Genomic DNA, 60948 nt, shown 5'->3' on the forward strand with positions numbered 1-60948 from the left:
TGTTGGCGGCAAAGACCCCTTTGGAAATTTTAGATAGACCTGGGGGTCTACAGACCACAGGTTGAAAACCACTGAGGTAGGGTGTGAATTTAAAGTGCAGTAGCTATTCCTGATTAACTCCCTATGTGAATGACCTTATTCCGATATGAGTGTTCCCACATGAAGATAGTTAGGATCAACTATTCCTAAATAGTTCCAGGAATAAACAAGACATAATTGTAAAATCTCCAGGGGAAGGAATGTCTTTTTCATTGTGTGTTCGTATAGCACCAAGCGGGGAGCCCTGGTCTATGAGGACACTTGGCAGAATTTTTTAAAATAATTTCAAAGCCTAATATTGGTGTTTTTAAGCATTTTTTTCACCAATTTCTATCCATTTAAATTTTCACAGTTGCGGGAAGTTATTGGGGGAAGTCAGACAATAATTTAATGACAGCAGATGTTGAGATTTTAACAGTTTATAACTGTTAAAACACAAATTGTCAACATCACACGTCATATACAAAGTAAATATCCTTAAATCAAACTTGTGAGTTTTCAAGCAGCATTTTGCTTACTTTGCATGTAAATTTTGATTATCACGGATGGAAATATTTTTACAGCATTTGCAAGTGCACAGTGAAATCAATGTTTAACAACAAAAATCAAATCCTTTCCAGCCTAAGATGACTAGGGCCCCAGGAGCTACCCCAACACAAATAAGGGACTGACACAGTGAAGAGAGGTGTTTTGCATTTAATGATATTTCCACACAATCTACTCCACCACTCAAAAAGCATCCTACCCACGTGCAGCTCCCTAAAAGCCAATGAGGGAGAGCAGCCGGAGACCCCTGAGGACTATTAGGGACCTCACTATGTTGATCTATTAACCTGGGGGCAAAGGTATCTTGGTTGTGAATATTTCATCTAGTAACCAAGGGGGATGGATAACTCACTCCCTAGTGATGGGTGCCAACACTGTCCCCTAACCAGACAGACAGATGGACACACAGCAGAGAGTTGATGGAGAAGGGGGGGGGGGGGCAGGGGAGTGCAGTCACAGACAGCCCAAGTCAGGGCTGTGGCCAGCACGTGCCCAGAGCATCTCTGTTTTTAACAAAAAGAACACGAGTACTTGTGGCACCTTAGAGACTAACAAATTTATCTGAGCATAAGCTTTCGTGAGCTACAGCTCACTTCATCGGATGCATTCTGATGAAGTGAGCTGTAGCTCACGAAAGCTTATGCTCAAATAAATTGGTTAGTCTCTAAGGTTCCACAAGTACTCCTGTTCTTTTTGCGGATACAGACTAACACGGCTGCTACTCTGAAATCTGTTTTTAATCACTCAGCTGCCACCAGACTACATTCCCTCACCGCGTTTCTGGGCCAATGAACTGCAGCGGCACCCAGCATCGCTCCCACGCTGCTCATGCCCCATGGTGAGGGATAAGCCAGTGCCTCACCTGCTGGTAGGTGTTGGTGGCGATGATGGGCCGGATCACTGGGACTGGGGGCACTGTGGGCACAGCCGGCACTGCCAGAGCTACCGGGACGGCCTCCACCACCGGGGCCCCGGAGGGCAGGGAGACAGGGGCCCCCAGCACCTCCTGCTCAAACCTGTACAGGGCGAGGGACGACAAATGGAAGCACATTGAGGCCTCCCTGCTACCATCCAGAGTTTTCCATGCCCTTGCCCTGAGCCCCCCCAGGTCCCAGTTGCTCAGGTCCCCCTTCTGCCACAAGGCCCACCCCTTCTTCAATGCAGGGTCTTTCACTGCTTTGCCCTGATATCTGCCCATCCCCGGCCCTCCTCCCCGCAGCTCCCCATTCCCTCCCGCCAAGAGCTCTCCGTTACCCTCACCAGACACCCCAAGGATTCCAGGTGCTCCCACCTCCCTGCGCCCTCTCAGGGGTTCCCATCCCTTTGTCCTTCAATCTCCCTGCAGGATTCACCCCCTTTCCCCCCACAAGTCTCTACTGATCTCCAGCCCCTTTCTACTCCAGATCTCCCACCCCTCTGTCCTGGGCTCTGCTCATCACACGCCCACCACCGCGAGCCCTAATTCTTCAGCCGAACCCTCCTGCTCCCTCCCTCCATCATCCTCTCCAGACAGCCCACCAGCTTCTTTTCAACCCCTTTATCCTCATCCCACCCCCCTCCCGGGGTCTCCCGGCCTTTTGTCCCAGCCCAGCTCCCCATAACCCATCCCTCAAGTCTCCCCACCCACAGGCCTCGCCCCCTTTTACCCTGGTCTCCCCGCAAATCCTCCCCTGCCCACTCCAGCTCACCCCCCCAAACCTCCTCCCGCCCCTCCCCACGGTCACCCCCTCTTCTCCCGCCCACCCCAGGGCCCCGATCTCCCCCACAGACCCGCTCCGGGCCCCCCCCAGCCACTGCCCCCGCGCTCACAGCGCCATCTCCGCCTCCATCTCTTTCAGTCGCTCCTCCCCACTCTTGGGCCCCCCCGCAGCCGCGGCGCCCCCCGCGGGGCCGGGTCCCGGTCCCGGGGCTGGGGCCCCCCCGGCGGGGGGCGGGGCGGGCGGAGCCGCCATGGCGGGGTCCGGGCTCAGCCTCCGCCGCACCGCGCTGCGGCCAGACACACCCGCTTCCGGCGGGACGCCAATGACGTAGAGCACCTTCCGGCGCAGGCCGCTGAAGGCGCCACGGATTAGCCGCGCGCCACTTCCGGCGCGCGTTTGTGACGTCTCACGAGGGCGCGCGGGAAGGGTGGGGCGGCCGGAGCCTTCCGAGGCAGGAAGGGGGCGTGGCTTGGAGGGCCCCCATGGGGCGGGGCCAGGAGGACGGGGTTCCCATTGGCCTTTGCGGGGAGCACGTGATTCCTGTTTATTTCCCAGTCTCCTACTCAGGGGGGGCGGCCGGGGACTTCACCCGCTGTGTCAGAGCCCAGGCAGGGCCTAGCCCCGCCCCTTCCACGCTGCTGCCCCGCCCCTTCCTGGCCCCGCCCCCGCAGCGTGCTCCGCCCCTCCCTGCCCCGCTGGCCCCGCCCCTCGGCTGGTTCGTCCACAGTGCCCCAAATTCGACCCGGCGAGGCCGCCTTCAGCGCCAATCCCCTGCGGGGGCGGCGTAAAGAAATCGGTTTTAAGAGCCCTTTCCGTGGTAGAAAAGGGCTCCGTCGTGTGGACGGGCGCGGGGTTAAATCGATTTAACGCGGCTCAATTCGACCTCAGCTCCGAGTGTAGACCAGGGCGAAGCCGCGTCTCCTCCAGCGGGTGGGTGGGGCTCCCCCTGACTCCTCCCCGGGGGGGCGGGGTGCAGGGCGGAGCCTGGGGGCTGCCGGCTCTGGGGGCTGGACTGCTCTGGTCCCAGTGCCCCGGGCTGGGTGACTCCCCAGGGCGGGCGCGTGGCAGTGGGGTGCTGAGCTCCCTCCCGGCGCTGCAAAGCGGCTGGGATCGCGCCCCTGCCCCGCTTCCAGGGGGCTCCTGCCGTTGGCCCTCAGTGCCCAGCATGTGTCGCCCCGCCCTGCACAGCTGGCTCCAGCTTTTCTTCCTTGGTCTGAATAGAATTAGGGCCACGTCACCTCGGAGCTGGGCACGACGTCTGAACCCTGGGAGCTGAGAGTGGGAGGTCGGTGCCGGGGATGCTGCATCTTGGGATGGGCCTGGCAGCGTGGCTCTGTGTCCCCCTCTCGTGGCAGTAGCGTGAGTGGCACTTTGAACCGACCAGCAGCGTTCTGTTACTGTGACTACTGCTTTAGCTCAGCCAGCTGCAGCTCAGGAAGAGAAACCTACAGGCCATGGGTTCAAGCCCCAGAGATAACCTGATGTGATTGTCGTCAAAATATTTTCCCCACTGGCGAGGGAGGGCTCATCCCCAACCTGTTATCTCCTGCAGCTGGGACTGTGTTTCCTGCATGTGCTGGGAGGGTGAATCCCGGAGCTGGGCCCTCAGGGCCTGCCTGGAATCTCTCTGCTGAAGCTGCCTTGCACGTCCCAGCTGCTAATTCCTAAAGGCGCTTTCAGTGAGTCCTGGGCCAGAGCAGACTCAATCCGGATTCACAACCCAGGGCAGGATCCAGCCTTTGGGGCCCAATTCTGAGTCCCTTCCCTAAATCCATCCCCATGGCTCTTTTCCCTCAGCCCTGTGCAGTAAGCCCCAGCTGACCTTCAGCCTCTCGAGCACCGGGGTCACACTGACTGTCCACACGTGGGGCAGGTACCCCGCGGCCACAGTGCGGTGGCTGGACAAGGCAGGCAGGGACATCATGACAGAGGGCGCCATGAAGCAGCAGGTGGATGAACAGGGGCTCTGCCACGTCACCAGCTGGGTCAGAGTGCCGTCTGTGATGCACCGCACCAGGCTGACCTTCGTGTTAACCCCCCGAGTGCTGGGGGAGCCCATCACCCAGCCCCTGAGCCTGGAGCTGAGCCCAGGTGAGTCAGAGGGTGGGAGGATCTGGATCTCAGCTCTCGGAGGGAGCTCAGGCCTGGGAACACAGAGTTCGGGAGGAAGCTCCTGGGTATAGGGGACCCCATTTATTCCCCCCACCCAGGATGGCCCTCTGCAGTCTATTCCCCGCAGCTCTTAAATCTGCCCTGCCAATGCGATTGGGCACCCGCCCCTTTCTCTGAGCATTCGCCCCAGCCGTCGTCAGCGCAGGACCCCTGCTGCCCCATTCCCTCTCTCTGTTGCAGGACTCCTGGGTCCACCGGTCTCCTGTCTTGAGGGCTGCTTGGCTGTCGTCTTCACCGCCTGCCTCTGTTTCGTCCTGCTGGCCATCATGTTTCTCTGCCATCCCAGCCGGGGCCCGGCCAGTTCCTGCTCCTGGAAGAAGGCTGAGGAGGAGGATGAGAATGAGGTCTCCTGACCGGTCCCAGCTGGCCCCAGCTCAGAACAAGCTGGCCACAAGCAGCCGGCAGGGACTAAGTCCTAGGGGATCAGCTGGGGCAGAGCTCGAGCCACCATGAGCAAGATCTAGCACCACCTCCTGGCGACTGAGCCTCTGGAGGACCTAGGACAACCCCGCTGCCCCGGATCTACCAACCAGCCATGCCCCTCTCCCTGGTGCCCTTGACCTTGACCAAGAGCTGGGGAGACTCACCTCATCCTCTAGCAGCATCACCAAGGGGTCTCCGACCTTCCCCCCACCTCCATCATGAGAATCTGGCTCCTTCCGTGGCCTGTTACGTTCCCAGCAAGTGCACGCAGAGATGTTAGATCAAAACAGGAAATCCTTCTGCTGGGAGGCTGCCACGTCCCATAACTTTATTGCTTACACTCCAGGACCCAACACACAAAAACCCAGCCCAGCGAGAGACAAAGCAGGCTGCTCCCAAGGGAGTGAGGTACAACTCCCCCCACTTTGCTTTAAACTGACTCAAACAGAGTCCAGCAGGACCAGAAACCCCCCCTTCCCTGACTGCATTTGCCCCCCTCCCCGTGTGCCTATGCCACCCGGGACCTGGAACCAGGCCTGCTGGCTCCTGGGCTGCGACTGTATCCACACTCCTACCTCTGGCGAAGAAGGGAACAGCAGCCTGGGAGCCCTGTCTCTTCAAGCAGCCCTGCATGTCCTGCCCGCGGGTGTCCTGGTTGGTGGAGCCTACTGCCGTCCCTGATGGGCCTTAAATAGGGTGCCCGGGCCAAGCTGGAGGCTGGCTGTGCCCCTAGGGCCTAGGTGATCCTCTGGCTTGCTGCTGCAAACAGACCCTGCTGTCCTATCCTGAGACCCAGCCTTGCTCCAGGTTCCTCCTGGTCCCCTGTGCCTTTCCTGAGGGCTCGCCCTGCCTCTGCTCCATTGGTCCCCTTTGGCTGACTCACCTGGCTCTGACCCGGCCCATCAGCGTCAGCTCTGTGCTGACCCTATGGCGTGACGCTGGTATGGATGGCTGCTCCTGGCCTTGGCCCTCCGCACTGAACTGAAACCCCCTCCAGCCCAGGCACTCAGCTGATTCTTTCTGAGCTTTATTCATGTCCAGACCTGACCCTGGCACAACAGACAAATCACCAAACTCCTTCTGAGTTTCACATACATCCAGAATCACCTCTGGCTGATCAGGATTTTTACACAACCCCCTTTCAGGTAAACTGCTAGACTTCATAGTCAAAAGATTAGAAGCATTCTCTTCCTTGTTACAAGTTTGCACACTGTCAGTGGGTAACATAGTCAAATCACCGTCATGCTTTCCTTGTGTCCTGGCTGTGATATTGTTGGATCATATTAAAGAAGTTCTGTATTAAAATCACAAATGAGTTTGATTCCCCTTAGTTTAAATTCCAGGGTATTACTAATTAAGAGGTCTCTTGGTTTTTAGTACTGTTTCTCTCCCTCTATGTGTGAAACTTGCAAGCTGCTTGTTAGGGGGCTTATTCCTTCACCCACTTACTTCCCTGGTCCTTCTCGCATGAACAGAGAGCAACAATACCCGAAATCCAAAGGTGCAAACAATTCGATGTTTATTGGGGTTAACTTCCAGCAAGCATGATTCCAGTTTCCTTCCTTAGTATCCTCCTTCCCAGCTCTGACACCACAGAGCCTTACACCTGTGTCCCTGTTCCCATTCCTGCCCTTAGCCAAACATTATTCCAATTTCCTTACCCGTATTCCCTGTTCCCATTTCCCCTCTTTAGCAAAACATGATTCCAATTTCCGCACCCCCATTCCCTGTTCCCATCCCCCCACCCACACACGCATCCCCTCCCACCCACGCCCACTCACTTCCTCATTGACTACAGATTATATAGTAAAACTTGAGTTCTGCTTAGCTATACCGTAACCAATCATTTTCCTGAAATTTAACTAACCAATCCTAACATATTGTAACATGATTATGTAACCAATTATATCCCACCACCTTAATTAGTTTACACCCAGCAAAATTAATTATACAGCAGACAGGAATAATCACAGAACCAGACAGAGATTATACAGACAAACAAAAGCAAAGTGGGAACTATAATGACAAGACAATACAGAAGTGAGGATTTCACATCCCAGCTACTGATAAGTGAGTTCTTGCCAGACAGGATGCTATCAAACTAAGTTTCCTTTTACATTTTCTAGGCACTTCCCTTTCTCTGGAGGTGACAGGAATACAATCCTGTCCTGATAGTGCCTAACAGCCCAATAGCACCTTATTTCAATGTGACTAGTTTGGAATGTGAGGATGTGACTGTTCCCTTCCTAGTTTATGGCTGCCTCTGCTGCTTAGCCAAAGGCCTTAGCCTAAGAACAGGGCCTCAGACTGTCACAGTAAGAGAAGGCCGTTACACCAGCAGACAGTGATTTTGATTCTTTCTTTTATACCTCTAGAACTAGCCAAGTGATAAGAATACACCTAAATTCTTAAAGTACAGGCCTTTGCAGACAGGCCTGAATATCTATATCCTAACACTGCTAATTGTGTTAGTACGTTCTAAGACAGAGTCTGTTCTCAAAGCAATACTCTGTAACAACAGAAACAGCACCCAGAGACTCCCCGCCCTTTTGTTGTATTCATCTCGCTGTGTTAACAATTGTGATTAAAATAGAGATAGAGGATGTATGTGGATGGATGCTTGGTGTGGATAATAACTGAATGACCAGGGAGGTGCCAGCCTAAGAATCCAGTGTCCATCGGCTAAAGAAGGCGTCAAGTGGAAATAACCAGAGGACCCCGGAGGGCAGACTGGAATCCACCCAACAGCCTCAAGAATGGGAGAACCAAAGAACAAGATAACGTCTGGCAGCACGGAGCCGTCAGGAATGTGCCATCTGCTGATTGATTCAGCAACAGCATGATGAAGCAATTCCCACAGACTGGCATAGGAAGAAACTCCTATAAAAATGGCCTCTAGAAAGTGAGAACTTTGGGGTCTGATTCTGCAAACCAACTTCCAGGAGCATCAGATGAGCATCTGACAAGGCCCTGCTCCCTCCTCATGTCCAGGCCACCTGGCCAGTGGCTTGGCATGAGCAACTCTAAGGCTGGTAACTATGATAACAACCTTGCAGAACCTGTGTGTGTGTGTGTGTGTGTGTTTATGAATGAATGAATGTATGAATAAATATGAGATTGAATGGAATGTTATAGCTATAACTAACTGCTTACTATGATTCATTCTGTGTTCACAATAAATGTGGTATTTTGCCTTGTCCCTTTAATAAGAGCCTGCTGGTTTTTATTTTATTGGTATAACAATATCACCCTGATCAGACAAGGTTGTCATATCTTTACCCAGCACCACACTAGCAGCAGACAAAACAGAAGCACCAGAATCGCTTGATCCCTGGGATTTATTTATGACATTAACTGGATGCAACTTAGTTACAATGTCATTATTCCTAGCAGACACAAATTTAGGACCGCTTCCTTCCTGGGCTTTAGCTGTATCCAGATTCAACTCTGGGTCAACTGATAAATTTTCAACCATCATGGGCTGACACGGTTCTTCTTTCTGCTTTACAGACAGAGAACTAGAGAGGAACTTTTCCTCAGCAGGCATGCTGCTATTCAAACAGAGAAACAATGGGAGATATCCTTTCCTTTGTCCCAGCACTCCTTGCTGATTTCAGACACAGATAGGGTGACCAGATGTCCCGATTTTATAGGGACAGTCCCAATATTTGGGGCTTTGTCTTATATAGGCGCCTATTACCCCCCCCACCTCCATCCCGATTTTTCACATTTGCTATCTGGGCACACTAGACACATACCTGGAAAGTGAGACAGCTTCTTTCACAAGCAAGTTGCCACTCGCAACAGATAAACTGCTATTCTCCACAGACAGAGTCTCATTACACCGAGCTGCTTTCAAACAAATCATTTTTACCTTTTTCGGGCTTCCTTTCACAAACTTCACTTGCTAACAATCTATCACTTACCAAGACTGTGCCCTGTCCTTCCTCAGTTAGGGCTTTAACCTGACCATCAACTTTAATCTGCTCTAGATAAACGTTCTCCTGAGCCTTGTCTAATGCCAGATTCACTTCTGAGATACAGACAGACACTTAGAAATTTCATCACAGGAAGAGGCAGCTCAGGGTGACGCCCCCCCCAAACGGAGCGGTGACGGGCAAGTCAGCTGTGATGAGCCCTGAAAGGAAAACAGAGTTGGGGGAGAGATCCTGGCTGCTGCCCCAGCTCTCGTCCCCAGCTACCCAGAGATCCCAGCTGCAGCCACGGTGCCTGCTCCTGGCTGCAGCCCCCTGCCCCCCACTGCCCAGGGACCCCAGAGATCCTGGCCGCAGTTATAAACAAGCATCATAATTTATTTTACAGATGGAAAAATGGAGGCAGAAAGGCCATGAACTGAGTGACTCAAAGTCACCCTGACAGTCAGTGGCAAAGGCAGGAAGAGAACCCAGGAGTCCTGGCTTTCAGCTGCCCAGCTCTAACCACTAGACACCACTCCCCTCCCAGAGCTGGGGATAGAACCGAGGAGTCCTGGCTCCCAGCCTCTGCTGCTCTAATCACCAGATTACGCTTCTCCCTGGCTGGTACTATCTATGGAGAGACCAACGTCACCTTCTGAACAACCCGCGCCGGGGTGGGGGCTCGAGCCGGCTCTGCGCTGGGTTGTTAAGAGGGACCCCTGGGTATGGAACCCGGCCCTTGTTGCTGCCGACTCCACATGGCAGCAGGGTTCAGTTACCACAGGATACGCTGTGGTCACAGGCCGTTTAACCCCCCATCCATTGACGGGTCTGACAGCTCCATGGTGAGAAGCAGCAGGTCCCTCAGAGGCTGCCTGTGCGGGTGGATCGAGGACTAAAGCAAACTGCAGGTGATTCTGTATTTGCTTCGCCTTCCACCCTGGTTACAGGAAATTGGTTACACAGGCTTAGAAGCAGCAGAGGTTTCAATAAATTTGTCCTGAGGCCAGATCCTCGTGACAGAGCTGGGCTGATGGAAACTCCTCAGTCACATGCAGGCATGATGCAGTGTTTGGGGACATCTGCAAACCCCTGTGCTTCCCCCATAGCAATGGGCTGCCGGGAATTCCCTTAGCTTAGCGATTTAAAAACCCAACAAGGAGCGACTGATATTCAGAGCAGGCTTCAGGAGGCCACACTGCCTGTGCCCGTCCCCCATTTCCTGACTGCGACTCTCTCTGGGCTCTCTGTCTGCCGGGATCCAGCTGGGCTGCGCCGGTGAGTACATCAGTGGCCCAGGTTGCTTGTCTCAGACAGCGTCCGCCTGTCTCCAGGGTTCGAATGGCCAGGGCCAGCCTTAGGGGAAAAAAGGTGCCCTGGGCGAACTTGTATTTTGGTGCCCTTTCTTTGAGTTTAAGTATGTAGTCGTGTTGGGGAACGTTTCAGAAATAAGGCTGTAATCTCTAAACAGGGCCCTCTCGCTGGGCAGCAGCACGGGAGAGGCCAGCGCCCGTCACGGGGTTGAATCAGAGCTGGCACCAGATCCCGGCTGGTGTCAATCGGCCCCAGCTCCATCGGTTGCTGTCAGTGGGGCCAGATCATACTCTCCAACTCCATAGGTGCTCTGGGACTCAAGCGCCCACGGAAAAAAAATGAGGGGGTCCTCAGCACCCACCAGCCACAGCTGTTTGGTGGGGCCCCAGGGCTGGCCACTAATCAGCTGTTTAGTGGCTAGCGGGAGGTGCTGGGGAAGGGCGGAGAGGAGTCAGCAGCAGGCAGACGGTGGGGGGGGGACTTGGATGAGGCGGCTGAGATGAGCAAGCAAAGGGAGGGTGGAGTGGGGTCAGGAAGAGAGGGAGCGAGGGCGGGGCCTCAGGGGAAGGAGCAGAGTGCGGGGTGGGACCTCGGGGGGAAGACCCACCAGGGAAAATAAAAGTCAGCACCTATGGGCCAGATCCCAGCTGGTGGGAATTCCAGCTGAAAAGCAAGTCACTGGTTGTCAGCACTGGGCGGGCGTTAATTGGCATGAATACTCTGAAGCCACACAGGTGAACACACCTGGTGCAACACTGCATACAATGCAGTAGAGGGCAGTAGTGTCTGTGTGTGTCTCAATCACACTCACTTGCACGCACTGCAAGTTGGAGGTTTGCCCATCTTTACAAAAGGGAAGGAGGAGGATCTGGGGAACTACAGTCCAGTCAGCCTCACCTCAGTCCCTGGAAAAATCATGGAGCAGGTCCTCAAGGAATCCATTCTGAAGCACTTAGAGGAGAGGAAAGTGATCAGGAACAGTCAGCATGGATTCACCAAGGGCAAGTCATGCCTGAGTAACCTAATTCCTTCTATGACGAGATAATTGGCTCTGTGGATGTGGGGAAAGCAGTGGACGTGTTATTCCTTGACTTTAGCAAAGCTTTTGATATGGTCACCCACAGTATTCTTGCCAGCAAGTTAAAGAAGTATAGGCTGGATGAATGGACTATAAAGTGGATAGACAGCTGGCTAGATCATCGGGCTCAATGCGTAGTGATCAATGGCTCCATGTCTAGTTGGCAGACGGTATCAAGCGGAGTGCCCCAAGGGTTGGTCCTGGGGCCGGTTTTGTTCAATATCTTCATTAATGATCTGGAGGATGGCATGGATTGCACGCTCAGCAAGTTTGCAGATGGCACTAAACTGGGAGGAGTGGTAGATATGCTGGAGGGTAGGGATAGGATACAGAGGGCCCTAGGCAAATTAGAGGATTGGGCCAAAAGAAATCTGATGAGGTTCAACAAGGACAAGTGCAGAGTCCTGCACTTAGGACAGAAGAATCCCATGCACTGCTACAGACTAGGGACCGAGTGGTTAGGCAGCAGTTCTGCAGAAAAGGACCTAGGGGTTACAGTGAACGAGAAGCTGGATATGAGTCAACAGTGTGCTCTTGTTGCCAAGAAGGCCAGTGGCATTTTGGACTTTATAAGTAGGAGCATTGCCAGCAGATTGAGGAAAGTGATTATTACCCTCTATTCAGCACTGATGAGGTCACATCTGGAGTATTGTATCCAGTTTTGGGTCCCCCACTACAGAAGGGATGTGGACAAATTGGAGAGAGTCCAGCGGAGGGCAACAAAAATGATTAGGGGGCTGGAGCACATGACTTATGAGGAGAGGCTGAGGGAACTGGGGATGTTTAGTCTACGGAAGAGAAGAATGAGGGGGGATTTGATAGCTGCTTTCAACTACCTGAAAGGGGGTTCCAAAGGGGATGGGTCTGACTGTTCTCAGTGGTACCGGATGACAGAACAAGGAGTAATGGTCTCAAGTTGCAGTGGGGGAGGTTTAGGTTGGATATTAGGAAAAACTTTTTCACTAGGAGGGTGGTGAAGCACTGGAATGCGTTACCTAGGGAGGTGGTGGAATCTCCTTCCTTAGAGATTTTTAAGGTCAGGCTTGACAAAGCCCTGGCTGGGATGATTTAGTTGGTGATTAGGTCCTGCTTTGAGCAGGGGATTGGACTAGATGACCTCCTGAGGTCCCTTCCAACCCTGATATTCTATGATTCTATGATTGCTTGTCAGTCAAGTATTCTCTCCATTGGCCATCTTGGACCTATAGTAGCTGAGCTGTCTAATAAGGACATATGTTTGCTCTGAACAAAATGCACAGCGCTGGTAAAAAGTGTTCTTGGCCCTACAATGCAGCGTGAACTTATGACAGACATAAAAGGTGTGTCATATTCGCTTTTGATGGACAAAAGTACCAATACAAGAACCAACAAACAGTTGTGTGGGGTTCTGAGGTTCTATAGTAAGACAGAAGCAAACTTTGTGGATGTTTGATGGCACGATCACTTTGCCGGGTGGAGATGCTGAATGCATCACACAATGTTTGCTGAAATTTCTTAGAGAGAACGACCTGCAGATTCGTTATTGTATCTGTCTAGCTCCTGATGGCTGCAATGCAACTTGCGGCAAAAATAACCCCGGTATCCAGGCTGCGCGCTCTTCATCCAAACGTTGTGTTTATCAAGCATGTGTGTCGTTCTTTGCAGCTTTGTTTATCAAAATCAGTTCCGTGGCTTCCTCAAAATACTGATTTTAGGATTTCACAAGCATAGAACTGGGTTTCTCGCAGCACTCAGCGTCAGACGTGGTACCGTGAGCTCTACCTTGCTATTAATGTCAGCAAAGCACCACTGAGGATACTGCAGCTTTCTGACACAAGGTGGCTGTTCGTTAGTCCCTGTGTGAACAGGGTTCTTGATCAGTTTCAGATAGCCAAAGACAAAGAAAGAAATACCGTGCCGAACTTCTTTAGCTTACGTACGGTGATCCAGTGAACAACATTTACCTGATTTTCCTACCTCCAACCCTTCAGGAAGCCTGGAGGATAAACCAAATGTTTCAGCTGGAAAGTGCTAATACAGGAAAGCTGCTGCAGGAATTGATGACATTCTGCCACAGCCTGCTGGTGAGAGTTGTGGAACCATAACCGTGTGTTTTGGAGAAGGGGATTGCTTTGACAAACGACAACATCACCTGGGAGTCAAATTACTTACTGCTTTGCCCAGTCGCTTTTCAGCTGGAACGTTCAAAACACACAACTAACTAGTCCGGTTGTGGAAGACATCAGAAGCAGGTGCCGAGATTTTATATTGGAGTCTGTGAACCAGGTGAAACAGAGATTTCCACCAACTGTCCGGGTGAGTGAGTCACTTGCAGTACTAAATCCTTCTACAGCCCTGCACACCTAGACTGGCAGAAACGAGATTTCAGCTGTTCTTTTGTGGACACCTCAGACAGTTGGAGCAGCAGGGGAGAGTTTTGCCTATGGTTCACCAGCATCATACTCAGGACAACCAAGTGGAGGAGTTTTGGGCCGAAGTTCTCGAACATCCGGCTGCTGCTGGGGACAGAGACTTCAGTGAACTTGGTGCGTTTGCTCTTTCGTTGCTGTCGATACTTTTTAACAACGCTGCAGTTGAAAGATTGTTTTCTCAGATAACTTGATAAAAACCAAACTGCGCCCCAAGATGCAAGAGGAACGGTTAGAAAGCAGGGCTAGGGCGTATCTGTAACGACACAAAATGTGTTTTGAGTAGTTTGTACAAAGAGTTGCTTGCTGAGATGTCTGACCAGCCACAGGAGCATTCAACTTCCAATGAACAAATTCAACACAAACTATGGACCCTGACTCCCATCACTGAATGCATTTAGAAATACATAGATACCAAGGTGATTGTTTAATGTTTTTATTACTGCTTTAAAAAACAATCAGTTCTGTGTTAGGTATCTAAGGGAAGCTTTCACTGGTTATGTGATGTATAGACCAATGTGTTAATAAAAATACTTAGCTTCAATAAATTGGTTAGGCTACTTTCGGGCTAATTTTAAAGTGACTGTGGGCTATTAATACAGTACAAATCTGGCAACCCACCCCTGGCTGTGCAGATGTGGGGCTGGGGAAGGGCAGATGTGGGGCCGGGGGTGCAGAATCCACTGGAATTTGGGGGGGGGGGGGCTGGGGGAAGAGCTGGACCCCGAGCGCCCCCTGGCAGCTGGCAGGGCCGGAGCCACCTCGCTCCGATTAGGAGAGAGGTACCACTGCGGCTGCCTGCAGGCTGTGGGGGAGGGTGGGGTATAAATAGACTCCAGCCACTTTCTGTTTCCTTTCTGTAAGATTCTTCCATGCGGGGGACACGTGCGATCGTGGCCCGAGCTGAGGAAGTACAGTCAGTCCTTCCTTCCTTCCTTGCTTCTGCTCTGCCCCGACTGCCCTGGGCTATACCTACTCCCCTGCTCCCCACTCCGGGGCCAGGTCCAGAGCCGGGACTTTCCCGGGCTCTCAGAGCCGGGGTCACAGTGCCCCGGTTGGAGAGTGGCCCGGTGCCAGGCATTAGGGGCTGAGCTGTGGCTCTAAAGCAGGGCTGGGGGGGCTCAGTGGGTTGGGGTGGGGTTCAAGCCCCTCTGAGAAGCAGGTGTGGGAGGTTTGGATTTTCTTCAGTAAATGTCCGAATTCAGCATCCCCGTGTGAACTGGGGACAGAATATTTCCAATTCCAGTGATAATAATCGACGTTTGCAGAGGGGCCAAGTAAGGAAAACGCTGCTGGAGTCCCACTGTACGATGCTGTCAGGGTTCCTTCCCCACTCTGAACTCTAGGGTACAGATGTGGGGACCCGCATGAAAGACCCCCTAAGCTTATTCTTACCAGCTTAGGTTAAAAACTTCCCCAAGGTACAAACTTTGCCTTGTCCTTGAACCCTATGCTGCCACCACCAAGCGTTTTAAACAAAGAACAGGGAAAGAGACCACTTGGAGACATCTTCCCCCAAAATATCCTCCCAAGCCCTACACCCCCCTTTCATGGGGAGGCGTGAGAATAATATCCTAACCAACTGGTTACAAAATCATCAAAGACCCAAACCCCTGGATCTTGGAACAATGGAAAAATCAGTCAGGTTCTTAAAAGAAGGATTTTATTAAAAAAAAAAAAGGTAAAAATCATCTCTGTAAAATCAGGATGGAAAATACTTTACAGCGTATTCAGATTCAAAACACAGAGGATCCCCCCTCTGGGCAAAACCTTAAAGTTACAGAAAACAGGAATAAACTTCCCGCTTAACACAGGGAAAATTCACATAAAACAAAAGATCTGGCTTACCTATACCGGTTGCAATATTGGAGACTTGGATTAGGATGGGTTGGAGAAGATGGATTTCTGTCTGGCCTCTCTCAGTCCCGAGAGAGAACAACCATGTAAACAAAGAGCACAAACAAAAGCCTTCTCCCCCGCCCCGCAAGATTTGAAAGTATTTTGTCCCCTCATTGGTCATTTTGGCTCAGGTGCCAGCCAGGTTAGCTGAGCTTCTTAACCCTTTACAGGTAACAGGATGTTGCCGCTGGCCAGGAGGGATTTTATAGCACTGTATACAGAAAGGTGGTTACCCTTCCCTTTATATGTATGACAGGGGCATAAACCACATCGCGCGGGTGTTAGCGGAGGTGGAGCGAGGGCGGGGGGGTTGTTTCCATAACTTGAACTCTGCATCTCAGCGTCTGCTGTCCTGACATGATTCTTGTCGGACCCCCAACACTCAATTTCACACAGCTGTGGACATCTACATCAGTGGTTCTCAAACCTTTGTCCTGGTGACGCCTTTCACATAGCAAGCCTCTGATTGCAACCCCATCCCCTTTAAATTAAAAACACTTTTTTATATATTTAACACCATTATAAATGCTGGAAGCAAAGCGGCGTTTGGGGTGGAGGCTGACAGCTCGTGACCCCCCATGTAATAACCTTGTGACCCCCTGAGGGGTCCCAACCCCCAGTTTGAGAACCCCTGATCTACGTGGATACAAATCAAAAAATACTGCTTAAAAATAGGCCGCTATTACTCGTCGAAATTATAAAAACTGAATTCTGCCAAGCCTAGTGAAAAGTAAAACACAAGCAAGCCTGTGTGTGTGTGTAATGCTACATCCACACTGGGGTGCATTTCCCTAGACAAACAATTTCTTTTTCTTGTAGCATCCTTCCTCTTCTATTCCCCATCAGAACATGCTCCTCTAGTCAGAAAAGGTCACTTCCCTTGTTGAATGAATGAACCAGTGATAAACTTCTTACCCTGTGTCACACAGCTCACCCCCCCATGGCCAACCATGGTGCAACAGGTGAGTCCTGCCTCAGTTTCCCCTGCTGTTCCAGGGCTGACTGAGTTGCCCATCCTTTCTACCGTGAGGCAGACGGATGGTCCACTCTGCCCAGAAGAGGAGTGTTGTCTCATTCAAGCCTCTTCTGGGCATAAGTTACTTATACAATTCCAGGCTTTGGTCGATCCCTTGAAATAAGGCAATTCACAACCCCAAAGTAAGACAGATGAAAAGGCAGCAGTTCTCCATCCCCACTCCTGGGACTGTCATGCAGGCATTCTACAAGGGTCTTCCCGCAGTGCTGCATTCCCGAGGCACCTGCAAGCCCTACCCCTGTGGAGTGTGGTATATTGAAAACTGTGTTAAAACTGGGATCTATCACTTTAAATTCTAGGGGTGTTCCTGACCCTACTGGCAGGCTGGGGGCTCTGTAGGGAAGGGTCTGATCAGAGTTTGCAGAGAGCCAGCTGAGAACAACGTGGGTGAGTTGAGGCCCTGGGCTGTGGGGTGCAGCCTGTTTTGTCTATTGAGAAACAGTCAAATGAAAGAGTCCCATTCAGTTACATCACATAATGGCAGACAGCTAAAAAGGGACAATTTTTTAAGTGCTTATATACAAATGCTAGAAGTCTAAATAATAAGATGGGTGAACTTGAGTGTCTCGTATTAAATGAGGATATTGATGTAATAGGCGTTGCAGAAACTTGGTGGAATGAGGATAATCAATGGGACAATAATACCAGGGTACAAAATATATTGGAAGGACAGAACAGGTCATGCTGGTGGGGGAGTGGCACTATATATGAAAGAAAGCGTAGTCAAATAAAGTAAAAATATAAAGTAAAAAATATAAATATAAAAATAAGATATAAAGTAAAAATCTTAAATGAACCAAACTGCACCATAGAATCTCTATGGATAGTAAATGTGAACCCCAAATAAAAACCATAGTAAGAGGACCAAACAAGTGCCACCCTGGCTAGACAACATAATAAAAGAAGCAGTGAGAGGCAAAAAGGCATCCTTTAAAAAGTGGAAATTAAATCCTATTGAGGAAAATAGAAAGGAGAATAAACTCTGGCAAGTGAAGTGTAAAAGTATAATTAGGAATTTGAAAAAAGAATTTGAAGAACCGCTAGCCAAAGACTCAAAAAGTAATAGCAAAAATTTTTTTTAAGAACACTAGAAGCAGGAAGCCTGCTACACAACCAGTGGGGCCACTGCATGATCAAGATGGTAAAGGAGCACTCAAGGACGATAAGGCCACTGCAGAGGAACTCAATGAATTCTTTGCATCGGTCTTCACGGCTGAGGATATGAGCCATTCTTTTAGGTGACAAATCTGAGGAACTGTCCCAGATTGACGTGTCATTAGAAGAGGTTTTGGAACAAATCGATAAATTAAACAGTAATAAGTCACCAGGACCAGATGGGATTCACCCAAGAGTTCTGAAGGAACTCAAATGTAAAATTGCAAAATTACTAACTGCAGTCTCCAACCTATCATTTAAATCAGCTTCTGTACACGATGACTGGATAATGTGACACCGTTTTTTTAAAAAAGGCTCCAGAGGTGATCCTGGCAATTACAGGCTGGTAAGCCTGATTTCAGTTCTGGACAAATTGGTTGAAACTATAGCAAAGAACAGAATTATCAGACACATAGATGAACACAATTTATTGGGGAAGAGTCAACATGGTTTTTCCAAAGGGAAATCATGCCTCACCAATCTACTAGAATTCTTTGAGGGGGTCAACAAGCATGTGGACAAGGGTGATCCAGTGGATATCGTGTACTTAGATTTTCAGAAAGCTTTTGACAAGGTCCCTCACCAAAGGCTCTTAAGCAAAGTAAGCCGTCATGGGATACGAGGGAAGGTCCTCTCATGGATTGGTAACTGGTTAAAAGATAGGAAACAAAGGGTAGGAATAAATGGTCAGTTTTCAGAATGGCGAGAGGTAAATAGTGGTGTACCCCAGGGGTCCATACTGGGACCAGTCCTGTTCAACATATTCATAAATGATCTAGAAAAGGGGGTAGACAGTGAGGTGGCAAAATTTGCAGATGTTACAAAACTACTCAGGATAGTTAAGTCCAAAGCAGAACTATGAAGAGCTACAAAGGGATCTCACAGAACTGGGTAACTGGGCAACAAAATGGCAGATGAAATTCAATGTTGATTAATGCAAAGGAATGCACATTGGAAAACATAATCCCAACTATACATATAAAATGATGGGGTCTAAATTAGCTGTTACTGCTCAAGAAAGAGATCTTGGAGTCATGGTGGATAGTTCTCTGAAAACGTCCACTCAATATGCAATGGCAGCCAAAAAAGTGAATAGAATGCTGGGAATAATTAAGAGAGGGATAGATAATAGGGCAGAAAATATCATATTGCCTCTGTATAAATCCATGGTAAGCCCACATCTTCAATACTGTGTGAAGATGTGGTTGCCCATCTCAAAAAAGATATATTGGAATTGGAAAAGGTACAGAGAAGGGCAACAAAAATGATTAGGGGTATAGAACAACTTCTATATGAGGAGATTAGAAAGACTGGGACTTTTCAGCTTGGAAAAGACATCCAAGGAGGGATATGATCGAGGTCTATAAGATCATGACAGGTGTGGAGAAAGTAAATAGGGAAGTGTTATTTACTCCTTCTCATAACACAAAAACTAGGGGGCACTAAATGAAATTAATAGGCAGCAGGTTTATAATATAGGGAAGTATTTCTTCACCCAATGCACAGTCAACCTGTGGAACTCTTTGCCAGAGGATGTTGTGAAGGCCAAAACTATAATGGTTCAAAAAAGAACTAGATACGTTTATGGAGGACAGGTCCATCAATGGCTATGAGCCACGATAGGCAGGGATGGTGTCCCTAGCTTCTGTTTGCCAGAAGCTGGGAATGGGCGACAGGGGATGGACCCCTTGATGATTCCCTGTTCTGTTCATTCTCTCTGAGGCACCTGGCATTGGCCACTGTCGGAAGACAGGATACTGAGCTAGATGGACCTTTGGTCTGACCCAGTCTGGCTGTTCTTATGTTCTCTCTCCCTGGCTTTGGTTCTTGCATGTTAAAGTTCTGGAGTCTAAGAATTAAACCGTGGGATGTTGCAATCTCCCAGTGAGATCTGACCGGTCTGTGTGTATGGCATGAACATAACACTGAGCTCCTGGGGTTTGGCCTAGTCCTGGGCTGAGCTGATTCTTCCACTTTACCTAGGGGCTCCTGCCTGAGTCTTTTCCCCGGCGAGGTTCCCTGCCTGTGGCCAGCCCCATCCCATCAACTCTTGTCACTTCGTTCCCTGCCTCTGCTCTTCTCCAAGCAGCTCCCAATTCCTGCCCTTTCTCCAGCCTCGCGTGACACCCCCAGGAATGCCCTGTTCCTGCTTCCCATTCCTCGTCCTTCCCAGCCACTTCCTGGCTCTTCGCAGAGCCCAGGTGCCCTCTCTCAGGCCCCATTGGAGGCAGCTAATGAGTCACAGGGGATCTGGACCCATTCCCTCTTAGTGGGGCAACCCTCTGACATCCTCTCCCGCGGGAGGAGCTCCCTGTAAAAATCTGCCAACCTACCTGCACAGGGGTCCACTCACCACAGCAGCGCTTCCTTGTGGCTAGGTCTGGGAATTGGCTTTTAGCAAGCCTCCCCTTTCCGTCGGTTGCTTGCACAGGGGCCCCCTCTCTCTCCGTGACTCAGGGTGCTCCCTCTTCATGACTCAGGCCACCTTGTCGGTGGCCAGTAGGGGAACCCAGGCCCTCCCTCTACACTGCTAGAAGCCCAGGGACCCTGTACCCAGCAGCCAAGGTCGGCACAGTTACACCCCTTGCTGCTGTTTCCCTGGGCTACTTCCTACCTACCTAGCAACCTCTCTTGGGCTTTCTTCCCGCCCCCCGTCCCCATTCACCCCAGTCTTATAATTATGATCTGTTTTGTACAATACATGCCTTGTGAGGGATCAGTTTAAAAATCCTGATTTGCTGAACAGTAATATCCTGTCGGATCGTATGTGCTAGCCTTGTACGTGGGGTTATGAGGCTACATGCGCTAAACTATGAATTTATTTTTATTTCTTAGGTAACCCGCTCTGATCTCTACGCCTACTACTTATAATCTGTTAAAATCCAGCTCTCTTTAGTCAATAAACCTGTTTATATTTTACTTAAAACAGTGTGTTTTAGTTGAGGTCCTTGGGAAATCTGGTAGGGTTACAAAGGCTGGGGCATGTCCACTTTCCTATGAAGAAGTGGCAAACTAAGTACTGAGATTACACTGGCCAGGCTTCTGAGCAGGGCAAGATGGTACCGTCCTGGGGTGCAAGGCGGGAGCTGGGGGGAATTGGCTGGAGCCTCCCTATTGATGGTTCATGAGGGTCTGGGAGACCATTAATATAACCCAGCTGGGTTTGTCCCAGCCTGTGAATGCTGTGTAAGTGCAGTGCCTGTCAGAGGCTTCTAGCTTGATATCAGCATCCCAGTATGAGAGGCAGCCCAGGCTGGAGGATCTGAGGGCTCAGTGGTCCCGCAGTCCAGGTTGCACCCCCAGGGACCCCGTCACACTTGGCCGACTCAATTTTTCACAAGCAACTTTCTTTCCACCGAATATGGTCCCCCAGTGCCATAGAAGGTGATCAACTGTTTCTTTGGTTCTGGGCACATTACTGTAGCCAGACAGCCAGCCCCCCCCCCTCAGACCAGCATTGCTGGAAACACACGGGAGCCAAAACAACAGGGCACTTAACATAAATTCCAGCACAGCCTTTGAAGCTGTGAGAAGCACAGGTGTCCTGCTACAATGTGCCTCTGGGAACATATACAACGATTAGGCTCACAGCAGACAGAGAAGCTGTGACAGACATGGCTCTTAGCCCCTACTAAATAGCATGATGCACACACCCCAACATCCTAGGTGGGAAAATATTTACCCTGATAAAAGAAGTGTCCAGTAGTCGAAACTTATTGTTTCTCCCTTGCAAGTGTGAACTACTCTTGCGAGAGCTGGCGTCGCCCAGACAGACCAGCCCCAATTTGGCATAAGAAAGGAGAAAGAGAATAAAGGAGTACAGAGGTATAAGTATGGGACCTACAGCACCATGATTTTTGAGTGCTTTTCACTATCTATCTGCTGGTCAGATAAGTGACAGCCTCCCAAGGCTTCTGCAGCTAAGAGGGTCCCTAAGCCTTGTCCCTTATTCGTCTTTCCGCGGAATTGAGTGACCGATCCTGGCTTGGCACCGCTGGAATCGAGAGATGCAAGGAGGGTAAGAAGCACCCACACCTGATCTCCTATCTTTAGTGTACACATATTTTGAAATAGAGCTCTATACTTTGTTTTCTTTCTTTGGGATTGTGGCTTCAGTTTTGTAACTTGTTTGTGTGTGTAACATCTCTACATTTAAATAAGTAGGCACTAGCAATTTTGTAACCACATGATTAGAATCTAGTTTAATAAATTTTGGTAACCATTGTGCATAAGCCTGACTTGTTTCTCTGGTTTACTGTAAAGCAGCCAACACAATTAAAGAACCTCAGCCGTTTTGGCTATAAAGCCTGGCCATTAGGTGAGAGTACTAAGAGCCTAGCGTTGAGTTGTGCCGCCTCCACGGGGCAAACTCTTGGGGCACCTGTCAGTCAATCCTGGCTGCCCGCTGCGAAGGAGCTCTGAGCTCTAGCAGTTAAAGTCACGGGTGTGGAGAGGCTCTTAGTGCTGCCATTGGGGCACCTGTCAGTCAGTGTTGACTGCCCGCTGCGAAGGAGCTCTGAGCTCTAGCAGTTAAAGTCACGGGTGGTTAGGACCTTGGGGCATCCGTCAGCCTAGCCCGGGCTGCCCGCCGCGAAGGGACAGTGCGTCCTAGCGGTTAAAGTCACGGATGGTATAAACGGGCATAGCTGGCACCTCACCAAACATCCCTGGCCATCGGCTAACAGATTTGGCGTCACGAACAGGATTGTGATATAGGCTGCACTACAGTAACACAATGAAACCAGTCATGATAAACACCACAGAATTCCCTGAGCTAGAGAAAAGTTTGACCCAAGAGGGATGGGGAAATCCTCTGTGGAGCAAAGAACTGCTGGAGAAATATTGGGGAAAACCAGCAGAGATCTGGCAGCATTTCTGTAACTGGAGAACTGCCTGCAAGATGAAGAAAGGGAAAGGAAAAGGTGCTTGTATATGGCTGCTTACTAACATTTGGCAAGCTGCCTGTAAAGATTATCATAGTCTGGCAACAGAATTTAATAGGCTACAACAGGAAAGGGACACACTGCGCAAGGAATGCCAGAATTTAGATACCAGAGTAAGAACACTGAATAGGGATATGGAACATCTTCAGAAAAGATTACTTCCCTTAATTGAGAAAGAAGGGATAGAACGAAGGGAAAAGCTGGAGACTAAAACACGCAGAATCAACCGGGCTAAAGTTGAGACTGCTCTCTGGCTAGACCCTGAGGAATGGGATGGAGACATTTGGGATTCAGCAGATGAGTCCCCCTCCTCTGAGGAGGAAGGTCCCTCTGTAAAATTAAGACCAGCTATCACACATCACAAATCAGAAGAACATGAGGGAAATTTGAGTGGGGCAGAGCTGGATGAAGAAGGGGATGATAATGATCCATCCACCTCTTCAAAAACAAAAAGGGGAGGTAAAAAGGGAAAAGGGAGTAAAGCTCCAACACACTTTACCAAAATTACCACCCGCCAATATACTCCCATGGAGTTAAAAACAATCCAGGGAGATTTTGCTAAAAAGCCTGAGGAAGGTATAATAGAGTGGCTGGTCCGCCTCTGGGACACTGGGGGTGGATATATACGCCTGACAGCCCAAGAAACTGAGCGCCTTAACTTAGGTGCAGGAATATTCCTGGAACACTCAGAGGGGAACACCCCTAAAACACTCTGGTCTCTGGCTTGTCGATGGGCAAGAGGAATTTACCCAGCAAACCGAGATGAACCCACAGTAATGCACTGGACCAACATAGATGAGGTAAAAGCAGTTCTATTAACTGTGGCTGTCATTAGCATGCTTGGCCAAAACCCTCAAGAGTTAGCCTATGAAAGTCCATGGGAGGGTCAGGTAAATGTAGAGGATCTCAGACCCCTGCTTAAGGGAGCTCCGAGTAACCATAGGGCTGTGGCACTGTCCCTTAGATCAGAAGCTGCAGCACATAACAGTACCTTTCGGGCACTGCTAAACCTTCTGGTGTCATACTTTAGAGAATTCGGAGACATCAGAGCACTGACAGGCAAAGCTAAGATGCGTTCCCTTCAGGGAAACAAGGGGGCACCATCTAAAGGACATAAAAACAAGCGAGAGCCAACCCAGGAGGAAAAGGAGCTTAGAGCCAAGTTGTGGAGACAATGTCTGGCTTTAGGGTATCCCAGAGATGTGATAAATGGACTGCCCACAGAGCGGCTAAAATTATTCACCACCTTTAAAAGAGCTGACTGGGAGACAACTAATGCTACTCCCAGTGCACCTCTGCAGCTCTCTCCTCCTTCCCCAGCTGCAAACACCCTGTATACTCCATTGCTGCAGCAACTGCAAGAGTTACCAGAACAGGGAAACTAGCTTGCGGGGGTCACTCTCCTCTCCCAATAAACCAGCTTAAATCCAAAGAGGAGAAAACAACAGCAAAAGACCCCCGGATATATGTAACTGTAAATGACAAACACATTGTTCCTTTCTTAATGGACACAGGGGCTCAAATGTCCATGATTAAGCGAGAAAGTTTTCAGGGCTCGCCACTTACTGGCCGAAAGCAGGTACTTGTTACAGGAGTAAATGGCAGTACCATAACTTACCCATTAGTTAAGATAAAACTGGATATCCCATTGCAACCCCACCATCAGCCCCGAAAATATGAGGTGATTTTGGGCAATGCCAACATACTGGGCATGGACGTTTTAAGAGGAAAGAAGGGAAGGATTAATGGGGAAAGATGGGCTTTTGGAGTCAGTTCTGTTCCTCATGCCACCCACCTGGAAGAGGAAAGCCCTCCCCACTATTCTGTAAACTTACTTAGCAGCGCGCCTGCTCTCCCGCCCTCAACAGTAACAAACATAAAGCAGTATAATGTCCCAGCTGAGGCCATAAGCCCTGTTACTGACCTGATCAAAGATTTGGAACAGCGAGGAATTTTAATTCGTACCCACTCTCACTTTAATTCTCCTGTGTGGCCCATCAAGAAACCAAATGGCAAATGGAGACTCACTATAGACTATAGGAAGCTAAACAGTAACACTGGACCATTAACTGCAGCAGTCCCTAGCATAACAGATATTGTAAACACCATACAAACCTGGGATAAACCCTGGCTAGCAGTATTAGATGTAAAGGACATGTTCTTCATGGTCCCTTTGCAACCAGCTGACCAGGAAAGATTTGCTTTTACTTGGAAAGGTGTACAATACACTTTTACCCGAATGCCACAAGGGTTTAAACACTCACCCACTATTTGCCATGGGGCACTGGCAAAGGTCCTAGATGACCTTATACTGCCACCCAATATACAAACTGTGCAATACATTGATGACATCTTAATAGGTGGGAAAACCTCAGAAGAGGTACAGGAGGCTATGAATCAAATCAAAGAAGCACTAGAAGCCCTTAATTTAGAGTTACCAGCTGAGAAATGCCAAGGTCCCTCCCAAGAGATAAAATTCTTAGGTACTGTGTGGATGGGAGGTAGGAGGTCTGTGCCTAATGACACTGTGCAAGAGCTAAATCAGGCACCCTCCCCTGAAAGTAAAGATCAATTGAGACAGATTTTGGGAACCCTGGGGTTTTGGAGAAAACATGTACCTGGCTTTGCCATTATAGCCAGACCATTGTACAATTTGTTAAAGAAAAGTGCTGCCTGGGAATGGGCTCCTGCCCATGAGGAAGCCCTCAGGCAACTGATAGGGGAGATACACACCTATCAGGCTCTGGGTCCCATACATCCTGAAGCCCCATTCCATTTGTACCTAACTGTGGGAGCCACTGGCATGTCTTATGCTCTCTGGCAAGAAAGTGACACTGCTCCCAGACGACCAATTCAGTTTGGTTCCAAGTCATGGCAAGGGTCACAGGCTAACTACACGCCTTATGAGAAGGTGCTTCTGGCAGCTTACACAGCCTTGAGAGAAACTGAGGAATTAACTCAGAATAAGGACATCACAATTCACACTCCTCTTCCAATCATTAAACCTATATTGGAAGGGAAAGAGTTACCACCTGGTGTAGCACAAAAAATGACTGTCCAGAGATGGGCACTTTACATACACCACAGGGTAGGTAGTGCAGACACTGCACAAAACCCCACTATGATTCAGGAATCCCTATGGAAAATAGGAATGCCTGATGAATACCGCCTACCTCCACAGCAGTCTCCCATTAAGGATGCTGCCCCATTTGATCCTTCTAAGCCTGAGGGAGTATGGTTCACTGATGGCAGTGCCAGGCTGGTTAAAGGAAAATGGAAGGGAAAAAGCTGCAGCAGTGCCTGCAGACAGCTCTGCAGCACCCCTAACTGCTGAAATTGATGGGTCAGCACAACTTGCAGAATTGGCTGCAATTAAACTGGCCTGTGAAGCAGGAGCCACCGCAGTATATACGGACTCCTATGCGGTATGGGCAGGTGCCACTCAGTGGATCACTAACTGGAAAAATAACCACTGGGAAATAGGAGGTAAACCAGTATGGGGACTGGAATACTGGAAGTGGTTATATCAGCATGCCCTGCAACAACCCCTGTCTATAGGACATGTCTCAGCTCATCAGAGGAATAATACCCCAGCTGCACAGTTAAACAATTTAGCCGATGCAGCTGCCCAGCTCTTTACCACACAAGTAGAATGGGAACGCTTATATTCATGGTTACATGATAATTTAGGACACACAGGAAGTGATGAGTTAGTGCGGCAAGCACATATCAGGGGGTGGCCTATCACCCACAGACAGGCTAGAGACCTGGTGCAAGCCTGCGCTATTTGTGCTGAGACTAGAAAACATATAGCAGAAGGACAAAGGTTTGCCAGGCTAAGAGATGGAAAAACACTATGGGCAACCTGGCAGGTCGATTATGTCGGACCACTGCCCACTACAAGGCAGAGGTGGAAATACATCTTGACTGGGGTAGAAATTGTTTCAGGGATTGGTTTTGCATATCCAACCCGATTGGCAACAGGGTTGTCCACAATTATGGGACTAAACCGCTTAACAGCAATTGTCCCAATGCCTCAAGAAATCCAATCAGATAATGGTTCGCATTTTAAGAATAAACTTATAAGGGAATGGACCCTTAACCATGGAGTCCAATGGACCTTCCACCTTCCATATCGACCTCAATCTAATGGCATGGTCGAGCGCTGGAATGGGTTGCTAAAGAATCACTTGAAGCCTACTGATGGCACATGGGGAGACAGACTGGACGAAGTGGTGCAGAGATTAAACAACAGACAGACTCCTACAGGAAGTCCAATCAGCAGGGGATTCTTCCCTACAGGGAAAGCTATCTCCCCTGCCAGAACACCACTGCACAGTTCCAAGTATGCTCCCGGAGACACTGTTGTGATTAAACACCCAGCCCTGGGAACCTTTACCTGCGTTTTGCACGCCTATAAAGAGAAAGGTGTATGGAGTGCCTTAAATGCTGATAAAAGATTAATAACCATTACAGAGGCTTGGATCGCATCCAAGACCGGCTGACCATGTGATTTATTGCAGGAATGGTCCCATGGTTCCGAGCAACCTGCCAGCTAACCTGTCAGCAAAATGGACCATGCAGCAGATCTGTTTGATCACTAGAGACTACTATGGACTGTTGATATATTTGCCATTACTTATAATAGCAGGTGTAATTTTTGCTTTTGGTTTTAAAATAAGTTTTTAGCTAGAACACGACCCACCCGAGATATGTTCCTGCAAGCCCTCATGATCCTTCTGTTGGCTCCAGTCACCTTGGCAATACCAGAACATCCTCTTCGGGGAGCAATCCAAACCATCGCCTCAGCTGCTGGTGCTACAAATTGCTGGATGTGCACCTTGCTAAATTCAACCAATGGACTGGGAATTGAATTTGTACCACTCAGCCTAAATGATTGGTGGAACAAAAGCGACATCTTTCAGTGGGGAGCAGCATGGTACACCAACCACCCTCGCATTGACTCGGGGAAGGTGGGACAATGGCATCGCACTGTTTGGGGACGGCCTGTGGAATATGTAACGGGATACACTTGGGATTTTCCCTCTCCCCGTTTTTACATTCAGTTGTAAATACTGTTTTAACCATTTTAATTATTGTAATTGTTTTTTGTGTAACTTTATGTATTATGAAGCGTTTGATTCAAACTGCTCTTTCCTCCACACAAATCAGATACCTAGAGCTAAAAAGGGATCCTAACCAATTCCGCGAACCCTCATCCTCTAATTTGGTTGTTGGGTATTTCTAGATTTCCCCAAGGAGGGCAAGAGGTGCTGGCATCACCGCCACCTTGCAATCTGGGATGTAGTGTGGTGCATCAGGGGGTGGAATGTAGCCAGACAGCCAGCCCCCCCCCCTCAGACCAGCATTGCTGGAAACACACGGGAGCCAAAACAACAGGGCACTTAACATAAATTCCAGCACAGCCTTTGAAGCTGTGAGAAGCACAGGTGTCCTGCTACAATGTGCCTCTGGGAACATATACAACGATTAGGCTCACAGCAGACAGAGAAGCTGTGACAGACATGGCTCTTAGCCCCTACTAAATAGCATGATGCACACACCCCAACATCCTAGGTGGGAAAATATTTACCCTGATAAAAGAAGTGTCCAGTAGTCGAAACTTATTGTTTCTCCCTTGCAAGTGTGAACTACTCTTGCGAGAGCTGGCGTCGCCCAGACAGACCAGCCCCAATTTGGCATAAGAAAGGAGAAAGAGAATAAAGGAGTACAGAGGTATAAGTATGGGACCTACAGCACCATGATTTTTGAGTGCTTTTCACTATCTATCTGCTGGTCAGATAAGTGACAGCCTCCCAAGGCTTCTGCAGCTAAGAGGGTCCCTAAGCCTTGTCCCTTATTCGTCTTTCCGCGGAATTGAGTGACCGATCCTGGCTTGGCACCGCTGGAATCGAGAGATGCAAGGAGGGTAAGAAGCACCCACACCTGATCTCCTATCTTTAGTGTACACATATTTTGAAATAGAGCTCTATACTTTGTTTTCTTTCTTTGGGATTGTGGCTTCAGTTTTGTAACTTGTTTGTGTGTGTAACATCTCTACATTTAAATAAGTAGGCACTAGCAATTTTGTAACCACATGATTAGAATCTAGTTTAATAAATTTTGGTAACCATTGTGCATAAGCCTGACTTGTTTCTCTGGTTTACTGTAAAGCAGCCAACACAATTAAAGAACCTCAGCCGTTTTGGCTATAAAGCCTGGCCATTAGGTGAGAGTACTAAGAGCCTAGCGTTGAGTTGTGCCGCCTCCACGGGGCAAACTCTTGGGGCACCTGTCAGTCAATCCTGGCTGCCCGCTGCGAAGGAGCTCTGAGCTCTAGCAGTTAAAGTCACGGGTATGGAGAGGCTCTTAGTGCTGCCATTGGGGCACCTGTCAGTCAGTGTTGACTGCCCGCTGCGAAGGAGCTCTGAGCTCTAGCAGTTAAAGTCACGGGTGGTTAGGACCTTGGGGCATCCGTCAGCCTAGCCCGGGCTGCCCGCCGCGAAGGGACAGTGCGTCCTAGCGGTTAAAGTCACGGATGGTATAAACGGGCATAGCTGGCACCTCACCAAACATCCCTGGCCATCGGCTAACAATTACTCAGCTTGTTTTTCTGTCTTTTTCTTAAGTTTAGCTTCTCGTTTAAGGCACAATGGCCTGTTAACGCCCTAAAAATGGTGACTTCACTTTTTCTGTCAAGACTGCGGAGTATACCATTATCTGCCATTTTTCCGTGCACCCATCCTAGACTCTGTGCTGGGGCATCTGACCCACACTGGCATGCAAGGGGTTAATAGAGGTCTAGGGAGGCTGTGTGGGGAAGCAGCCAATAGGAGAGCGGCTGTGAGGAGCAGCCAATCCGGGCCCAGCAGGCCCTTATAAGAAGAGCCGCAGGGCAGAGCAGGGTCAGTCACTTCCTGGAGCTCAAGGATGGAGGACTGGGTGCACAGCGGGCTTGGGTCCCCCCCCACTTGCCGCTGGGGAAGTGGATGGACGGTTGGCCATACTACACCCTGAAAGGGGGCAGCACAGATGGCGACACAGCCAGAGGGAAGTGACATGAAGTGGACGCCACAGTCCCTGGATTGATGCGGGTCTGGGAGCAAATGTGATGGTGGGTGAGCACCATTGGGGGAGGGTGCACTGACCTGCCGAGCTAATCCCCAAGATGGCCAGCAGGAGGCACCAGTGGTGAGTCACACCCCATCACAGATCCTTTGTCCTTTTCTTTCCTTAGTCCATAGTTCTTGCCATTCCTTCACAAGTACCCTCATGAGCACGCTTTTAAATTCTTGTCTACTTAAGAGTATCTTAATATCCCCCTCTTTTTGTTTTTTAGAGCACATTTTGCTGCTTTGTCGTTTCCAGCTATTTGGAGATGTGGAAATATTATTTCACTTATTATGTCATTTCTGCTTTCCAGAGTCTTTGTTTCGTTTGTCCTTCTGCCTGACAAGAAATCGGATCAAATTACAGCTGTAGCCAGCTGCATATCTCTAATCCGATCTATGCCAACATTATCCCCAGTAGTGCAGCCGCCAGGATGATCACACAAGTCGATCGATCGCCTTTTAGATTTCTGGACACCACGGCTAGGAACACAGATGGCTGTTCCTGCTGTACCCGTCCTGTTATCTCTGCATCCATCTCTTCAGATGTCAGCCCCCTTCTGCTACAAACCTCCTTTCTTTATCGCACCAGCCTGCTCCAGCCCAGCTGGGCTTCAGGATGAATTAAGGCTGGGTCTCCTTCCAGGGGCAGCCAGGTGACAAAATTGGCTTCCCAGGCCCACATTAACCACTCCAGGGCCTGTGTGGAGCACTCACCCCATCACACCCCCCCATCCTCTTCCTACAGATTCCCCCCCTGCAGACTCCCCTTTGCTGGGATACTTGCAGAAAACCCTTGGCTGCAGTTCAGCTGCCAGTGCGCTGAGCCTGCTGCCGATCACGCTGCCCAGTAGCGTCTCATTATCTGCGGCCTCTTGTCTGAGACTTAGGTTGTGTCAGCGCAGAGTCAGGAGAGTTGTTTTGTTCAGTGGGGTCCTGGCCCAGGACTGGGGCTCTGAGGCACCATCATAATACACCTAATAGATAATAAAAGCCTGGCTGGGATGATTTAGTTGGGGATTGGCCCTGCTTTGAGCAGGGGGTTGGACTAGATGACCTCCTGAGGTCCCTTCCAACCCTGATATTCTATGATTGTACGCCCTACTAAATTCCACCAGGATATCAGGGCGCTAATCGCTTGGCTGGGAGTTAGTGAATTGGAAAAGGCCATTGTAAACATTTCTGCCACTATGGAACTAATGGGGAATGCTACAGTGGATGCTATTACCAACTTGCAGACTGAAATCGCAGCATTTCCCAAATTTCCCTGCAGAATCGTATGTCCTTAGATCTACTCCTGGCCCGTCAGGGAGGTGTCTGTATCTTGGTGAACTCCACCTGCTGTGCCTACATGAATAAAAGCCAACAGGTAGTAAGCGATATACATACCATCCAACAGCAGGTAAAACTGTTCCATGGTGTAGCATGAAGAAGACAACTCCAGATTGGGATTTGTGGTCCTGGCTTACAAGCCCCTTGGGCTCGCTCGGACGTCAAATCTTAAAAAGCGTCCTACTGATCATGGCCCTCCTCACTGCTGTCTATCTATTATCTTTGCTTGCGGCAAGTGCTGTTGCTCCCTTGTACTCAAAAATACTTCCAATTCACTACACTCTACGCCCAAAGGATGTAACTACCAAAATGAGGAAATCATAATGCACGTTAATCCATTACGCCCTCCTGGGGCCACTGGAGGGTGAGTATATGATGCTCCGAGCACCAGAGCAGGGAACCAATGCAGCCCATCAAGTACCAGAAGTAGGCAACCATGCAACCCCCCAGGCCCCGGAGGAGGACGAGGGTGCATATGTTGCAGGAATTTGGGGCTTGGAGTGGCGCTAAAAGCGCCAAAGGGGGGAATTGTGGGGGGAATTGCTGTTGACCTGACCCCTTCCCATTCTGTGGCACAATCTATGCACTATATGCAAGAGCTGTAACGCAAGAGGCCTACAGGCCTATATCCTGTAAGACTTGACTTAAGCTAAAAGCATTTACGTATGCTAGGCTGTGGCACTTGACCCAGATAATGGACTAGGCCAATCTCTAACTAGAAAAGAACCAAAGGGCCTCCGGAAAAGTCCCGAGCTGTCCATTATATGCACCCTCCACCCTGCAAAAGTCCCAAGTCAAAACGCTGCCACAGCAAACTGCAGATCTTGATAGTAACAAGGTGCATCAGCACTGTGCTAAATATGAAACTGTCTTTCCATTATTCCTTATAAGGCTTTATTAATGCTTGAGTGGTGAAAAATAACTAATAAGGAAATGCATCATGTGGCTTGGATTTGGACCTATATAAGACTGGTATTATAGGGGCAGGGGAGTGAGAGACCAGGGTGGCACCTACATGTGACCATCTCTGTCTCCCTCTCCCTGCATGCTTGTATTCAATAAAAGGCCTCAGACTGTTTGAACCAAACAGATGGTGTGACTCGTTTTCCATAACAGCAGTAACTTTCTTTGCATGCAACTCTCTCTGCACCATATACTCCTGGGGAAATTCTGCGCCACTGTGCACGTGCAGAATTCATGTCTGGCGCAGAATTTTTTTTTCCCCCACAGAAAATACATTCTGCTTGAGAAGTGCTGCAGTTCCACCTTTCACCCACCAGAAGCCACTGCGGCACCAGAACAGTTTGCAGTATGAACGCAGCCAGCTGTTCTGGCCCGACAGCGGCTTCTGGTGGGCCAAAGGCAGAACGGCAGCACTTGTCAAGCAGAATGTATTTTCTGCAGGGGGTGGGGAGGCGGAAATTCTGTGCCTGTGCAGTGGTGCAGAATTCCCAGGAGTAACCATAACAGGGTTTGATTGCTCCTTCCGTTGAGCCTGAAGTAGGGAGCTTGGGCAGCCACTGGCTTTAACCAGTGATTATCTTTAGATCAAATACTCCACTGAGAGCAGCTGTCAGCACGTTCCACAATATGTTCAAAGCACAGGTCCTGTTGACTTCAATTGCAGCTGTGAGCTCTCAGCCCTTCTACAGATCAGGCCCCAGGCTCTTGAGTCAGGCATACAGAAAATCAGGAGCATGCAGTTAGTGTCCAGCTGTGAAAAGTTTACTATAAGTGACATGCCCAGCATCACAGAGGAACTTGGTAGCAGAGGCAGGGGTAGAATGCAGTTCTCCAGGGCAGCAACCAAAGCATGAGACCCTCTTCCTGCATTCTCCTACCCTGTTCATTAAACACCTCCCAACTTCTGCAACAAACAAGGCAGGGGTGCTACAGATGAGTCTCCTTCACTACACACCCAACTGATCCCCAGAGCAGGTCTCTCCCATGCATTGAATGAGGGGCAGCCAGCACCGCAGACCGTCCACTCGGAGGTCCAACTGGAGATTAGCATGAGCAGCCGGGTGAGCCTGACCTGCCACACGGAGGGAGGGTACCCCGAGGTCTCTGTGCTGTGGCTGGACGGAGCAGGGAAGAACGTGACGGCAGAGAGCAACACCAGCCTGCACAGAGACCCCAGCGGGCTCTGTGATGTGAGCAGCCAAATCCTCCTGCCCAGGGGAGAAAGCAGCAACTACACCTGGCTCCTGCAGAGCCCCGGACAGCCCCGCATCGTCCGACACCTGACCGTCTCCTGCAGCCCAGGTACCCAGGCTGGAGAGGGCCCCGGTGCACACGCCGATGGGCGTCTTAGTGGCTCGCTCAGACCTGCCGACCGCCTGGCATGTGCCTGTCGCGTGTGGCTTTCTGGCCCCTCTTCCAGGGGATCCCCGTGCCCCCCGCACTCTGTGGGAAAATCTGCATCAGATTGGCCGCCTTCCTCACTCCTCCCCGCTCTTGGGGCGGGGGGTTGGGGACGGGCAGCCAATCGGAGCTGCCTGATCCCTCCACATATTCTGTGGCCAGAAGGGATCCTGTGAGCAGCTAGTGTGACCCCTGCAGTCCCCCGGCCATGGGACTGCCCCGAATTAATTCCTGTTTGAACCAGGGCAGCAGGCAGAGGTGGGGGGGAGAGGGGCAGTGGGTGGGCCCAAGGCAGAGGTAGGGGGAGCACAAGCCACAGATCATACAGTTATCTGTAGAAAGAGAACATGGGGATGAACTGGGAGAACAACCTGTGCCTGCTTATCGTCCTGCCCCTGACGGTGCTGCTGGGGGTTCTTGGAATTGCCTTGTGCTTCCTGAGGCCTCGGTTCTTGCGGTATTCAGCTCCAAGCAGAGTGTGACCCACGTAACGTGAGCTGCTTCTCGGTGTCTCTGTCCCCCCTCTGTCTGGTTGTACGTCCTTTGAGGCAGGGCCTGTCGCTCGTAACAGGACGCTCATGCAAGGCTGCAGAGAAACAACAGTCCTTAATAGAGACTGAGGCTCTGAATCAGTGTGTGTTAGGTGTCATCTAGTGATAGTCCCTATAATAACCTACTACAGCTGCGGAGTGACTCCCTTATTTTCTTACATGGACTGAAGTGCTAATTGGACCGACTGCTTTAGCTCCACACACAGGAAAACAGCCTTAGAATCATAGAATATCAGGGTTGGAAGGGACCTCAGGAGGTCATCTAGTCCAACCCCGTGCTCAAAGCAGGGCCGATCCCCAATTAAATCATCCCAGCCAGGGCTTTGTCAAGCCTGACACTAAAAACTTCTAAGGAAGGAGATTCCACCACCTCCCTAGGTAACGCATTCCAGCGTTTCACCACCCCTCTGAGTGAAAAAGTTTTTCCGAATATCCAACCTAAACCTCCCCCACTGCAACTTGAGACCATTGCTCCTTGTTCCGTCATCTGCTACCACTGAGAACAGTCTAGATCTATCCTCTTTGGAACCTCCTTTCAGGTAGTTGAAAGCAGCTATCAAATCCCCCCTCATTCTTCTCTTCCGCAGACTAAACAATCCAAGTTCCCTCAGCCTCTCCTCATAAGTCATGTGTTCCAGTCCCCTAATCTTTTCTGTTGCCCTCCACTGGATTCTTTCCAATTTTTCCACATCCTTCTTGTAGTGTGGGGCCCAAAACCGGACACAGTACTCCAGATGAGGCCTCACCAATGTCAAATAGAGGGGAACGATCACGGCCCTCCATCTGCTGGCAATGCCCCTACTTAGACATCCCAAAATGCCATTGGTCTTCTTGGCAACAAGGGCACACTGTTAACTCATATCCAGCTTCTCGTCCACTGTAACCCCTAGGTCCTTTTCTGCAGAACTGCTGCCGAGCAATTCGGTCACTAGTCTGTAGCGGTGCATGGGATTCTTCCGTCCTAAGTGCAGGACTCTGCACTTGTCCTTGTTGAACCTCATCAGATTTCTTTTGGCCCAATCCTCTAATTTGTCTAGGGCCCTCTGTAACCTATCCCTACCCTCCAGCATATCTACCTCTCCTCCCAGTTTAGTGTCATCTGCAAACTTGCTGAGGGTGCAATCCACACCATCCTCCCGGTCATTTATGAAGATATTGAACAAAACCGGCCTGAGGACCGAACCTTGGGGCACTCCACTTTATACTGTCTGCCAACTAGACATGGAGCCATTGATCACTACCCGTTGAGCCCGACAATCTAGCCAACTTTCTATCCACCTTATAGTCCATTCATCCAGCCCATACTTCTTTACCTTGCTGGCAAGAATATTGTGGGAGACAGTGTCAAAAGCTTTGCTAAAGTCAAGGAACAACAAGTCCACTGCTTTCCCCTCATCCACAGAGCCAGTTATCTCGTCACAGAAGGCAATTAGATTAGTCAGGCATGACCTTCCCTTGGTGAATCCATGCTGACTGTTCCTGATCACTTTCCTCTCCTCTAAGTGCTTCAGAATTGATTCCTTGAGGACCTGCTCCATGATTTTTCCAGGGACTGAGGTGAGGCTGACTGGCCTATAGTTCCCAGGATCTTCCGTCTTCCCTTTTTTTTTATAGATGGGCACTACATTAGCCTTTTTCCAGTTGTCCGGGACTTCCCCGGATCGCCATGAGTTTTCAAAGATAATGGCCAATGGCTCTGCAATGACATCCGCCAACTCCTTTAGCACTCTCGGATGCAGCGCCTCCGGCTCCATGGGCTTGTGCTCGTCCAGCTTTTCTAAATAGTCCCGAACCACTTCTTTCTCCACAGAGGGCTGGTCACCTCCTCCTCATGCCGTGCTGCCCAGTGCAGTAGTCTGGGAGCTGACCTTGTTCGTGAAGACAGAGGCAAAAAAAGCATTGAGTGCATTAGCTTTTTCCACATCCTCTGTCACTAGGTTGCCTCCCTCATTCAGTAAGGGGCCCACACTTTCCTTGACTTTCTTCTTGTTGCTAACATACCTGAAGAAACCCTTCTTGTTGCTCTTAACATCTCTTGCTAGCTGCAGCTCCAGGTGTGATTTGGCCTTCCTGATTTCACTCCTGCATGCCTGAGCAATATTTTTATACTCCTCCCTGGTCATTTGTCCAATCTTCCACTTCTTGTAAGCTTCTTTTTTGTGTTTAAGATCAGCAAGGATTTCACTGTTAAGCCAAGCTGGTCGCCTGTCATATTTACTATTCTTTCTACACATCGGGATGGTTTGTCCCTGTATCCTCAATAAGGATTCTTTAAAATATAGCCAGCTCTCCTGGACTCCTTTCCCCCTCATATTATTCTCCCAGGGGATCCTGCCCATCAGTTCCCATCAGGGAGTCAAAGCCTTCTACTGTTGCCAGTTAGTGGAGTGACTCCTTTAGCTCCACCTAGAATATAAGTGTGCTAGTTAGACATCAATGAGCCCCTCTGAAATCCTGGGTGCATTTGTCTCTTTGAAAGACGCATTTTCTTTCTGTTCAGATAAATCCAGAGCTGCTAAAATCCATCTACGGGGAGCGCTCAGGTTTTGCTCTGTGTGTTGGGTGGCCGTATGACTTGATGAGCCTGCACATGTCCCAGCAACTTATTGAAATTGCCAACGAACCAAAAAACCCCTTACTTGCCCAGTTGTGCCTCTGTATGGGCCGCTTAACCCTTAGAGCACCAGGGAATATTGTACCCAGCCCTGGTAAGCTGCACTGAGGACTGGAAGCCAGCTGGCCCTGTGCTGAGCTCTCGATCTCTCTTAGCAATGGAGCAGGGCTGTCTGTTAGGCAGGAGATTGCGTGGGTCCCATTTGCAGTTGCTCTGCACCCATTTTATGCCAGCTGAGCTGGTGCCCGTGTCTGCTCCCCTGGGGAATGCCCTGATCTGCACCAGCCGTGCACCCTCCCCCAGCGTAGGGAGCAAGGGGATATGAGGGGGTGTGCATGGCAGGGCAGAGGTGGGAAGGGGCGTGACCAGGGTGATTCGGCTCCCCTGCAAAGCCTCATAGGACCTGCTGAAGTAGGGAGGGGCAACCTAGAGCAGCCTTCACGGTAGCTGTAGTCTGCACCAGGGTTACCCCTCCTCTGGCACCCTGCACTGGGTTGAATCTGGTGTCCCTAGAGGAGTCAGAGTAGATGTGATGGTGGTAATGCTGGAAGTAGGATTAGAAATTCAACCCTCTCTGCTAAATGGGACTGAGACACCCCCCATCTTGGCCCAAAGAGACACTTTGCCCCCTGGCTATCCCCTTGACATCGCTTTTATACCTATCTCGTCTGTGGTTTCTCTTGAACAGGGTCGTTTCTGTGCCCAGGGCTGTTTCAATCCATGCAGGTGCCCCCAGCGAATGGAAACTGAGTGTGGGGACACTACAATAAATGGACGTGTTTCCAGTGTAAAGTGTCGTCTCTTCCTCTGTGTGCACTGACAAAAATCCACAACCCCAGGCAGGCTAGACATTGGGCTGCTGTAAATCTGCACACAGCGAGTGACGCCAGCTGCGGATCTGGCCTTATTGGCTCCAGGGGAATGATGGGCGATCAATGCCCGCTGGGATCGGGCCCTGTTGGGTATATAAATCACACACGCAGGAGGAGGTGGGACTAGTACCATGTCCTTCAGCTTCATATGCGCAGGACTCGACCACGGGAGCTGACAGGGAACTCCCTCAGCTGGTACTAGTAGTAGGCCACTTATAGCGTCTGAGGAGCAGCCAGCAGAGGTCAGCATGGTCACTACACACAGAGCAGGTCTGACCAGAGAACACTGGGTGTGTGTCTGTCTCACAGACAGGGGGTTATGTAGGGTGGAGCTGTTGAGTCTCTGAGACACCGACCATAGGATCAGGGATTCCACCTGCCCGTTTCGCAGCTGGGCCTGCTGGGGAGCTGGGTGATGCCTGATTGTCACGGTTCAGGGCAACTGCCCCTGTATCTCCCCTCACTGGTCCAGCAGGTCCCTCCTCACCCCGCCCGACTCGGTTACCAGCTCCCGCCTTTCTCCGTGGAGACCTGCGTCTCTCTCCCTTCGGAGGCTGAGGACAGAGGGAATCACGGAAGTTTTAAGCCGCTCCCCAGCCCTCCTATGCAAGCCTGTGTAAGCGGGGGAATGGTCCCTCAATTGTGGGGCACTTCCCTGGCTTATACACTATCCTAGAGGGATTGGCTCCCTCTCCCTTTCCCTTTCCCCAGAGGTCTGCCTGACCTTGGGACTCCCCTTCCACTCCCCTGTGTGGCAGAGTCCTCGTAACCCTGACAGGGCTGGGCCCAGGATTCCTGGGGGGATCGACTCCCCACCTTGTCGTGGTCACATGGGACAGGGCCTAGGGTGTCCCCACTCTGGGGTGCTCTCTCCGCACTGGACGCTTCCCTGACCCACTGATCATTTCATACAGTTCAAAGCAAATAAAATTTATTAAACAGCAACCAATTAAAAAATTAAGGAAAAAATGGGAAAGGTGAAAGGAAAACCCGTCGCCCCGCTCTGTGGCACGGGGACGTCACAGCCAGTGTCTCTGGGATGTCAGGGCAGTTCAGCCTGTTCCTCACACGTGCCAGGCCCCTGCCCAGGCCCTGGGTGTGCTAATGCCGTGGGTCGGACACTTGCTCTGGCGGTGGCCACACGCCCTCAGGCTCTGGGTGGCAGGACCCTTCTTCCCAGTGTCGGCCCCCCCCCATCGGGGTTATGATCACCCTGCCAGTCGTCCTGCAGGGTCTCTTGGCTGGGGGTGTCTCCCTGGGCTGGGTCTACTGCCCAGGGTCCCCCTCGCCCTCCCCAGCTGCTTCACTGCACCCGACTCCGGACAGCCCCAGCCCCAGCTCCAGGCTGCCTCCGCACTGCTGCTGCTCTGTCTCCAGCCCGGCGCCTTGGGCTGATCCTCTGCCCCTCTGGCTGCTGCCCTCCTTAGCTCAGCCCCTCTCGCCAGGCACCTCAGGCTCCCAGGCTGACCTGGCGCATTGGCCTCTCCCCACTGGCCCCGGGGACTCTCAGTCTTAGGGTCCTGATTTCTCAAAAGAAAGGGTCCCTTTCTTTTGGTGCTGGGAGAGGGCCAACCAACTCCCCGCCCCGAGGGTCAGTGAGGGGCCAGCAGCCCCCTGACACCTGCAGGATTCTTCAGGTAAAAGCCCCCCGAGGGGCTGCTTTGGGGTTCATCCCAGCTGCAGCTCAGAACCAGCCCCAGCCTGATGGGACCTTTGCGGGCCCCGTCCTTCCCCCTCCCCAGGGCGTGGGGCCCTCCATGGGGCAGTGGCCCTGGCTGTTTGCTGGATCAGCAGGAGGCCCCGAGCCAGACTAAACCCAGGGCTTTTAGCCAAAAGTCATTTCTTTGTCTTGGTCCCTGGAGAACCCAGTTGGACCCAGCACTGGCATCTCTGCCCCAGGGCTGGCTTCGAAGGGCGGATACCATAGGAGGGACATTGGGCCTCCGCTCCACTGGAGAAGGTGCATACACGGCCCCAACAACCCTGCACAATTGCCATTTTTAACACAACGGACCCCAAAGCAATTCCCTGAGGCAGAGCTCAATGCAGCAAAGCCTCTCTCACTTCCATAAGGTTTGTTCAGGATTTTTTCAGCCCGGATGAGGACTCCAGCCCACATCATGCCAGCTACCAATGAGAATTAGGGCACCCGAGCGTTTTTGCTGGGTATGGAGACACTGATGCAGCTCTGGATGTCCTGTGGCCAAAGGTTGATGAACGGCTCATGCAGGGCCGGGAAATGGCTGCCTGAACTATTCCACTCCCCTTTTGTAACAAAAAATGTTTCTAGCCCCGTGTTACAGGGAAAAGCCAGAGTCCGAGCCCTGAGTGTGAGCCTGACGGCTCCAAAACCAGAAAGTAAAGTTTAAAAAAAAATCTCATGATTCTTAAGCCAATCTCACGATTTCTGAGCTGGGTTGGCAGCGCTGAGCTATGTCAGTCTGTGATCTACAGGAGATCAGATTAGATACTGTAATATTCCCCTGAAGCGATAAACTCTATGAAGGGGGCAGAGTTAAGGGCCCACACACAAAGGGGAGGAGTTAAGGGTACTCACACAAGGGACAGGGTTAATAACACACACAAGAGGGGTGGAGTTAAGGATGTACACAAAAGGACAGTGTTAAGGGTGCTCTAGCTCAACCCCCAGATATGGGCTACAGGCGGGGATCCCTCAGGGAGGGTCTCTGGCCTGGGCTATGCGATGGTGGACTAGCCCTGAGCTGAAGTCACAAACAGATGTTGGGAAGGGGGGTGCCAGCCTTTAAACAGGGGAGTGAGGTGGGGGGCACAGCTGGTCAGGGGATCCTAGGAGAGTTCACCAGCCAGGCAGGTCCAGGTGCAGAGTTATGCAGTGTGAGAGAGCAGGCAGTGAGGAAGAGAACGACCTGGAATGGAGATGCAGCAGGTGCAGATCAGGGTCTGACTATAGCTGGGCCTAGCCTACAGCCCCTTGGGAAATGAGGGGAAGCTGTTGCCTTTGATGACAGGTTTCAGACCCGCGTCAATAACGACCCATAAAACATTTAATTCCAGACGTTGCTTTTCTCCCCTGTTTGCAAAGCGTCCTGGCTGGCAGGGCGACGTTCTCCCCCTGCTGCCCACACCCTCGCACTGACCTGCGGGTTTCTTTTGTCGGGGATTTGGCAATTAAACAGGGCTCTCGCAGTGGCATTTGGGGCCAGGTTTTCAGCAGTGCTTGGGTGCAGGGTGCCTGGGGAAATCTGGCCACTTGCCTACATGGGAGCTAAACTCTGGGAGATCCAGCATGCTGTGTGCCTCAGTTTCCCCACCTGTTGGGGGGGGATAATAATTCTTTGTCTGGTGCATTCAGACTGTAGCACTGCATGCTGGACATGGGGCCGGCTGGGTTAATTGTATGTGATTGCATGGCTGGCTAAAGGACAGCCGTCCTTTTGCGGTGTCTGTCCAGTGTCCAGCACCACGGGGCCTGGTCTGTGGCTGGAGCCCTTAGGGGCCAGACAAGACCAATTCTAAGGAAGGAGTTCAGTCAGCCTGAGCTAAATTCGGCTGCCAGGGCCATACGCAGGGTCCAGGTGCCGGCACTCGCACAAGGGGGCGTTAATTCCTTTGGACGGTGTCTGGGGGCTCGCTGCGGGTGGGGAAGGAAGGTCCCCAGCTGGGGACCCCAGGGGCTTTCAAACAAGGGCCTTGGGAGCAGTTGGAAAGTGGGGTCTCAGAGAACGGGACGACACTGGATGGGGGAACCGGACTGAGGGGTAGAAGGCTGTGGGGAGCAGGCCGCTTTACCTATCCAAACTAGGGTTGCCAGGTGCCCAGTTTTCGACAGAAAGTCCTTTAGAAAAGGGGACCTGGCCATGTCCAGTCAGATATACTGACTGGACACCAAACGTCCGGTTATCACGGGGCACGGGGAGGCGCCCAGTCAGTAACCTGAGCCAGCCCTTGTTCAGCCAGGGCTGCCTCGAGGGTGACCGGACAGCAAGTGTGAAAAATTGGGATGGGGTGGGGAGGAATAGGTGCCCGTATAAAACAAATCCCAGAATAGCAGGACTGTCCCTATAAAATGGGGACATCTGGTCACCCCAGCTGCCTCCCCCCTGCAGGCAGGCTCCTTGCCAGGCTACAGCAGCTCCCGTCCCAGCCCCAGAGCAGAGGGAGCCTGGGGGGGGTGGGGGAAGGAGCAGAAAGCGATGTGGGTAGGGGGTAGAGAAGCAAGTGGGGCAGCGTCTTGGGGGAAGAGGTGGAGCAGGGGGCGGGGCCTTGGGGGATGAGGTGGAGCAGGGCGGGTGGGGCCTTGGGATTCCCGTTGTCAGCAATTACCAAATTGGCAACTCTAATTGAAACTGGCACAGGAGGCCAAGGAAAAGTTGGTTTTGTTCTCTTTATCCCCTCCCTATCTGCTTGCAGTGCGGCCCCTGGTTAAATGAATCCCACTTTGCCTAGAACATGTTGTGTCTCTGTCTGTTTTCACCAGCTGGCTGCCCGCTTCAGGAGAGGACCTCAGAGCAGGCGCCGAATCCAGCTAGACTTGCTGGAGGTCAATCTGGTAGGGAAAGGAGGGGTGCTGTGACCTGGCGATCCGGTCTGCAAGGAGGGTGAACTCCCCTCTGAGAGGAGGGCGGGGTACGCCTATGTTCCAACTCCAGTTGAGCCTGCTCTCTTCCGGGCACACGCGCGTGCACACACGGAGAAGTTAGATCAAATTTTAAATACGCAGCTGGAAAGTTTGCAACGTTATACAACTTGATTTGAACAGAACCTTAGAACATGAGAACGGCCATACGGGGTCAGTCCAATGCTCCATCTAGTCCAGTATCCCCTCTTCCCACGGTGGAAGAAAATACATCCTCAAAATCAGAGACAGCTTTATTTCAGGCAATTGCCAGGGAAGAAATACAGCGGACAGAGAGCATCTCTGCCTCAGTTTCTCCAAAGTACAAACAATAAGCCGCCAACATTTACACTCTTTCATGGAATGCATTAATTAAAAACATCTGCAATTTATTTATGTTATGTCCTGCCCATTCCATTATTTTCTCACTTCTGTCTCCCCACATCATTATCTTCAAGGTTAGGTCACACTGACTCTGCCTTGTTTCCCACCCGCTTCAGACACAGAGTCTGCTTTCCCAAGTCTCGCATTATGAGACTTCAGAGTTAGCTTGACTGTACTCTGGCTTGACATAACTGAGGAGCCTATAGTCAAATCCTTTAACCCTTGTTTCCACACCACAGTGGCCAATGCCAGGCGCCCCAGAGGCAACGAACAGAACGGGTAATCAGAGAGGTTGTGGAATCTCCATCACTGGAGATTTTTAAGAGTAGGGAAACACCTGTCAGGGAAGGTCTAGATAATACTTAGCCCTGCTATGAGTGCAGGGGACTGGACTAGATGATTTCTTGAGGTCCTTCCAGTCCTATGATTCTATGATTCTGTGATTTTTCTCGGTAAATATCGGGGTTTATTTTGGTGGATGGAAAGACAAGGGGAAAAAGTATTCAGTAGATTAATGCTTTGAATTCTGTTCATTGCTGTGGTTGGCTGCAGAACTAATGAAGTGAGCTGCAGCGCACAAAAGCGTATGCTCAAATAAATGTGTTAGTCTCTAAGGTGCCACAAGTCCTCCTGTTCTTTCTGCGGATACAGACTAACACGGCTACTGCTCTGAGAACTAACACAGAACTCCAAACACAAGGCCACCTCTGAGTTTAAGAGAACAATGTATCTCTAATCCCCAAATAAAACTTTTCATTTGAATAAGCAGTTGACTGTTGTAGACTTAGAACTATTAGCCTATAAATATTTACATTTAATAAGTGGGCCCCACCATTAGCAGTGCATACGCCTAACTTCATCCTTTTCTCCTGTTTTTGGTTTTTTTTAAACTTTTGAATATTTTCTTGTGTTCTAAACCGTACTCTTTGTTTTCTTCCCATTTTAATGTGTCAGATCTTTAAACCGTTATTCGCTAACAGCTTGAAATGTGTACATTACAGGGTGGGCATGAGAATCATAGAATATTAGGGTTGGAAGAGACCTCAGGAGGTGAATCCATCAGTAACTTCAGATGCTCATGCACTTCACAGCTTGTGTGCGTGACTGTTTTTTGATTGTGTGTATCTTCTAGACCAGTGGCTCTCAACCTTTCCAGACTACTGCACCCTTTTCAGGAGTCTGATTTGTCTTGCCTACCCCAAGTTTCACCTCACTTAAGAACTACTTGCTTGCAAACTCACACATAAAAATACAAAAGTGTCACCGCACATTATTACTGAAAAGTTGCTGACTTTCTCATTTTTACCATGTAATTATAAAATAAATCTATTGGAATATAAATATTGTACTCACATTTCAGTATATAACATAAAGAGCGGTATAAATTATCTTGCCCATATGCTCAGGGTTTAGCTGATCGCCATATTTGGGGTCGGGAAGGAATTTTCCTCCAGGGCAGATTGGAAGAGGCCCTGGAGGTTTTTCGCCTTCCTCTGTGCATGGGGCACGGGTCACTTGCTGGAGGATTCTCTGCTCCTTGAAGTCTTTAAACCACGAGTTGAGGACTTCAGTAGCTCAGACATAGGTGAGAGGTTTTTCGCAGGAGTGGGTGGGTGAGATTCTGTGGCCTGCGTTGTGCAGGAGGTCGGACTAGATGATCATAATGGTCCCTTCTGACCTAAATATCTATGAATCTATGAACCTATAAAGAAGTCACTGTCTGCATGAAATTTTAGTTTGTACTGACTTTGCTAGTGCTTTTCGTATAGAATGTTGTAAAACTAGACAAGTATCTAGATGAGTTGCTGGACCGCCCGGTTGAGAACCACTGTTCTAGACTAATACTTCATTCAACAGCTTTGTATATACACACAGACTGATGTATAATAGTAATACATCTCTCTCATGCAATGGATTGTGTTTTCCTAATAAAACAAGTTATTTTTTCTATATTTGAATGATACAAAAGTAGGGTGAAAATCAGAAAACAATGAATAATACTTTTTTGTAAAACCTGGGAATTTTCCCTTAAAAATCAGTTTAAACTCAAAACAAAGGGGCTTAACTATAGTTTCAACCAATATGCCCGAACTGAAGTTAGGCTTACTGGCCTGTAATTGCCAGGATCACCTCTGGAGCCTTTTTAAAAAATAAGCGTAACATTTGTTCTCCTCCAATCATCTGGTACAGAAGTTGATTTAAATAATAGGTTACAAACCACACTCAGGAATGTCTATACTACCTGCCGGATCGGTGGGCAGCGTCTAGTCTAGACGTGATAAATCGACCCCCGAGCGCTCTCCCGTCAACTCCTGTACTCCACCGCTACGAGAGGTGCAGGAAGAGTCGACGGGGGAACAGCAGCATTCGACTCACGGCAGTGAAGACACCGTGGTGAGTAGGTCTAAGTACATTGACTTCAGCTACGTTACTCACGTAGCTGAAGTTGCATAACTTAGATCGATCTCCCCCTCAGTGTAGACCAAACCTTAGTAGTCCTGCAAGTTCATATTTGAGTTCCTTCAGAACTTGGGTGAATACTTCCCCATCTGGTCCTGTTTACTGTTTAATTTATTACTTATTTAATTTTTACTGTTTAATTTATCAATTTGTTCCAACACGTCCTTTACTGACACCTCAGTCTGGGATATTTCCTTAGGTTTGACACTTAAATGGAATGGCTCAGGTGAGGGAATCTCCCTCACATCCTCTGCAGTGAAGACCGATGCAAAGAATTCATTTAGTTTCTCCTCAACGGCTTTGTCTTTCTTGAGTGCTCCTTTAGTACCTCGATTGTCCAGTGCCCAATGGTGGCCGAAGCATGAAGGGGCATACAGATGTTTAGCATAACTGGCATATCTTGCAACGACAGCTACAAAAGTGCCATGCAAACACCTGTTCTCATTTTCAGGTGACACTGTAAATAAGAAGCAGGAAGCAGTATCTCCCATCAATGTAAACAAACTTGTTTGTCTTAGCGATTGGCAGAATAAGAAGTAGAACTGAGTGGACTTGTAGGCTCTAAAGTTTTACACTGTTTTACTTTTGAGCGCAGTTATGTAACCAAAAAAAAAAAATCTGCATTTGTAAGTTACACTTTCACGAGAAAGAGATCGTACTAACGATGTATGAGGTGAATTGAAAAATACAATTTCTTTTATCATTTTTACAGTGCAGATATTTATCATTTTTACAGTGCAGTGTAATCAAACATAATAATGTAAAGTGAGCCCTGTGCACTTTGTATTCTGTGTTGTAATTGAAATCAATATTGAGAATACAGAAAAAATCCAAAAATATTTAATAAATTTCCACTGGTATTCTATTGTTATAAGTGTGATTAATTACAATTAATTTTTGTAATCACAATTAATTCTTTTGGGCGAATGGCGTGAGTTAACTGCGATTGACAGCCCTAATTCTTATTATTCAAGCATGGGATTACTATCCATAGAGATTCTATGGTTCAGTTTGGTTCATTTAAGATTTTTACTATATTTGTCTCTGTGCTTTCTTTCATGTATAGTGCCACTCCCACACCAGTACGACCTACTTGGTCATTCCTAAATATCTTGTACGCTGGTATTACTATTTTGATTATGATCATTCCACCAAGTTTCTGTGATACCTATTGTGTCAATAATACCAGGCACTCAGGTTCACCCATTTTAGTATTTAGACATCTAGCATATGTATTTAAGCACTTATAAAATGTGTCCCTTTTTAGCTGTCTGCCATTACGTGATGTAATTGAATGGGACTCTATCATTTGACTAAAAGAAAAGGAGTACTTGTGGCACCTTAGAGACTAACCAATTTATTTGAGCATAAGCTTTCGTGAGCTACAGCTCAATTCATCGGATGTAGCTCACGAAAGCTTATGCTCAAATAAATTGGTTAGTCTCTAAGGTGCCACAAGTCCTCCTTTTCTTTTTGCGAATACAGACTAACACGGCTGTTACTCTGAAACCTATCATTTGACTGTTTCTCATCAGATCCTACCTGTACGGGATGCATCCAATGAAGTGAGCTGTAGCTCACGAAAGCTTATGCTCAAATAAATTGGTTAGTCTCTAAGGTGCGACACATCCTCCTTTTCTTTTTACCTGTACATTATCATCTTCCATCCTCTCCTCCTTACTAGAATCCAGCGAATCCCCATGAATAGATCCTCCCTTCAGGGATGTCTCTGTCCAAACTGTGTGGCCCCCAGCTCTGAGGCTATGTCTACACTGCGCACCTTAAACAGCGCACCTTAAAACTGCTCTGAAACCTCTTTTCTACATGTGGTTTAGGTGGAGCCCTTCCTTTCTGAATTGAAACCATAAACACCAAAACTGGGTGTTTTTCTAACCCATCCGCTCTGGGGAATAGTTCAGGGCAGGTGTCTGGCCTGTGTGACGCAGGAGGTCAGAGGAGCACAGTGGTCCCTGCTGGCCTTGGAATCTATTAAAATAACATGGGAGCAGAGAGACATTCAGGGGTGAAATGCAGGGGGGGGAGCTGGGTCCTAGCAGATCGCGGTTTGGACAAAGCAGCCCCACCCCCAGACCAAGCATCACGCCCAGCTCGCTGTCTGCGGGGAGTCTCTGGCACAGGGAGTCGCCCCAGGAGCGGATAGGGGAACTAACCCCTTCCCCCTCCGCTCCCCCAGCCCGGCCCCTCCTGGAGGGGTGGGAAGTTTATTCCCCGTCCCTGGGGCTGGGAGAGAAGGCAGGAGACAGGGAGATGGCGAGGGAGGGGGGAGGATACCAGGGCTGGGGGGATCTGGAGCTGGAAAAGTCAGCCCAGAGCTGGGTAGCAACGTAGCCCCGCCCGCTACCCTCTGCCGTTCATCAGCTGTCGGCTAATTAGAACCGCCCCCGCCCCCCCGTCCCTGCCCCACCCGAGTGACTCAGCGCTGGCGGGCAGCCCCCAGCTGGTGTCAGTCGGACCTCGTGCCATTGCAGCGGGTCCCAGGCTGGATGGGCCCCGGGTCTGATCCAGGGCAGCTGGGGGAATGGGGGAGGGACCAGATGAGCCCTGGGGTCTGATCTGGTCTAGCAAACCCCACAGCCTGGATACCGGGCAAGCCAGGCCTGAGTCACTGCCGATCCAAAGCAATGTAACTATTTTATTGCTAGCTGGTAAGTCTGCTGTGAAAAGTGATATTAACGAACATACAAGTGTGACCCATTAAGCCCTGGAGGGGGGGTCGGGGGAGGCAGTGGGGGGTCGGGGGAGATAGGGGTGGGGGACTGGGAGAGGCAGCGGGGGCTGGAGCCTGAAGCCCTGCTGCCAGAGTCCAAAGCCTGGCGGCTGGATGACGGGGCCCAGGGACGGAGCCTGAAGCCGTGTGGCCGGAGCCTGCTGCCACGCAGCCAGAGCCCGGGGCTGGAGCCCAAAGCCCCGTGTCCAGAGCCTGCCATGCCGCCACCCCAGGGCTGAAGCCCAAAACCTGAGCCCCACCACCCTAGGGAAAGTGGGGAACTTGCTGGCTGCTTCCTTGCGCGGTGTTGTGCCCCAGGTGACTCCAGAGAGGGGGCAAGGCCTCTAATCCCTGCTGGTGACCACGGCGGTGCATCCAGGAGCAACAGGGAGGGAGAGCTAATTTGCCCTCCCCCCATCATAGCCCAGGAGGCTGTGGCCGCAAGAAACAGCTGGTGGCTGAATTTGAGAAACGCTAACTATCACACTCAGCTCTGCTTCCCACCCAGGCCCCGATGCCGGAGAATCGGCAGCTCCTGGACCAGTCCCTGCAGGAAGCCTCCGGTGTATTTCTGCAGATGGGCGGCTTGCCCAGCCGCGTTGTTAGCATTCAGGGTCTGGACCGAATTACCCCCAGGGGTAGATTGGCCGGGACTGGGAAGGTTTTTCCCCCTTCCTATGTGGGGTGGATCACCTGGGTGTGGCAAAGCAGCCCGTTCCCACCCGGCGTCCACACGTGTCCACCTCTTTTTGTGACCCAGCCCCCAGTCAGGTCACGATTTCGTCCCACCCCTTTCAGTCGCTGTGGCCTTTAGGAAAAGATCTTCAGCCCTGAGTCTAAGCCCCATGGTCCTGGCCTTTCTCCGGTTTCGCACCACCTCCCCTGTGGCTGACAGAGGAACCCACTGGCTGCACTGGGTTCCAGTCCGGGGACCCTAAGGCCAGCCACCAGAGTTCCGTCCACCAAACCTTTTGCTGCTACTTCCCTGGCCTTCCTCCCACCCAGCCGCCCTCAGCCCTTCTCCCCATGATCTCTCAAGTCTCCCCCTCCTTTAGGGGTCAGAAATCCCCCAGTAAATCTCCGTCAACATGTATACACTCAAATCCAGCGCCAACGCCTTCCCTGCGCTCTAATCCCGGCCTGCGACCACAGAGCCCCTTTGCCATCCCACCTTCCTTGGATTATAATCCTCTCCCCAGCTGGGGTTCATCATCGCGGGGCCCATCCTCCAGGTGTGCCCCTCTGTGCACTGGTCTGTGAAGAGTTGGGTGTTTTAACCCTTCAGGCACCGAGCTGTGGTCCCAACCTTCATGTAGTTCTTTGTCTGGGCATTTCCTAGGGTTTTTTTTCTTTTCATTATTAAAAAATCCCACCAAGCCTGAGGTTGTCCCCGGGTGACATGGCAACTGATTTGAAGATTGGCAGGATTAACTTCAAACTGTTTTTTAAAATTAAACATTTAAAGGGCTGTTCCCCGGTGCCCCAGCACAGCAGAAAGCCCCGGCCAGATACAGCTGGGTTTATAGCTGCTTTGCGTCTCCAGCTGCCGAGTCTGGCCCTTAATGTGCAATTGACTCACTGGTTTAGGGTTATGTGTTGCAGAGCAGAGCTCTGTAGAGTGGATGTAGGGAGCTGTCCCTGGGTCACCGTATCTCTTTGTCTTTAAGGGGGGGGCTCCTGCCTCAGTTTCCCCAGCAGGGCTGCCTTGCCACACAGGGGAGCCTGGATGTCTGAAGAGCAGCGACAGATGGGCCAATATTGACATTAGCTCTCAGCCCGAAGAAGCCAGCTGGTGCCCAGGTAACCATGGCTACAATTACGCAGAGAAACATCAGGCTTACACTGTTGCTATCACTGCGTTCGAGTGGCTCCCGCATCATCGCGTGTAAGAGGGGCCCGAGGCGCGGCCGAGAGCTGGTAACCAAGGGGATGTGAGCCGGCGAGAAGAATCAGCCCCTGCGAAGGGAGCGTCACAGTTCGAGGTCACTGCACCTGCCTTCCCCCTCCATGAGCCATGTTTTTCTCCCTCCCGGCTACACAGTCCCCTGGCTACTGGGGCTACGCCCAGACGACCTCCCCGGCCCAGCGCCTGCGCTCTGCTTCTTCTCTGGAGGCTGCAGCCGGAGGAATTGCCACAGCGCCAAGTGCCCAGCCAGCTGCTTCTGAGCAAGCCCCGTGCGGAGGTAACCTGACAACCCATAAAAGACCCCATGGTCCCAGGTGCCTGGGAAAAGCTCCCTGGAGCTCAGCCCCACTCCAGCCTGGGGCTCTGGTCAGGGTCAGGCCTTCCAACCCCACTGGGAGCCAAGGTGAGTCTCAGCCGAGCATGGCCTCTTGGGGCCACCGTGTCCCTGGGCCGAGCTCTGGAGATGCTGGATTCCAGCCGAGTAATAGTCGCTGCAGTGGTTTGAAGAGGTTGCCCCGATTCCCAGCAGAACCTCCCCGTTCACATCGCTTCCTGACGGCTCTCCAGGCATCCAGTCTAAGAGGTCTCGCTCGAGGAGCTCACGGCAGGAAATGTGGGGCTGTGGGGGCAGAAGACCTAGTCCTGGAGGCACTGAGTCAGTGGGGCTGGGGGGACATGAGAGGGGGAATCTCTGGAGCTGGCACAGTCATGGGGATACTGGTTAAGGGGCTGTTTGAAGGCCCAGGCCTGACTGCACGACCCCTGTAAATTCCCTAATCAGTTTTCTGAGTTAAAATGACTTTACAAATGAGGCCCTTTACAAAATTTTGCCCCTGGTGTGAAACGATCTGACAGGAATAACACCGGGAACGTTCCTGCTGGGGGGATGAATTGAAATCTTGTGCACTGGGTGGGCCGGCAGGAAACTGGTGGTGACCGAGACACAGGATGCCTTGGTGTTCCCCTGTTACAGATGGGGAAACTGAGGCACAGAGGCGGACATGCTGCATCTGAGGTGCACAGAGGGTGCGTGGCAGAACAAGGATTCGAACCCAGGACTCCTGAGTCCCAGCCATTAATCACTAGGCACCGTTCCCTGCTGCCCGCAACAGCCCTGAAGGCTTGCCTCATCCATTGGCTACACCTTCCCATTCTGTTCATAGGAAAAGGTAACTGGGAATGTCACTCATGGCACCGTACTGGGATAATGGCAAATCCTTGTGCATCACAGCTGGAGTGAGTTCCTCTGACAGCCGGCATTCCTGCCCCCCTCCCCACAGCGCCCCCCACAGCGCCAGGCTGGGGCTAGAGTAGCCAGGAGCTCCCACGAGGCCGACAGTCCCACCCAGCTGCCCACAGCACGCCCTGCTGGGAGAGGCTGGGATTTCACACCCTAAATGTCACTAACCGCTGTGTTTTTTCCTCCCTGCAGTGCAGTCGGCACCAGACGTGGTAGCTCATTTCAGGGGGGACGTCACCCTGAGATGCCTCTTCCTGTCCCAGCCCGGCATGAACCTCCAGCGTCTAACCGTCACCTGGCAGAAGGAGCAGGTGGGGGCAGAGGCCTTGGTGGTTCATAGTTATTATTACGGGAGGGAGCAGCTGGAGAAACAGGACAAGGCTTATAGGAACCGGACCCGGCTGGAACCAGAGGAGCTGGCCCGGGGGAATGCGTCCCTGACGCTGAGGGACATCCACATGCAGGACGAGGGCGTCTATCAGTGCCACATCACCACGGAGCTGGGCACGACGTCTGAACTCTGGAAGCTGAGAGTGGGAGGTGAGTGCTGGGGTTGCTGCATCCCGGGATGGGTCTGGCTAATGCAGAGTGGTTCCATGTACCTGGTAGTGACTGCAGCCTGCGTGGCTCCCTCTAGTGGCCGCAGCCTGTGTGGCACCGTGTCCCTGCCCCAGTCGCTGCAGCTGGTGTGGCTCCATGTCCCCCTCTAGTGGCTGCAGCCTGTGTGGCACCGTGTCCCCTCCCCAGTCGCTGCAGCCTGTATCAGGGTTCCTTCCCCACTCTGAACTCTAGGGTACAGATGTGGGGACCTGCATGAAAACCTCCCAAGCTTACTTTTACCAGCTTAGGTTAAAACTTCCCCAAGGTACAAACTATTTTACCCTTTGCCCTTGGAATTTGCACTGCCACCACCAAACTTTATCTGGGTTCCTGAAAAAACGGAGTTTGGAAACGTCTTTCCCCCCAAAATCCTCCCAACCCTTGCACCCCACTTCCTGGGGAAGGTTTGGTAAAAATCCTCACCAATTTGCATAGGTGACCACAGACCCAAACCCTTGGATCTTAGAACAATGAAAAAGCATTCAGTTTCCTTACAAGAATACTTTTAATAGAAGTGAAAAAGAATCACCTCTGTAAAATCAGGATGGTAGATACCTTACAGGGGAATTAGATTCAAAACATAGAGAATCCCTCTAGGCAAAACCTTAAGTTACAAAAAAGACACACAGACAGGAATAATCATTTTATTCAGCACAGTTCTTTTCTCAGCCATTTAAAGAAATCATAATCTAACGCATCTCTAGCTAGATTACTTACTAAGTTCTAAGACTCCATTCCTGTTCTGTCCCCGGCCAAAGCATCACACAGACAGACACAAACCCTTTGTTTTTCTCCCTCCTCCCAGCTTTTGAAAGTATCTTGTCTCCTGATTGGTCATTTTGGTCAGGTGCCAGCGAGGTTACCTTTAGCTTCTTAACCCTTTATAGGTGAGAGGATTTTTCCTCTGGCCAGGAGGGATTTTAAAGGGGTTTACCCTTCCCTTTATATTTATGACAGCCTGTGTGGCACCGTGTCCCCTCCCCAGTCGCTAGAGCCTGTGTGGCACCGTGTACCCCTTTAGTGGCCGCAGGCTGCATGGTTCTGTGTCCCTCTTTAGTGGTTGCAGGCTACATGGCACTTTATTAGCCTCCTCGCTGTTGGAATTCCTGCCAAGACCTCTTTCCACCTGGCTTCCCGAGAACTCAGTTCCACGCCATACTTTGTTGCTCAGGTATTTTTATCCGGCTCACAGCAACACTACACTGAGCTGATCTGCTTCAAATGCAGGGGATTTGTCTCGGCTCCCAAATCCGCAAGAAACTTGTTCTTGTTATACACATTTACAGATCGCATCACATTGACTCTACACTGCGTCCGACTTTACAATTGGCTTGGTTACTTAGCAGGAACCAGTCCCTGAGCCGCATGCCCTGTCCACGTTTCGACTTCCTCTTTACCTCTCTCTCCATTCCTAATGTATCCTGTCCCTTGTTAGCTCGTTCAGAGTAAATTGGTCCCTGGGTGTTCTCCTTCTTATCTTAGCTGGCTCAGACGTTCTGACTTTTTAGCCTACTGACCACTTGACTTATCTTATTTAGCACAAATGTCGTGTTTCCAGCCTGATGAATCATTTGCCTCCCTAATCCTTTCTTCCAAGGAATGAGGCCTCATGTCAGGCCAGGTCTCAGCTACACTCCCATCGTTGCGTTACTGCGGCTGGTTCTTTAGCTCAGCCAGCTGCTGCTCAGGGGGTTAGACCCACACTTCATTGGTTCAAGCCCCAGAGACAACCTGACGTTGCCGTCTTTAAAACGTCTTCCCTGCTGATGAGGTAGGCTGCTGTCTTCCCTGCTGCTTGTTGCTAACCTGTTATTTCCTGCAGCTGACTATCGCAGGGGTTCTCAAACTTCATTGCACCGCGACCCCCTTCTGACAACAAAAATTGCTAAACAACCCCAGGAGTGGGGACCGAATCCTAAGCCCGCTCGAGCCCTACTACCCTGCGTGTGGGGGCCAAAACCGAAGCCCAAGGGCTTCAGCCCCAGGCAAGGGGCCTGTAACCTGATCCCCGCCGCCCAGGGCTTCAGCTTTGGCCCCAGGTCCCAGCAAGCCTCAGTCAGCCCTGGCAACCCTATTAAAACAGGGTCCGAACCCACTTTGGGGTCCTGGTCCACAGTTTGAGAACCGCTACGGTATCAGGTTAATCCCATGTGCTGGAGCTGGAGCCCTCAGAGCCTGGCTTGAATCTCTCTGCGCTGAGGCTGCCCTGTATGTCCCAGCTGCTAATTGCTGAGTGCGCCTTCAGTGACACCAGTGTGAGCCCTGCTCCAGAGCAGATTCAATCCAGATTCACACTGGATTCACAACTCAGGGCAGGACCCAGCCCATGGGGCCCAATTCTGAGCCCCCTCCCTAAATCCCCCCCCCCCCCTTGTTTCTTCCCTCCAGCCCTGTTCAGCGAGCCCCAGCTGACCTTCAGCCTCTCCAGTGCTGGGGTCATGCTGACTGTCCACACATGGGGCGGGTACCCCGCAGCCACAGTGCGGTGGCTGGACGAGGCGGGCAGGGACGTCACAGCAGAGGGCGCCACGGAGCAGCAGGTGGATGAACAGGGGCTCTACCACATCACCAGCTGGGTCACGGTGCCACCTGTGACCCACAGCGCGAGGCTGACCTTCGTGTTAACCCCTCATGTGCTGGGGGCACCAATCACCCGGCCACTGAGCCTGCAGCTGAGCCCAGGTGAGTCAGGGAGGGGAGATCTGGATTTCAGCCCCCAGGGGCAGCTCAGCCCTGGGGACCCTGAAAGAGAGTGGGGGCAGGAAGCCAAATGGGGTTGGGGGACCCCCATCTATTCCCCCCACCCGTCTATTTCCCCCAATGGTAAATCCGCCCAGCCAATGGGATTGGGCCCCCGCCCCTTTCTCTGAGCATTCGCCCCAGCTGTTGTCAGGCAGGGCCCCTGCACTGCATCGCAGCCTCATCCCCTCTCTCTGTTGTAGGACTCCTGGGTCCCCCGGCCTCCTGCCTTGGGGTCCGCCTGGCTGTCATCTGTGCCGCCTGCCTCTTCATCGTCCTGCTGGCCGTTGCATTTCTCTACCATCTCCGCCAGGGCCCGGCTGGATCCCACTCCTGGAGGAAGGCTGAGAAGGAGGAGGAGCAGAAAGAGATCTCTTGTCCTATCTCAGCCAGCCCCAGCTCAGAACAAACCTGCCCCGCTGGCCACGAGCAGCCGGCCGGGGCCGAGCCCTAGGGATCGGCTGGGGCCGAGCCGGAGCCACCAGGAGCAAGATCTAGCACCACCCGGGCTCTGTCATCTCCCGGCAACCAAGCCCCAGAGGACCTAGGACAACCCCTGCTGCCCCGGCTCCGCCATCTGGCCTCCGCCTGGTGCCCTTGACCTTGGCCAAGAGCTGGGAGACCCGCCTCATCCTCTAGCAGCATCACCGAGGGGTCTCCGGCCTTCACCTCCCACACTGAGAATCAGGCTCCATCCGCGGCCTCAGTTTTTCATCCAGGGCCCCCGACGTGACGTGCCCTCCCCTGCCCCCGGCAACACCCCCCCGGGAATGGAGAGGCAGCTGCAGCCCCTGCCCCAGGCATGAGATGGGTGAATGAGCCCAGCTGGGCTGCAGCAGAGCCACTGGACCAGCCGGCCCGCGGAGTGGCAGACTGGGGCCAGGGTTCTGCATGTCAGCCCACTGGCCAGTCCGTGGCTGCCCAACGCTTGCGCCCGCAGCTGTGATCACTCCTCTGCCTGCCTTGGTCCTGCCCTGCTCCAGCCCGGCTTCTGACCCCTGGCTCCGGTTATTGGCTTGGCTCTGGCTTTTAATCTTGGCGGATTCCTAGTTGCAGCATTGGCCTGTGGCTCTGGCTTAGACCTGGCTCTAACCACTAGATCAGATGGCCCAGACTAACCACCGCCTGGCACTGGTGCAATCTCTTCTCTAGCTGTCCCTCTTTAGCCCCCTCCCCCACACATACCGCCCCTTCTTCATCAGCCGTCCTATTCCCTGCTGCATTCTCCTCCTGGGACCGGATCAGCCCGCTGTCCTCTTGTCTTGCATCGTGTACAGGTTCCTATACCACCCTCATCACTGCACAGCTGAGTGCCTGCCAGGTCGGGCACCACCCACCGCGATTATGCATCCGCCACGTGCTGTTTGTTCTCTCAGCCTCTCCCCGGATGGAGAAGTCAGTGCACAGGAGGCTCTTGTTTTGGTAGGGTTCCCTTTTCGGTTACTAGAAATAGACCCTGTTGCTGTATGTTTATGTTGGAGAAGGCAGGCCCAAGAGTCTTTGGCGCAGTCAGCAGTCAGGTTTCTAATGAGCCTTGGTTCCTGTGGCAGGTAGTTCCGCAGTCTCGGACCACGCTTGAAGAAGGTTCTTGCTCCTGAACAGACCAGCTTTACTCCTATGGTTGAGAATTTCACAGGCCAGAGCTGTCGACCACAGTCTGTTCCCCCGAGCTTTACATGGGCCATGGGATAGGCTGGGCCTAGGCCATGAAGCGCTGTGAAGATAACGACCGGTCACTATCCGGCAGGAAGCCAGCGTAGAGAGCGGAGCAGAGGTGGGATGTGCTCGCGACGGCTTGCACGGCTGAGATGTGCTGCAGCATTTGGCCCTTGTCAGAGTCCCTGCGTGCTGGAGGCTTCCCGCCCGGCCCCATCGCGTTGCTGTCGTCTAGCCGGGAGGTGCCGAAGGCGCGAAGCACAGGTCATCCCCCGCCAGGACGGATGGAGTCTCCTAGCCAGCCAGAGATGACAGAAAGCGCCGTGCGCAGCCCTTGGGATGTGAGAGTCCAGCATCAGCGAGGAATCCTGGGGCACTCCTGGACTATGGGCCGGACTGGCCGGTGGGGGACGTGAACTTCAATCAAAGGCAGCTGCTCCGGGGCTGCGAACATCCCCGAGTGCTCTCCTCTGCCCGCCTTGCTCAGGGTTCAGCGCCAGCCAGCTGCTCCCTTCCCAGAGCTGATCTCGCCTGTCACGGGGCAATTGCGGGGGGGGGTGGGGCGTCTGTGGGCAAGGACAGGTCGAGCTGGGGGGGTCACCCGCTGATTGCTGGCGCTTGAGTCTGTGGTGTCTGACCAGTTCCCCCAGTAGCTGCATGATGTCAGAACGGGCCAGAGAGAAAACTGACCCTGGGGGAGCCGCTCTAGCCAGGGGTCGGGGGCGGAGGAGCCGTTTCCGATCGCTACTTGCTGGGCATGTCCGTTGGGCAACGGTGCAAGTCGAAATAATTTCTTGCCGGTACGCTGCACTCGTGGGAGTGTCTCAATGGGCCGGGGGCACGTGACCTCCGCACGTGACCCCCCCACGTGACTCCTCCCTGCCCCGCCCCCAGCCTGGGGCCCTGGCGCCCTCCCTGTCCCTTCCCGAGGATCCACATCCATCCCATGTTACCTGCGGGCAGAGGGGGCTCTCTTCTCCTCCCGCTGCACCAGAGACTTCTGCTGTCCAGACCCCAGGCCGGAGGACTCAGGAGACACAGCTGAGTGGAAGGGCTGGGGATGGGCTCCTCCTATGTCTTTGCAGCTATAAATATCATAGTGGCACAGCAGACCGGACCGGAGCACCCTACTTGCCCCGCTGCCGTTGAGGAAGGAATCCAACCATGGGCTCCTGGCACCTTTCTCAGCCGTGTCCCACACTCGACAGGGTCAAATGCTGCAGAGAGTGCCAGGGGGTGGGGATGGATATCTGCCCCCTCTCCTCACCAGGAGGGGGCCATCCATCGGTGCCATGAAGCAATTTCAGCTCCGTGTCCTGGCCTGAATCCTGCTTGGGCCGAGTCCCGCACGTTGGCTTGAGTCAGATGAGCCTGTGGGTGGCTTTGGAGCAAAGCTCAGGAGCGACGGGTCTGAGACGGGGCAACAGTTGGCTACAACCTAGGGCTGCAGGGCGGGTTTCTGTAGTGCTCTCCTGTGTGGGGAGGTGGAAGGGATGGTCCATTCTCTCTGTGGCTGTTTCAGCCAGGAGCGGCACCAGGGATTCACGACTCTCTCACAAGCCAGGAAGAGCCTGGGCCGGGTTCCCATGTCCTGGACCAGGACTGTTTTGGGGAGTCCTTCGTGTCTGGCCCAGTGACTGTCCCGAACGCTCAGCACTGTTGGCCTGTAGCCAGCTTTGGAATCTGTTGGAGTGCGAGAGTCTCCGTGGTTGAATCAGGCTCATTGGTCTTTTTTGCTTCTGGGTGACCTGGAGCAAGTCATCCCTGCCTGTGCCTCAGTTTCCCATCTATAAAATGGAGATAACACTACTGCTATTCTTTATAACATGCCATGAGAGCTGCTGCTGTTTCAAGTGATTTGTTATTTATTTGTATTGTTAAAGTGTTTGTTATTTATTATTTGTATTGTTAAATCTGTCCATCTTTGGCCTTAAAATCCATGTACATGTGTCATTCAGGAACTTAAGGAGATTGAGCTATTTAGCTCAGCGAAGAGGCGACTTGATTCTGTTCTATCAACATGACCCTGGGAAGGAGATTTCTGAGAGCGGAAACACGCTGGTCTGATCTAGAGCATGGTTGGGGCAGCTGTGCCAGGATACCAGGCTGGCTGGGCCCATGCGTCTGATGCAGGGCGGCAGGGAGGGGTTTGGGGGGGTGGAATAAAATACCCCAGAATTCCCCGTACTACAGAGGGGGCTCAGCTCCACAACCGCCTCCGCAGCTGATGGGGGCGCAGAAGAGAGTAGGGCCGCAGTGGCTGCTGTGGTGCCCTGGATCGGGCCGAGGTGCCGTTAAGCACCAGAGTGATCAAGCGGGAAGAACTTTCCTGTCCCACCCCCTCTGCCTTGGACTCACCCCCATCCCCCTGCTGCCCCTGACACCCCAACTTCCTCCGGCCTCTCCCCACTCCCCATGGGATGGACAGTGCGATACAATCTCATGGCCCATACAGGAAAAAACAACCACCCCCACAACACACAAACAGTAAAGTGAAACCCCCAGAAAAAAAACAAACAGTCGAAATCCCACCTGATTTCTCACCTTCTCTGGGGCTGTGAAAACCGCCCGGAGTTTATGAGCAGCTTATGGCCGGCTGTTCTCATGAGCCCCAGTTGTCTCCATTTCCTCCCACAATAAAACAGCTCGTGCAGAAATATTTGACCCGCCAGACCACCAGTCTGCCCCAGCTGTACAAAAAGGGCCTGGGAGTGGGGTGGATGCTGTAATCCTGAGCACAGGTTAAGACATTTGCCAGTGCCACAATGGGCTACAGAACACATACATGATGGGCCAGTGTCGATGAATGTATATTTATATGCTAGCCAGCCTGTATCATGTTAATAGCGTGCCTTAGCTGCACCCTTTCTGTACATTAGTAAACATTAAGTACCACTAGCATGAAGCCCAAATACCGTAACCATGCTGTAGGCTAAGCTGGCCTGGACCAGAACCCCCTGTTCCCTTATGCCAACTACCCCGAACTCCTTGCGTTTACTGAAATAGGGATTTGGCAGAAGCCAATAGGAAACGTGTCAAAAGCAAGATACCGTTGTTCCACACCTTAGTACAGGCTGGGCAGAGTGTCACGGCGCAGGCCCTGGAAGGCTGGTGCCAACCCAGAGATAAGGGAGGAACAGAACAGGTTAGAGAACTGGGACAAACCGAGGGGTTGGTTCCAGTGACGTGGGAAGAAATTTACAACTTGTAAAATCGTATCACCGAGACCAGGGGAGCAAATCTTCTGCATCGGGCGACTGTAACGAGATTGCACAGGACGGCTCTTCAGCGACTGGCATCATTTGGAACCTCTCCCCTGTAGCATATTAATAAACCTGACTGACACTGGTTATTTTGTCTCTTGAGCGTATTTCATAATGAAATATCGAACCAAAGTACGGTCAAGCTATTGACTACGCCAGTGGTTTTCAACCTGAGGTCCATGGACCCTTGGGAAGCCACAGACTATGTCTAAGATTTCCAAAGGGCTCCCCACCTCCATTTGAAATTTTTAGGGGTCTGCCAATGAAAACCTGTTGGAAACCACCAGACTATACGATTTTGCCTGCAGGGGATAATGTGCATATTACACACGCTATGCAAAGTAGCATTAGACTGTGTCACTCTGCAATTCATAGAGTCTAAGGCAGAAGGGACCATTGCAAGTGGCTACTCCATGGGTTCTCAATCTATGGAGCGGGCCTCCCAACAGAGGCACAGGAATGTGTGAAGGGAGGTGTGAGCTAAGTGCTTTTTTGGGGGGGCTTTTAAGAGCGCTGTCTGAGGCTCGTGCAGAAGGGCCATGCAGACCCCAGAGGCAGGGATAAAGGGAACAGCTGGAGCTCCCTTGTCCCCAGGGTACAACCTGCAACTGAGAGATCACTTTGCCCACTTAACTCTCCAGCCTGGGCTCTCTGTCACACTGCTATGCCAGTGACAGGCAGCAAACCCCCTCCAGGCGCTGTGGTCACTCAGCCATCTGCATGAATGATCCCTGAGCCACTCATGAGCTTAGGGAGAGAGGCACCAGACAATCACCCCTGCTCCCAGCCTTGCACCGATATACTATCTTACTGCCCAAGAATCCCTTGGACAGCACAAACTCATTAAGTAGTTTGCCACGTTATCAAAGGAATGTGGACATGCACCAGCCTTTGTAAGCCGGGCTGAGATTCCGTGTGTGACAGGTTCGGTCACAGAGACCCCCTTGGGACTGTCACCTGACATGCTGAATTTACGTCTGAGCCCGTCTTTAACCGAAAACTGCTTAGCAAGTTATCTGTCTCCAGCACCGAGACACCCAGCTCCCAGTAGGATCCAAACCCCAAATAAATCCGTTTTACTCTGTATACAGCTTATACAGGGTAAACTCATAAATTCTCCACCCTCTATAACACTGATAGAGAGATATGCACCGCTACAGACTAGGGACCGAACGGCTCGGCAGCAGTTCTGCAGAAAAGGAGCTAGGAGTTACAGTGGACGAGAAGGTGGATATGAGTCAACAGTGTGCCCTTGTTGCCAAGAAGGCCAATGGCATTTTGGGATGTATAAGTAGGGGCATTGCCAGCAGATCGAGGGACGTGATCGTTCCCCTCTATTAGACACTGGTGAAGCCTCATCTGGAGTACTGTGTCCAGTTTTGGGCCCCACACTACAAGAAGGATGTGGAAAAATTGGAAAGAGTTCAGCGGAGGGCAACAAAAATGATTAGGCGCCTGGAACACATGACTTATGAGGATAGGCTGAGGGAACTGGGGATGTTTAGTTTTCAGAAGAGAAGAATGAGGGGGGATTTGATAGCTGCTTTCAACGACCTGAAAGGGGGTTCCAAAGAGGATGGCTCTAGACTGTTCTCAGTGGTAGCTGATGACAGAACGAGGAGTAATGGTCTCAAGTTGCAGTGGGGGAGGTTTAGGTTGGATATTAGGAAAAACTTTTTGACTCTGAGGGTGGTGAAACACTGGAATGCATTACCTAGGGAGGTGGTGGAATCTCCTTCCTTCGAAGTTTTTAAGGTCAGGCTTGACAAAGGCCTGGCTGGGATGATTTAGTCGGGGATCGGTCCTGGTTTGAGCAGGGGGTTGGACTAGATGACCTCCTGAGGTCCTTTCCAACCCTGATATTCTATGATTCTGTATGCACAGCTGTTTAATACCTGGGGGA

General features: G+C 51.3%; 2 protein-coding genes across 3 annotated transcripts in view; one reads left to right on the forward strand and one right to left on the reverse strand.

Moving 5' to 3' along the window:
* Nucleotides 1-2598, reverse strand: part of RBM42 (RNA binding motif protein 42) — a 10010-nt gene extending 7412 nt beyond the window's left edge. The window contains exons 1-2 of the mRNA XM_037883198.2: nucleotides 2395-2598; nucleotides 1448-1601 (exon numbers count right to left, since the gene is read on the reverse strand). Coding sequence (XP_037739126.1) covers nucleotides 1448-1601; nucleotides 2395-2537 — 297 coding nt within the window. The 5' untranslated portion in view covers nucleotides 2538-2598. The remainder of the gene's footprint in view (nucleotides 1-1447; nucleotides 1602-2394) is intronic.
* Nucleotides 2599-49322: 46724 nt separating this feature from the next.
* Nucleotides 49323-59132, forward strand: LOC114018517 (CD276 antigen). Of its 2 annotated transcripts, XM_043535233.1 has the most exons (5): nucleotides 49323-49824; nucleotides 50521-50716; nucleotides 50980-51327; nucleotides 53776-54069; nucleotides 54330-59132. In XM_043535233.1, exons 2-5 carry the CDS (start codon nucleotides 50521-50523, stop codon nucleotides 54578-54580), a joined length of 1089 nt encoding a protein of 362 aa, XP_043391168.1. In that variant the 5' UTR covers nucleotides 49323-49824; the 3' UTR covers nucleotides 54581-59132. The 2 variants fall into 2 exon arrangements, with proteins under 2 accessions (XP_043391168.1, XP_027674084.2); XM_027818283.3 differs by lacking the exon at nucleotides 50521-50716 and having other exon boundaries at nucleotides 49324-49824.
* Nucleotides 59133-60948: the final 1816 nt, after the last annotated feature.

This window comes from Chelonia mydas, chromosome 24, assembly GCF_015237465.2.
Source record: "Chelonia mydas isolate rCheMyd1 chromosome 24, rCheMyd1.pri.v2, whole genome shotgun sequence".
NCBI classification, from domain to species: Eukaryota; Metazoa; Chordata; order Testudines; family Cheloniidae; genus Chelonia; species Chelonia mydas.

Coding starts and splice junctions, on each gene's coding strand:
- LOC114018517 (XM_043535233.1), top strand. CDS start 50,521: ATGGGGAAACTGAGGCACAGAGGCGGACATGCTGCATCTGAGGTGCAC. Junction 50,717..50,979: donor CATTCTGTTCATAGGAAAAG/GTAACTGGGAAT, acceptor TCCTCCCTGCAG/TGCAGTCGGCACCAGACGTG. Junction 51,328..53,775: donor CTGGAAGCTGAGAGTGGGAG/GTGAGTGCTGGG, acceptor TCTTCCCTCCAG/CCCTGTTCAGCGAGCCCCAG.